Source organism: Ranitomeya imitator, chromosome 8, assembly GCF_032444005.1.
Source record: "Ranitomeya imitator isolate aRanImi1 chromosome 8, aRanImi1.pri, whole genome shotgun sequence".
Classification (NCBI taxonomy): Eukaryota; Metazoa; Chordata; class Amphibia; order Anura; family Dendrobatidae; genus Ranitomeya; species Ranitomeya imitator.
In genome coordinates, this window is record NC_091289.1 from 101,037,951 (window position 1) to 101,095,208 (window position 57,258).

Sequence of the window (57,258 nt, forward strand, 5' to 3'; positions counted from 1 at the left end):
ATAGCCCTCTGGGTCTGTACTGTTACATAGTTAGGCCGTTAACTGGTTCATGCAGCTTTACATGAACACCCGAATCTTACACTATGGCTGGTCCGAACAACTAAAGCAATTGTTACCATCCACCTCCTGTGTCTCCCCTTTTCACTCATAGTTTGTAAGCTTGCAAGCAGGGCCCTCATTCCTCTTGGTTTCTGTTTTGATCTGTGTTTATTATTATGCTGTAATGTCTATTGTCTGTACAAGTCCCCTCTATAATGTAAAGTGCTGCGGAACATGTTGGCGCTATATAAATAAAATTATTATTATTATAAAATTATTAATTGTGAATTCTCAATTTTTGCCACTAGATGGCAATGTTGTACTGTTGCCTGTTTTGTGCAGTCGGCTGGAGATGGATTACCTCACAGAAGTTTCATGTTCACTTAGGCTACTTTCACACTAGCGTTAACTGCAATACGTTAAAATGCGTCGTTTTGCCGAAAAAACGCATGCAGCAAAATATTTTGCTGCATGCGTTTTTTCCCCATAGACTTGTATTGGCGACGCATTGCGACGAATTGGCATTCGTCGGTATACGTCTTTCGAAAAGAGGCGACACGTCGTCTGGAAAAACGTAGATTGTAACGTTTTTTGGCTCCGACAACAAAACGTGTCTCGGCGCATCCGTCGGCATGCGTCTTTTGCTACAATGAAAGTCTATGAGCGACGGATGCGTCGAGACACGTCGTACGACGCAATGCAGCGCTGCAATACGTTTTTTTCTATTGAGCATGCTCAGAAACAGGATTTTTTATCTAAATGGCCAGACATCCCCAAATCTATATAAACCTGGTCTGGGCCTTCAACCCCCACATATGCCAGCAAGACCCAGAGACAAGAAGAAGCCTCCAGCCAGCCGGACACCAAAAGCCCAGCCAGACACCAAGAGCCCAGCCTGGACACCAAGAGCCCAGCCGGACACCAAGAGCCCAGCCTGGCAGCAAGACCCCAGCCTGGCAACAAGACCCCAGCTGGACACCAAGACCCCAGCCTGGCAGCAAGACCCCAGCCGGACACCAAGACCCCAGCCGGACACCAAGACCCCAGCCTGGCAGCAAGACCCCAGCCGGGCACCAAGACCCTAGCCGGACACCAGGACCCCAGCCTGGCAGCAAGGACCAGACACACTCCAACAGTGTGAGTATATTGCAATTTTTGTGTGTGTGTGTGTGTGTGTGTGTGTGTGTGTGCACATTTGTGTATGCCGTACTGACTACAGCAAGAGCTTTTAAAACCTGAATCCAACCTGAGGCCTGCCGTCATCCTGCAACAGCCAGTGCCCTGCTACAGTCCAGATCCACCCCGAGGCCTGCCACTGTGAAGACATCAAGCTCCAGCCGGAGGACTGATGGCCGTGTGTGTGTGTGTGTGTGTGTGTGTGTGTGTGTGTGTGCGCGCATTTGTGTATGACGTACTGACTACAGCGAGAGCTTTTAAAACCTGAATCCAACCTGAGGCCTGCCGTCATCCTGCAACAGCCAGTGCCCTGCTACAGTCCAGATCCACCCCGAGGCCTGCCACTGTGAAGACATCAAGCTCCAGCCGGAGGACTGATGGCCGTGTGTGTGTGTGTGTGTGTGTGTGTGTATTTTTGTACTACTGTGTGCTTTTGTATGTATGTGTTCACGTGCCTGCACCTTATTATGCCTTCGTCAATATTACGCCTGTTCATGTGTTATGCTTGCGTTATGACTCTGCTTGCAGGTATGTTTGTGTGCGTCTTGTTGGTTGCATGTGCATTTGTCAATGCCATATTGGTTAATGTTGATTTTTGATGTATTTACTAAAGGTACCGTCACACTGAGTGACGCTGCAGCGATACCGACAACGATCCGGATCGCTGCAGCGTCGCTGTTTGGTCGCTGGAGAGCTGTCACACAGACAGCTCTCCAGCGACCAACGATGCCGGTAACCAGGGTAAACATCGGGTTACTAAGTGCAGGGCCGCGCTTAGTAACCCGATGTTTACCCTGGTTACCATCCTAAAAGTAAAAAAAACAAACGCTTCATACTTACCTTCCGCTGTCTGTCCCCGGCACTCTGCTTCTCTGCTCTGGCTGTGAGCACAGCGGACGGAAAGCAGAGCGGTGACGTCACCGCTCTGCTTTCCGGCCGCTGTGCTCACAGTGAGTGCAGGAAAGCACAGCGCCGAGGACAGACAGCGTAAGGTAAGTATGAAGGTTTTTTTTTTTTTTTTTTTCTTTTACACTGGTAACCAGGGTGAACATCGGGTTACTAAGCGCGGCCCTGCGCTTAGTAACCCGATGTTTACCCTAGTTACCAGCGAACACATCGCTGAATTGGCGTCACACACGGCGATTCAGCGATGTCTGCAGGAAGTCCAGTGACGAAATAAAGTGCTGGACTTTCTGCAGTGACCAACGATATCACTGCAGGATTCTGATCGCTGCTGTGTGTCAAAATGAACGATATCGCTAGCCAGGACGCTGCAACGTCACGGATCGCTAGCGATATCGTTCAGTGTGACGGTACCTTTAGTATAGTGGTTTGTGCAGCATGTGTGATTTTTTTTTTTTTTTTAATCGGATGTATTATTGCAAAGCCTAGTGGTCTGCAGCTTTTGGTTAGAATGTGTGAGTGCTTTTTTTTTAAAAAAAGGGTTTATTTTTTTAATTTACTGTTGAAATCATTCGCAGTTGATGTACTTGTATTTAAAATAAAGAGCATTTCTGCTCCATTGTGATTAAAAAAAAAAATATATATATTAATAAAATGTTTATTAAAAAATTGTCCGTAGTATAATTTCATAAAGGTAAATTTAAAACAGGTGTATGTACCAATGGTTACACATGCAATACAGAGTTGGTTGAGGGCTCATTTTTTACTAAAGGTTATCCTTTAAAAGGTTTTTTGGGGGAGGTAATTTTTTTTTTTTTTTTTTTAAACTTAAAAATATTTTTAAAGGTGTCTCACATTTTTACATTTTTTTTTTTTTTGGGACATGGAAAAGAATGGTATAACGTGCACCTGTTTTGGGGTTTGGGTGTTCACCTATTTTTCACAATTTAACAGGGTGTTTATTGCTGAACATTACCTAGTTCTGGGGTGGTCTAACTATAAATCCATTATACTTATTATATTGCAGATAGAGTAGGGACCACAGGCACCAGGTCCACAGCCACCAGGTCCACAGCCACCAGGACCACAGCCACCAGGACCGCATCGTCAAATTATTTAAAGTAAGTTTTGAAGACCCCAAATCTGCTACATCAATGTGTAGAGCAGATTGCAAGTGTGTTTTAACTTACAGACCCACCAGGTCCACAGCCACCAGGTCCACAGGCACCAGGAACACAGCCACCAGGACCACAGCCACCAGGACCGCATCGTCAAATTATTTAAAGTAAGTTTTGAAGACCCCAAATCTGCTACTTCAATGTGTAGAGCAGATTGCAAGTGTCTTTTAACTTACAGACCCACCAGGTCCACAGCCACCAGGTCCACAGGCACCAGGAACACAGCCACCAGGACCACAGCCACCAGGACCGCGTCAAATTATTTAAAGTAAGTTTTGAAGACCCCAAATCTGCTACTTCAAAGTGTAGAGCAGATTGCAAGTGTCTTTTAACTTACAGACCCACCAGGTCCACAGCCACCAGGTCCACAGCCACCAGGTCCACAGGCACCTGGTCCACAGCGACCGGCCGTAGATAACAGGAACACAATGTCCTCTTCTGGCAGCCCTCCTCCACAGCAACAGCGTGTATCGGTAAGTAAATAACCCAAATTTTTTTTTTTTTTTAATTTTCATAATTTTTATTCACTACATGCATTTATTATGTTTACACAGGAAACAGAATCTGATGAGGAGCTGTCAGAAGGGACCGAGACGGGTGGAGATATACAAGTGGAGGAGGAACCAAGTGTAAGTAGTTGTGAATCACTTGCTTCACACCATACACCAGCACCATACATGAAACAGATTTTCAGATACAACGGAACCAAGAAAACATATACATACATTCAAGCTAATTTTTTTTATCCTTTATTTCAGTCTCCTGCTGCTGCTGCTGCTGCTGACCACCATGAAGGTTCTCCCAGGCACTCCCAGAGTCGGCGGACTCATCGCCGCGGTCGGCCATCAGTAAGTTGCTTTTTTTGGGGGGGGGGGCGATTGGTCATTTTTTTTTTTCAGTGTACTAATTTTTATTTTTTTCTTATATTTTATTTTTTCTCACAGGCTTCACAGCGTGCTCCCGCAGAAGACTCTGACATAGAGATTGAAGCCCTCATCGAGGAGGTTCGCGAGCGGGAGCCGCTGTGGAACATGGCTGACCGCAGGCATGCTGATACCAGTGTCACCCGTCGGCTCTGGTTGGAAGTATGCCGGAACATCTTTCCAAGGTGGGAGGACCTTCTTCCACAGCAGCAGAGCAAACTATGTAAGTATTCACTTTTCAGTGATGTTTAGAGCTGAATGTAATGTATTGTATTGACCTTTTTTTTTTTTTGTTCATTCCTGTCTTCACAGGTGGCAAGGTTAGGAAGCGGTGGCGGTCACTGAGGGATCGTTTTAAAAGAGAATTTAACGAGGAGATGCAGGCCCCGAGTGGCTCAGCAGGAAGGAAGAAGAGGAGGTACAGATACGGCCCTGCCCTCTCCTTCCTGAGGCAAACCATGCTGAGTAGAGTGTAAGTATTCAACATCCCAGTAAGAACCTGTCTAATCACAAAACTTTTGTTTCAGTCCGGGCTTTTTCATATCAATATATTAAATTTTTTTTTTTCTTTCACAGCACCTTCTCCAGCCACCGTGCGCCTGCATCTACCTCTGCGCCCTCTGAAGCGATCCCTCCTGAGTCCGCCACCGGGGACCACGTCGGTAGGCCCCACACCTCTCACCCCCCTGTCCCCTCCACTTCATCCACCTCTACCAGTGGAGCACAGCCTTCCTTATTCGCATCTGATGGTCAACAGATAGCGTTCCCTTTACCCCACCCCTCTGACCCTGCCACCTCTACACCACCGTTAGGTTCGTGGCGGCAGCGTCAGAGGGGTCAGGAAAGGAGCTATGCTCCTGAGTTCTTGCATCTAAATGCAGGCTTCCAAAATTCTTTTAAAATTTTGGGAGAACAAGTGACTGCTGGTTTCAGCATGTTGCAATCACGCATGAGTGAAAACCAACATGAAATCAGCAGTCGCTTGGATAGACTGCATTTAGATGTAAGTCAAGCTCCAGCCAATCTTTTTTTTTCAGTCCATGCTCAGGAGCATGGAAAAGCTTTCTTTTGATCAGCAGATGCGGGTAATGAATAGCTGCCATAACGCTCTTCTGAAGGTCATCAATGAACCACAATCTACCCCCACACATCCCAGTCCCAATTTCAACACCATGCCCCCCAATATCACCGCCAGTACCAATATCCACATCAGTACCAATACCCAACCCGGCCCACAACCCAAATGTATTCACCCGTGTTTTCTTCGTCTTTGCCCAGCTTTCCTTCCCCTGGAAGTTTTCCACCTACCCCAACACAACCCCCCTCTGGTCAGCCTCCTGCTTTTCACCCCCCTTCCACTGCAGACCAAACAGGTAGGGTTTCCCCAATCCCACCTACCGACGTGGTCCAACCTTCCAGCCCCTCCTCCCATAGTTACTCCACCCGACACTACCAAGACCTGTGAAAATGTAATTTCCTTGTTGTTCAAAAATTTTTTGCCAAAAAAAAAAAATTTTTTTTGAAAATTACCAAAAAAAAAAATTTCTTGGAAAATTACCAAAAAAAAAATTATTTTTTTGAAATAAAAATATTTCTGCTTTACAATCTACTGTGTGTGTGTTGATTCATTAAGGTAAATATTAAAGGTTAAGTGAAAAGAAACACCAGACATTTTAAAAGTATAACAAAATGTTTTTATATTAGCAAGCAAACCACACTTTGTGTTTTTTTTTTTTTTTTGGGTTGCTACAAAAACAATTTTGACAAACAACAAAAGCCAAGAAAAACATGTCACACAATGATGTCTTGCCATGGAATCCGCCCAACAGGTGACAAAAAATAATCCGCAAACTGGTCCCTCATCATTGTACCAGAACTGATGGAGCGAACAGAGGCACTGCGGTAATCCCACAAGGATGTCTCCAATTGTTCGTCATCCAAGGTAACGGGCTCCTTTGAAATAACAAAATTATGGAGCTCCACACATGCCTTGACAACATCGTCTACAGTTTTTGTTTCCAGTTTTATTGCCGTCAGCAGAACTCTCCACTTTGCCGTCAATATACCGAAAGAGCACTCTACCACTCTTCTTGCTCTGGTAAGACGGTAATTAAATACCCGCTTGGTACGGTGTAATTCACGGCTGCTGTATGGTTTCAGTAGGTGCGGCGACAGTTGAAAGGCTTCATCACCTACACACACATATGGCATGGCTGGTTCACTTGTTCCTGGGAGCGGTCTTGCTGGCGGGAAATTGTATGTATCTCCATACAGGCAGCGACCCATCGGAGAGTTTTTAAACACTTGTGAGTCGTTGGACCGGCCATACGCTCCTATGTCCACAGCAAGGAATCGGCAGTTGGCGTCAGCAATAGCCATGAGTACAATGGAGAAGTATTTTTTATAGTTATAGTACTCTGATCCTGTTCCTGCCGGTTTAGCAATCCTTATGTGTTTGCCGTCCACGGCACCAACACAATTTGGGAAATTGCAAATTCTCTCAAATTGTTCGGAACTTCTCAACCAGATTTCCATTGTTGGTTGTGGGATATACTCCGGCTGTAAAGTGTCCCAAATCGCACGACATGTGTCCTTCACAATTCCGCCAATAGTGGAAATCCCCAGCCTGAATTGGAAATGGAGTGAAGTCAAAGACTCACCCGTAGCTAGGAAGCTGCAGGAAAAAAAAAAAAATGTAAACAAAAAAAAATTGCACAGACCATCAACCAAAAAAAAACCCAGTGGAATGGCCTCAAACAAACCAAAAAATTACATGCTGCAGAAAATGCTGCGCAATGTGTCAGCGCAGTTTTTTCTGCAGCATGTAATAACATTCAATATGAGCAATGACACAAGAATAAAAAAAACGGTGGAATGGCCTCAAACAAACCCAAAAATTACATGCTGCAGAAAATGCTGCGCAATGTGTCAGAGAACACTTTAACAACAACAGAATATAACTCCAAGTAAATCAAACTTTTGTGAAATCAAGCTGTCCACTTAGGAAGCAACACTGTTTGACAATCAATTTCACATGCTGTTGTGCAAATGGAAGAGACAACAGATGGAAACTATTGGCAATTATCAAGACACTCAATAAAGGAGTGATTCTGCAGGTGGGGACCACAGACCACATCTCAGTACCAATGCTTTCTGGCTGATGTTTTGGTCGCGTTTGAATGTTGGTTGTGCTTTCACACTCGTGGTTGCATGCGATGGACTCTACAACCCACACAAGTGGCTCAGGTAGTGCAGCTCATCCAGGATGGCACATCAATGCGAGCTGTGGCAAGAAGGTTTGCTGTGTCTGTCAGCATAGTGTCCAGAGGTTGGAGGCACTACCAGGAGACAGGCCAGTACACCAGGAGACATGGAGGGGGCCATAGGAGGGCAACAACCCAGCAGCAGAACCGCTACCTCAGCCTTTGTGCAAGGAGGATCAGGAGGAGCACTGCCAGAGCCCTGCAAAATGACCTCCAGCAGGCCACAAATGTGCGTGTGTCTGCACAAATGTTTAGAAACCAACTCCATGAGGATGGTCTGAGTGCATGACTTTCACAGATGGGGGTTGTGCTCACAGCTCAACACCATGCTGGATGCTTGGCATTTGCTACAAAACACCAGGATGTTATGACCCCAATGGCGAGGGTCTCAGAGGAACGTGGAAGTCTGCAAGATACAAAAATCCAGCTCATAGGGCAGTGGTAACTGGGTTGACCATATATCTACTCCTAACGCCAACACTAGAAGTAGCCGGGGGTCATACCTACGTTGATCCTAGATGACTCGCGCCAGCCGGAGAATCTAAATACCCCTAGTAGAGGAAAACAAAGACCTCTCTTGCCTCCAGAGAAAGGGACCCCAAAGCAGGATAGAAGCCCCCCACAAATAATAACGGTGAGGTAAGAGGAAATGACAAACACAGAAATGAACCAGGTTTAGCACAGAGAGGCCCGCTAACTAATAGCAGAATATAGAAAGGTAACTTATATGGTCAACAAAAAACCCTATCAAAAATCCACACTGGAAATTCAAGAACCCCCGAACCGTCTAACGGTCCGGGGGGAGAACACCAGCGCCCTAGAGCTTCCAGCAAAAGTCAGGATACAGATTAGGAACAAGCTGGACAAAAATACAAAACCAAAAACAAATAGCAAAAAGCAAAGTAAATGACTTAGCTGAATAACCGGACCAGGATCAGTAGACAAGAGCACAGCAGATTAGCTCTGATAACTACGTTGCCAGGCATAGAACTGAGTGTCCAGGGAGCTTATAAAGCAACGCCCCTAACTAACGACCCAGGTGCGGATAAAAGGAAAGACAGAAAAACCAGAGTCAAAAAACTAGTAACCACTAGAGGGAGCCAAAAAGCAAATTCACAACAGTACCCCCCCCTTAGTGAGGGGTCACCGAACCCTCACCACGACCACCAGGGCGATCAGGATGAGCGGCATGAAAGGCACGAACTAAATCGGCCGCATGAACATCAGAGGCGACCACCCAGGAATTATCCTCCTGACCATAGCCCTTCCACTTGACCAGGTACTGAAGTCTTCGCCTGGAGAGGCGAGAATCCAAGATCTTCTCCACCACGTACTCCAACTCGCCCTCAACCAACACCGGAGCAGGAGGCTCAGCAGAAGGAACTACAGGCACAACGTACCGCCGCAACAAGGACCTATGAAATACATTGTGAATAGCAAACGACACAGGAAGATCCAGACGAAAAGATACAGGATTAAGGATTTCCAATATCTTGTAAGGACCAATAAAACGAGGTTTAAATTTGGGAGAGGAGACCTTCATAGGAACAAAGCGGGAAGAAAGCCATACCAAATCCCCAACGCGTAGTCGGGGACCCACACCGCGGCGGCGGTTGGCAAAGCGCTGAGCCCTCTCCTGTGACAACTTCAAGTTGTCCACCACATGATTCCAGATCCGCTGCAACCTATCCACCACAGAATCCACCCCAGGACAGTCAGAAGACTCCACATGACCTGAAGAAAAGCGAGGATGGAAACCAGTGTTGCAGAAAAAAGGCGAAACCAAGGTGGCGGAACTAGCCCGATTATTAAGGGCAAACTCAGCCAACGGCAAGAATGTCACCCAATCGTCCTGATCAGCAGAGACAAAACACCTCAAATAAGCCTCCAAAGTCTGATTGGTTCGCTCCGTCTGTCCATTAGTCTGAGGATGGAAAGCAGAGGAAAACGACAAATCAATGCCCATCCTACTACAAAAGGATCGCCAGAACCTGGAAACGAACTGGGATCCTCTATCTGACACAATATTCTCAGGGATGCCGTGCAAACGAACCACGTTCTGGAAAAACACAGGAACCAGATCGGAAGAGGAAGGCAGCTTAGGCAAAGGAACCAAATGGACCATCTTGGAGAAGCGATCACATATCACCCAGATAACAGACATGCCCTGAGATAGCGGAAGATCAGAAATGAAATCCATGGAGATATGTGTCCAAGGTCTCTTCGGGACAGGCAAGGGCAAGAGCAACCCGCTGGCACGAGAACAGCAAGGCTTAGCTCTAGCACAAGTCCCACAGGACTGCACAAATGACCGCACATCCCTTGACAAAGAAGGCCACCAAAAGGACCTGGCCACCAGATCTCTGGTGCCAAAAATTCCCGGGTGACCTGCCAACACCGAGGAATGAACCTCGGAAATGACTCTGCTGGTCCACTTATCCGGAACAAACAGTCTGTCAGGTGGACAAGACTCAGGCCTATCAGCTTGAAATCTCTGCAACACACGTCGCAGATCCGGAGAAATAGCTGATAAGATAACTCCATCCTTAAGAATACCAACAGGATCAGCGACTCCAGGAGCATCAGGCACAAAGCTCCTAGAAAGAGCATCGGCCTTCACATTCTTTGAACCTGGTAAATACGAGACAACAAAATCAAAGCGGGAGAAAAACAATGACCAGCGGGCCTGTCTCGGATTAAGGCGTTTAGCAGACTCGAGATACATCAGATTTTTGTGATCAGTCAAGACCACCACACGATGCTTAGCACCCTCGAGCCAATGACGCCACTCCTCAAATGCCCACTTCATGGCCAACAACTCCCGATTGCCCACATCATAATTTCGCTCGGCAGGCGAAAACTTCCTAGAGAAAAAGGCACAAGGTTTCATAACAGAGCAACCAGGGCCTCTCTGCGACAAAACGGCCCCTGCTCCAATCTCCGAAGCATCCACCTCAACCTGAAAGGGAAGTGAGACATCGGGCTGGCACAAAACAGGCGCCGAAGTAAACCGGCGTTTCAACTCCTGGAAAGCCTCCACGGCAGCAGGAGCCCAGTTAGCTACATCGGAGCCCTTCTTGGTCATATCCGTCAAAGGTTTCACAACGCTAGAAAAATTAGCGATAAAACGACGGTAGAAGTTAGCGAAACCCAAGAACTTCTGAAGACTCTTAACTGACGAGGGCTGAGTCCAATCAAGAATAGCTCGGACCTTGACCGGGTCCATCTCCACAGCAGAAGGGGAAAAAATAAACCCCAAAAAGGGAACCTTCTGTACACCAAAGAGACACTTTGAGCCTTTGACAAACAAAGAATTTTCACGCAAAATTTTAAAGACCAACCTGACCTGCTCCACATGCGAGTCCCAATCATCAGAAAAAACCAAAATATCATCCAGATAAACGATCAAAAATTTATCCAGATACTTCCGGAAAATGTCATGCATAAAGGACTGAAAAACTGAAGGCGCATTGGAGAGCCCAAAAGGCATCACCAAGTACTCAAAATGACCTTCGGGCGTATTGAATGCGGTTTTCCATTCATCACCTTGCTTAATGCGCACAAGGTTGTACGCACCACGAAGGTCTATCTTGGTGAACCACTTGGCACCTTTAATTCGGGCAAACAAGTCAGACAACAGCGGCAGAGGATACTGAAATTTGACAGTGATCTTATTTAAAAGCCGATAATCAATACAAGGCCTCAAAGATCCGTCCTTTTTAGCCACAAAAAAGAATCCTGCACCAAGAGGGGAAGAAGACGGACGAATATGTCCTTTCTCCAAAGACTCCTTGATATACGAACGCATAGCGGTATGTTCAGGTACCGACAGGTTAAAGAGTCTTCCCTTAGGAAATTTACTGCCTGGAATCAAATCTATAGCACAGTCACAGTCCCTATGAGGAGGCAATGCACTGGACCTGGACTCGCTAAAGACATCCTGATAATCAGACAAATACTCCGGAACTTCCGAAGGCGTAGAAGAAGCAATAGACACAGGCAGGATATCCCCATGAATACCACGACAGCCCCAACTAGAAACTGACATAGCCTTCCAGTCCAGGACGGGATTATGGGTCTGTAACCATGGCAGCCCTAAAACAACCAAATCATGCATTTTATGTAAAACAAGAAAACGTATCACCTCGCGGTGTTCAGGAGTCATGCACATGGTAACCTGTGTCCAATACTGCGGTTTATTTGCTGCCAATGGCGTAGCATCAATACCCCTAAGAGGAATAGGATTTTCTAATGGTTCAAGAGTAAAACCACAGCGCTTAGCAAATGACAGATCCATAAGACTCAGGGCAGCACCTGAATCTACAAACGCCATGACAGGATAAGACGACAGTGAGCAAATCAAAGTTACAGACAGAATAAATTTAGGTTGCAAATTTCCAGCGGTGACCGGACCAACAACCTTAGCTATACGTTTAGAGCATGCTGAGATAACATGTGTAGAATCACCACAGTAGTAGCACAAGCCATTCCGGCGTCTATGAATTTTCCGCTCATTTCTGGTCAGGATTCTATCACATTGCATTAAATCAGGTGTCTGTTCAGACAACACCATGAGGGAATTTGCGGTTTTTCTATCACATTGCACCGAATTAGGTGTCTGTTCAGACAACACCATGAGGGAATTTGCGGTCTTGCGCTCCCGCAATCGCCGGTCAATTTGAATAGCCAGTGCCATAGCATCATTCAGACCTGTGGGAATGGGAAAACCCACCATAACATCTTTAATGGCATCAGAAAGACCATTTCTAAAATTAGCGGCCAGTGCACAGTCGTTCCAATGTGTCAGCACGGACCATTTCCGAAATTTTTGGCAATACACTTCAGCCTCGTCCTGCCCCTGAGACATAGCCAGCAGGGCCTTTTCTGCCTGAATCTCAAGATTGGGTTCCTCATAAAGTAAACCGAGCGCCAGAAAAAACGCATCAATATCAGCCAATGCCGGATCTCCTGGCGCCAGCGAAAAAGCCCAATCTTGAGGGTCACCCCGTAAGAACGAAATAACAATTTTTACTTGCTGAGCGGAGTCTCCAGATGAACAGGGTCTCAGGGACAAAAACAATTTACAATTATTCTTGAAATTCCTAAACTTAAACCTGTCTCCGGAAAACAGTTCAGGAATCGGTATCTTAGGTTCTGACCCAGGACTTCTGATAACATAATCTTGTATGCCCTGCACACGAGTAGCCAGCTGGTCCACACTTGTAATCAAGGTCTGGACATTCATGTCTGCAGCAAGCATAAGCCACTCTGAGGTAAAGGGGATGAAGAAAAAAAAAAAAAAAAAATGAGAGAGGAGAAAAAAAAAAAAAAAACTCAGAATCTTCTTTCTTATAATCCCTCTTTTGCAATGCATTAAACATTTAATATAGGCCTGGCAAACTGTTATGACCCCAATGGCGAGGGTCTCAGAGGAACGTGGAAGTCTGCAAGATACAAAAATCCAGCTCATAGGGCAGTGGTAACTGGGTTGACCATATATCTACTCCTAACGCCAACACTAGAAGTAGCCGGGGGTCATACCTACGTTGATCCTAGATGACTCGCGCCAGCCGGAGAATCTAAATACCCCTAGTAGAGGAAAACAAAGACCTCTCTTGCCTCCAGAGAAAGGGACCCCAAAGCAGGATAGAAGCCCCCCACAAATAATAACGGTGAGGTAAGAGGAAATGACAAACACAGAAATGAACCAGGTTTAGCACAGAGAGGCCCGCTAACTAATAGCAGAATATAGAAAGGTAACTTATATGGTCAACAAAAAACCCTATCAAAAATCCACACTGGAAATTCAAGAACCCCCGAACCGTCTAACGGTCCGGGGGGAGAACACCAGCGCCCTAGAGCTTCCAGCAAAAGTCAGGATACAGATTAGGAACAAGCTGGACAAAAATACAAAACCAAAAACAAATAGCAAAAAGCAAAGTAAATGACTTAGCTGAATAACCGGACCAGGATCAGTAGACAAGAGCACAGCAGATTAGCTCTGATAACTACGTTGCCAGGCATAGAACTGAGTGTCCAGGGAGCTTATAAAGCAACGCCCCTAACTAACGACCCAGGTGCGGATAAAAGGAAAGACAGAAAAACCAGAGTCAAAAAACTAGTAACCACTAGAGGGAGCCAAAAAGCAAATTCACAACACCAGGATTGGCAAATTCGCCACTGGCACCCTGTGCTCTTCACAGATGAAAGCAGGTTCACACTGAGCACATGTGACAGACGTGACAGAGTCTGGAGACGCTGTGGAGAGTGATCTGGTGCCTGCAACATCCTTCAGCATTAACGGTTTGGCAGTGGGTCAGTAATGGTGCGGGGTGGCATTTCTTTGGAGGGCCGCACAGCCCTCCATGTGCTCGCCAGAGGTAGCCTGACTGCCATTAGGTACCGAGATGAGATCCCTAGACCCCTTGTGAGACCATATGCTGGTGCTGTTGGCCCTGGGTTCCTCCTAATGCAGGACAATGCCAGACCTTATGTTGCTGGAGTGTGTCAGCAGTTTGTGCATGATGAAGGCATTGAAGCTATGGACTGGCCCTCCCATTCTCCAGACCTGAATCCGATTGAACACATCTGGGACATCATGTTTCGCACCATCCACCAACGTCACGTTGTACCACAGACTGACCAGGAGTTGGCGGATGCTTTAGCCCAGGTCTGGGAGGAGATCCCTCAGGAGACAATCCACCTCCTCATCAGGAGCATGCCCAGGCATTGTAGGGTGGTCATACAGGCAGTTGGAGGCCACACACTACTGAGCATCATTTCCTTGTATTGAGGCATTTCCACTGAAGTTGGATCAGCCTGTAACTTCATTTTCCACTTTGATTTTGAGCATCATTCCAACTCCAGACCTCTGTGGGATATTAGTTGTGATTTACATTGATCATTTTTAGGTTTTATTGTTCTCAACACATTCCACTATGTAATGAATAAAGATTTACAACTGGAACATTTCATTCAGTGATATCTAGGATGTAGGATTTTAGTGTTCTCTTCACTTTTTTGAGCAGTGTATTTTCCCGACTGAACGGTCTGCAGAAAATTACGGAAATTAGTTCGATCTTAATCTAAATCTTGGATCAATCTCATGAATGCAAAAAATCTGACAGCACACATAAGTCATATTTGTGCTGTCTGTCTTCTCAGACTGTCAGAAAAGGAGAAGCTGGAGAAACCGCCATTGGTTTTTTTTTCATCTGAGAGAAACTAATGAAAGTGATGGTAAAAATTGACACACACTAACCCTTGTCATTCAGCACTGTGCGATGATGCATCTTGTGTCTCTGTGCTCGTTTCTGTTGGAAGACAGCAGCTAATAGCAACGTTGTCTGACTTCTCTTTGGCAAATGTATAGTGGGAAGTCAAAGAGAGGAAATGCTCATACTATATTTTCCTTTTTTTGTTCACCTGCCTGCAAAAAAATATAACTCCCAATTCTTCCATGCAAATGCCCATTTTGTACAGCTTCCTCCTCTGTTTCTAGTGAGCCAATATAAAAATCAGCACAAACGTTGCACATTCAATTTGTGTACGGATTCCCAAACTTTTTCCCTATAAATTGGCCAAAGTTGCCAAACGTTCGGTAAATGATCGAGTGCACTAAGGGCTCTATCATATGTCAGTGTTTCCAGTAGCAGCACAGGTCAAAAAATGGTGTCTGGGAATCAACGGTACTGTTTGCGCTGTTCTCCGGCGCCGGGTGCTGAAGTGAAGACAGCTCACATCACTGCCCCGTGCTTGCGCTGCGATCAACGCTAGCAGAGGACAATGTTAAGAGTTATATTCAACTGTTAACAGCGAGCGCAGACAGTTATTCAGCCACAACCTAACATAGTAACATAGTTATTAAGGTTGAAGGAAGACTTTAAAGGGCCACAGTCACCCCCTCCAGCCGTTATAAACTAAAAGAGCCACCTTGTGCAGCAGTAATGCTGCACTCTAACAAGGTGACTCTTTTAGTTTTTGGTGCATGTATTCCCAAAATAAAGCATTTTATTACTTTTCCAAAATACCTGTCTTTATCCAGGGAGGCAGGTCCTCACCCCCCTGCTTGAAACGCCACACTGCCGTCACTCAAATATTCAGGGGCTCCGGGCACCGCCCCCTCCGCGCTGTTTTAGCTTGAAATCTGGCGCCTGCGCTGTGTACCTCTGTGTGACTACCTCTTGAAGCTCATCAAGAGAATGCCAAGAGTGTGCAAAGCAGTCATCAAAGCAAAAGGTGGCTACTTTGAAGAACCTAGAATATAAGACATAATTTCAGTTGGTTCACACTTTTTTGTTAAGTATATAATTCCACATGTGTTAATTCATAGTTTTGATGCCTTCAGTGTGAATGTACAATTTTCATAGTCATGAAAATACAGAAAAATCTTTAAATGAGAAGGTGTGTCCAAACTTTTGGTCTGTACTGTATATATATGTCAGTGAGACACATACATATATATAAAAGAACCTGAAGACTCATCTCTTCCGACAAGCCTACAGCCTGCAGTGATCCTCAACCTACTGAACAGCCGCACAGCCAGCTGTCCCCTCTCCTAGTGTATCCTCACCCACCCCCTGCAGACTGTGAGCCCTCGCGGGCAGGGTCCTCCCTCCTTATGTACTCGTGTGCCTTGTTATCTGCTCATGTTTAATGTATTTGTCTATATTTGCCCCGTATTCACATGTAAAGCGCCATGGAATAAATGGCGCTATAAAAATGTATAATAATAAAAAAAATAATATGTATTAGTAAAAAAATAGGAACAGCACACAGTTCATTTACTTATCTTCGGGTGCAAGGCCCCCAGGCAATCTGTCCATGGATTGTCCAAAGTATACAAGTTTCAAAAAAGCAGGCAGCACTCCATATTAGCTGAAAAAAATCTGTGCAGGATTTATTGAACCCACATGTCTAGGCAACGTTTCGGCTCCAAATGCTTGAAAAAGGCTCATTTGGAGCCGAAACGTTGCCCAGACATGTGGGTTCAATAAATCCTGCACAGATTTTTTTCAGCTAATATGGAGTGCTGCCTGCTTTTTGAAACTTATATATATATATATATATGTATATATATTTATATATATATATATATTTATATTTAATACAGAGCCAGATAGCAGAAAATCCGGTAATTCAATTGCCAGCTTTTGCTATCTCCTTATCAAACCCGACAGGATATGAGACATGGTTTACATACAGTAAACTATTTCATATCCCTTATATTTTTACATATTCCTCACTAATAATGTTAGTAGTGTGTATGTGCAAAATTTTGGAGCTCTAGGTGTTAAAATAAAGGGTTAAATCACGGAAAAAATTGGCGTGGGCTCCCGCGCAATTTTCTCTGCCAGAGTGGGAAAGCCAGTGACTGAGGGCAGATATTAATAGTCTAGAGAGGGACCACGGTTATTGGCCCCCCATGGCTAAAAATATCTGCCAACAGCCACCCCAAAAAAGGCACATCTGTAAGATGCCCCTATTCTGGCACTTAGCCTCTCTCTTCCCACTCCTGGGAAGCAGTGGGATATGGGGTAATAAAGGGTTAATGTCACCTTGCTAATCTAAGGTGACATTAAGCCTGGTTAATAATGTAGAGGTGTCAATAAGACACCCTTTATATTAATAAAGGGTTAAAAACACACACACATTGGGGGAAAAAAAAATTTATGAAATAAATACACATGGTGTTGTAATAGCTTTATTATATACTCAATATTATATGCCAAGGGGCGCTCCTTACTCTAACTTAGAATGGGTAAGCATTGATTTATTTCTAATATTTTCACAAAGATTTCCCTAATGTTAAGTTCTCATCATCCGGGTAACAATATATCAAATGGTGACCTTAAAGGATGTTCTGTGAGCTTCATATGGGATAAGTATTTATTTATATATATAAACTTACAATGCTATGTGATAGGTGCTGATAAGTTACCACTGTTATATATGGAATTCTGACTGAGTCTTTTTGAGATCCTCACATGGTATGATATGTGTTTTAGATTAATTTTCAATAAACTTTATTGGTTTTATATTGTCAGTGTCATAGTGGTCTGTGAGTACTCTGTACTCATCTTTTGGTGGTATAGTATATTTGTCCACTGTTTTTTGATTTTTTTCAATATTATTTATGGAGAAGTAGACATAGCTATGCTTCTGGCTGAGAGTATTTATTTATGCTTTTTGAATCTGTATTTTGATAATGTTGTGTGGGTTGTCTTCATGGTGACCCCGGGCCGCAAGATGGCCACTGATCCTTCAGCGCCCCTCAGCGAAGGTGGCCAGTGAGTGCCTGCTAAGAGCAGGAGCTGACACACCTCCTGCCTGCCTGTAAGATGTTGCTCTAATGCCCTGCACTGCATAAGCAATACAGAGTATCAGATTAGCAATCTATCAGTGGAAGGATGATGTCCCATAGTGGGACAATATAAAATAGCATAAAAAATAAGTAAAACCAATTCGTCACCTGCCATTGATTTGTTCATTCTGCTTCCCAAAGATCGCAGTAAGGCTTGGCTAACATTTATCCTGTACTCTATGCTGAGCACTTACACCGGGCTTTCCATGTAATTCTCTGAAATACGTGATTCAAACGCAACCCTTTGTGGAAGATTCCCTACATTGAGGCAGATGGATTCATTGTCGACGCCTTAGGACCTGTGATCAGGAGGTGTCCTTCTTTTAAGGCGTGCATAAAAGTGCCGTCAACCACAGTTTTTTGCACTTCTGAAAAGAAGGACAACGCTGAAGAGAGGCCAGACAGAGTCCAGAGTAACTCTGCTGCCTCATTATAATTAATGGATCCCTAGGGGTTTTCATCTGTCATGTCACTTGGAGAATTAGATGGAAACCCCAAAGTAAGTGCTCAGCGTAGAGTGCCAAATAAATGTGATCCTAAATGTTATGTAAAATGTTCCCTATAAAACCTTCAACTCAATCCACAAAAAAGCAAGTCTCCACTCAGGTCCATCATCTGTTAATGGAAATTTAGGGGGCTTCCACGTTACTGGTAGTACAAAGGCTCTGGAAAAGCGCTATGGCACCTCACCCCACAAAAGAAATCCAGTGAATTCTGCACTCCCAAATCAAATTCCCTATCTCCATTCTAAGCCCCAGTGTGCCTAAACCACATTTAGCGTCCACATGTTTGGCATTTCTGTAGCAATGAGAGCCCACCTAATTTACGAATGAATGTTTCCAGAAGAAAGAGTTGGGCATAACGTACTGGTGACTACAACAAACTAGACATTACAATGTACGGGCATTACAAAAGCAGATTAGCAATTGTCATTCAGCAACATCCACTGCGGCTTATTTCTGGAAAACACACCTGGAGTCAAAATTGTCACACCTGTAGATTAATTCCCAAAGACGTATAATTTACAAAATGGGGTCACTTGAGAAGGGATTTTGCTTTTCTACCACTTAGCACCTATGTATATAGAGTCCGCAAACTATTCTAAGAAAATCTGCGCTCCAGGAGGCAAATAGCCCTCCGTCCCTCCAGAGTCTTGCCATGTGGCTAAATAGCACTGTACAGCAGTAGTAAGGAGCACCCAGCTCTCGTCATAACGCCCACTTCCAGTTTTTGACAGGTGCCCCGCCCCTTTTTGACACCTAACACTACCACTTCCGGTCTTAACCCCTCCCCTATGAATTATTGAACAAGAAATAATTAGATCTAAGCAATGTATAGTACACATTACAAAAAATGAAATAACGGTATAAAAACACTTTAGTAATATAACAGAAACAGAGCAAGATCATGTTGCGCAGGGCGGTTTGCAAGCCTGATTATAGCCGCATAATGGCGTATGTAAAATCGTGATAGAGTTAGAAAGATTTTGTACAAAAGAGGCAACTAGATGATCTTTACGTTTTAAATCATTTGTAAACTTTTTCAGTACTCTCTTCAACGTCATTCCTGCAGCGGCGTGATACAACACGTAAATACAAAACTGACCGCAAAAACTTGACATAGAGTCTTGCAGCTGGCAGTTCTGATAACAATACGACGATGTGTTTCTTCTTAAAAATTGTATAATCGTCTTTGGAAATACGGCGGCGTCAGGTTGTAACCCGTAACTGTCAAAAAATAAGGATTTGTTCCTGCATAAAATAATAAGTAGCAAATGCGTACCGGGTTCTTTCGAAGAATCTGTGTTGACGATATAGGCGCTAGGTCTTCGCCGGATAATGCGGCGCGATAAGAGGTCGCAGGGAAATAATGGAATTTCATTGCAAAAGGCACGTCAGTTGCGCGGTATTCATTATAGACGAAGGTCACGGCGGAGACACAAAAGTTTAATTAAAGTCGTATAAGACTTCTCGACGATGTTTAATCTCCAGTACGGCAGTGTTGACCGCATAAACGATCATATTCACCGTGTGGGGTGTGGCATCCGCAAAATGAATTTCGGCCCGTAGGTTGCCTGTTTTAATGAGCGAAAAGTGAGCGCTCGGCTCCTGATCCGGCGACAAATAGAATGTGAAGAAGGTGGAGCCGCTCATAAAATCGTCACGGTCTACGCTTAATCCGAGTGTATTATTCAAATCGTAATAATATTCCCCGCTTCCCGATATGAAAAATTCTAGGGGGGCGTTATCGGCTAGAGTGGCTATCGGTTGCATCTCGACAAAAAACGATTTTTCGACGCTTGTCTGCGTGGGTGGCACGGTAAAGATATCCAGTTCGCTTTTAGCGCACTCTATTGACGCGTTGTGAATAAATGCCATGATCGGATATTAGAAGCGCGATTTACGTCGAGCGGTGTTATTCATGAGGCGCGGTAGGATTTGCGATGAGTGGCGTCTTTTCGCTAGCGGTAAAGTGTTTCTTTCTCTTTTTCTTTTACGCAATTTTGTGGCTACGTAAATTAGACCGTCGCCCTCTTGATTGTTTTTAGCGTCGTGATTCAGTCTATCCACTACGGCCGTAGACATACTAGTGAATGCGTCTTTAGCTATGTTTCTTACGGCCATTTTTACATGCGGTTTGACTAGTTCTAGGCCTTTTCTGAAAAGCGGGACGGCTCTTCTAAAAAGGCTTCTAAACAGCCCGCCGAGGCCGGCGCCGTACATGTATTCATCACCGCGGAACCCCTCTAAGCCGTGACCCGCTTGAGCTACATAGTACCGTGCGTACAAGGAGGGATCGCCGTAAACTCTTTGAGACATCATTTTAACGTGATGTCGTCTTGCGAGGCCTAAAATGTAATCGCACTATACATTTTCCGTATCTGAATTTAACCGGCGTACCCTGGTCCGACATGACTGTAACATTTATGGAGTCAAAGTGTTGTCTGCACAGCGGTATGTAATCGGGACGCGAGTAGCGCACCATGACAATATCATTATCATTGCCGCTAAGGCTAGGTTCAGATTGCGTTAGGGCAATTCGTTTAGCGCTAAGCGCTAGCGGATTGCGCTAACACAATGTCTTTTTCGGGGTCGCGTTTAACGTCCCCGCTAGCGCAGATCCCCGATCTGCAAGAGTGGGGAACGGATCTCGGGTGCGCCTCGGACGCTGCAAGCAGCGTCCGAGGCACGTCACAAAACACCGGCACATCGCTAGCGCGTGCCGAAAATGGCACGCGCTAGCGATGCGCGTTCCCATTGCTGCCAATGGGCGCGCTAACGAACGCGTTACACGGCGTTAATTTCACCGTGCAACGCTGTCCGTTAGTGCGGTCCCATTAACGCAATGGGAACCTAGCCTAACTTCTACGGTTCGTAACAGTTGAACGTAGCTGTCCCCCACTAGCTGATGTTGAATTATATTAGTGTATACAAAAAGCAAACAAAAACCAGCCTTTGAATCGGGGTAAAAGCGGCGATTCCACGGCATTAAAGCAACGGGGGGAGTCATCGACGGTCCGTAGGCCGAAAATAAATTTTAGCTTAGTACCCAGAGCAAACTGTATAGGGGCTGGGTCGGGTAGGATCACCTCTCGACGTAGCTCATCATACCGTATTCTGTAGGCAGGCGTGGATAAATTCAGCGCTTCTATTCGGGCATTGACCGCGCCAACCAGCTTAAGAATGCTCGAGTAAAATCCTGATTTTACATGATAATGTTCTAACGGATCATTGTGTTTAGTCGCGTAGAAGTTTCCTTCAAAAGCTTCAAGCGTGTTCCACGTATGGGGGTACTGTATTTCCGTTAACGCCACTTCATAAGCGCCTGAAAGATGAACGGCCTTAGCTAACTTAGTGTTGTAACTTGAAATGGTATTTTCGGGGTAGATCTTGATTGAGAAATTGCTGGGTAATGTGACGAAAAACAAATCGCCTTCCATGCTTTATACGGCCGTTAATTGATTTTCTTCTATCCATCTGTTGAATTTATCGGGATAGCCTAGCCACTTCACAAAATAAAGAGTTGTACCGCGACGCCTGCGTTTTTTCAACACTTTTTCAACTTTGTAAATCCTATTAGCGTCTTGCGGTACCTTTTGTAGTTCGTCTTCATAAAAAGATCCTTCTATGCTTTCGCCGCTCAAATCGCTTAATGCGTAGAGAGGTTTTCTGAAGCGTGTATTTACGGACGAGACGATGAAAATTTCACGCGTATAGGTATGCTCGTACCCCTTTGAAAAGACATGCTTATACCGTACAATCTGGACGTGATCCCCCGGTTTTAATAGAGCTTTAAATCTTTTCACAGTGGAGACGTCTTGATAAGCGTGGCGCCATATGGTCATGGAGTTAGCTTTCGTGACGGAGGCCAGAATACATTTTATAGTGCGATGATAAGCGTTATTGTAAGAGTGCACTATATCAGGTAATACGTCTATATATCTAAATGTGTTATTAGCCGTTAAATAGCTCCACATATGCTCTTTCAACGTGCGATTAAATCTTTCCACAACCGCAGCTTTCACCGCATTATTCGTAAAGAACTGGTGTACGTTATACTCTTTACAAAGCGTAACGACGGGTTTATTCATAAATTCTTTCCCGCGATCCGTTTGTAGTTTTTGCGGGATATGGCGGTCGCTTTTAAAAATCATCTCAAAAGCTTTTGCAAGTTCCTTACCGGTCTTGGTCCACAGTCCGACGAACCAGACATATTTGGATAGCATGTCTATGACCGTTAAAATATATTTTAAACCGTCGTTATCGCTCGCGTAGTCATTCATGCAGTCAAGATCAGCCTGCCAGAGATTGTCCACATCGCTAACTTTGATCCGATTTCTAATAAACCATTTTCTTATGGCTTTGTGTAGACAATACGCTTCTTGCTCGCTAAGCCACTGCGACATCCTTTCTACGCACGCCATATTTCTTAACGGAATTATACAGACGTTGTACACCTCCGTAGGAACCGGGTCTCTTTGCTGCATAATAATGCTTGTGCAACAGAGTGTCGACGTTAGGCATTTTGAAAACAAAAAGGTATTGGATTTAGATTAATCCCTTAATGAACTAACAACTTTTCATTATAACCGATTACCGCAGAGGCGTCACAAAATGTATACTGCAAAATTGCTAATGGTGTGTTTAACCCCTTCATGACCTTGGGATTTTTCGTTTTTCCGTGTTCGTTTTTCACTCCCCTCCTTCCCAGAGCCATAACTTTTCTATTTTTCCGTCAATTTGGCCATGTGAGGGCTTATTTTTTGCGGGACGAGTTGTACTTTTGAACAACATCATTGGTTTTAGCATGTCATGTACTAGAAAATAGGAAAAAAATTCCAAGTGCGGTGAAATTGCAAAAAAAGTGCAATCCCACACTTGTTTTTTGTTTGGCTTTTTTGCTAGGTTCACTAAATGCTAGGTTCACTAAATGCTAAAACTGACCTGCTATTATGATTCTCCAGGTCACTACTAGTTCATAGACACCTAACATGACTAGGTTATTTTTTATCTAAGTGGTGAAAAAAAATTCCAAACTTTGCTAAAAAAAAAATTGCGCCATTTTCCGATACTCGTAGCGTCTCCATTTTTCGTGATCTGGGGTCGGTTGAGGGCTTATTTTTTGCGTGCCGAGATTACGTTTTTAATGATAGCATTTTGGTGCAGATACGTTCTTTTGATCGCCCGTTATTGCATTTTAATGCAATGTCGCAGCGACCTAAAAACCGTAATTCTGAATTTTTTTCTCGCTACGCCGTTTAGCGATCAGGTTAATGCTTTTTTTTAATTGATAGATCGGGCGATTCTGAGCGCGGCGATACCAAATATGTGTAGATTTGATTTTTTTTTATTGATTTATTTTGATTGGGGCGAAAGGGGGGTGATTTAAACTTTTATTTTTTTTTATTTTTTTCACATTTTTTTTAACTTTTTTTTTAACTTTTGCAATGCTTCAATAGCCTCCATGGGAGGTTAGAAGCATGCACAACTCGATCGCCTCTGCTACATAGCAGCGATCTGCTGATCGCTGCTATGTAGCAGAAATGGAGGTGTGCTGTGAGCGCCGACCACAGGGTGGCGCTCACAGCCACCAGTGATCAGTAACCATAGAGGTCTCTAGGACCTCTATGGTTACCATCCTGACGCATCGCCGACCCCGATCATGTGACGGGGGTCGGCGATGACGTCATTTCCGGCCGCCCGGCCGGAAGTGGTAGTTAAATGCCACTGTCTGCGTTTGACAGCGGCATTTAACTAGTTAATAGGTGCGGGCAGATCGCGATTCTGCCCGCGCCTATTACGGGCACATGTCAGCTGTTCAAAACAGCTGACATGTCCCGGCTTTGATGCGGGCTCACCGCGGAGCCCTGCATCAAAGTGGGGCTTCTGACCTCGGACGTACTATGCCGTCCGAGGTCAGAAAGGGGTTAATTACCTAGATCATAATTTTTTATTATTATTATTATTATTATGTTTGTATAATGTTTATTTTATACTGAATACATGATTATCTAATGATACTTGTTTTAAACCTGTGGACTGCAAAAACAAATAGGAATGTGGTTTTGCGACTGTACGATATAATCAGTAGGAATATATCCTGAGGGTAAGAACATTATCTAGTCACAGGCATATATCCTGAGGGTAACTAAGAACATTATCTATTCACATCAGTCAATAAAAATTATAGTTACACGTGGTAAAACCGGTAATGGCTTGACTTTTTCCTGACCTAGGTTACAATTTTTTGCATGACGCAACAAAAAACGGCTCACGTGACATAGTCAGCTGTACATATATACCGGTATGGGCTCTTCAGTCAGTTAAACAGAATGCTCAGGCTGAAGAGTTGACAAGATATTGAAGACCGTCAATGTGAGTATCTGTTAACGTATCATGGGCTGCATAATGTTTATTTAATGCTGGATGTCTGATTGGCACCATTATTGCAGATTGTATATTATTTTTAATTGTAATTATTGTAAGTATTTTATAGTTTATGCGGCTATTTTGTCGCTATATACTGTTTGACGTTATGTTGAATGTCTGATTGTCAGCATTATTGTGGCTTGTATATTATTTTTAATTATTAGTGTAAGTATTTTATAGTTTATGCGGCTATTTTGTCGCTATATACTGTGTGACGTTATGTTGAATGTCTGGTTGTCACCAATATTGCAGATTGTATATTATTTTTAATTATTACTGTACGTATTTTATAGTTTATGCGGCTACTTTGTCGCTGTAAACTGTGTGACGTTGTGTTGAATGTCTGACTGTCAGCATTATTACGCCTTGTATATTATTTTTAATTATTAGTGTAAGTATTTTATAGTTTAAGTGTCTATTTTGTTGCTATATACTGTGTGACGTTATGTTGAATGTCTGGTTGTCGCCAATATTGCGGATTGTATATTATTTTTAATTATTACTGTAAGTATTTTATAGTTTATGCGGCTAATTTGTCGCTATATACTGTGTGACGTTATGTTGAATGTCTGACTGTCACCATTTTTGCGGTTTGAATATTATTTTTAATTGTAATTATTGTAAGTATTTTATAGTTTATGCGGCTATTTTGTCGTTATATACTGCGTGACGTTATGTTGAATGTCTGATTGTCATCATTTTTGCGGTTTGTATATTATTTTTAATTATTGTAAGTATTTTATAGTTTATGCGGCTATTTTGCCGCTAAATACTGCGTGATGTTATGTTGAATGTCTGATTGTCATCATTATTGAGGCTTGTATATTATTTTTTAATTGTAATTATTGTACATATTTTATAGTTTATGCGGTTATTTTGTCGCTATATACCGTATGACGTTATGCGTTTGTTACAGATGAACCCTAGTTTTAACGAGCACGTCGTTGACGAAGAGCGGCTCACGGACAGCCAGCTAAGTAAGCAAAGTTTTAGAGGGGATGCGTGAAAATGTAGTTATAGGACGGCAGGGGATACCTAAAACGCTTTTATTTTAAAAGCTATGTTCCTAGACGCGGATATGGTAGAGGAATGCCACGCAGCTCCGCAGTGTCTGATGGCTGAAATGCAACGTGAAACGGTCTCTGGGGTCCGTCATGTTAATTCAGAGTTAGCGGAAGCTTCGCAATACCCCGACTCACAGGAACTATTGACCGAATCGCTGCAATTGGACGCTGAAGTGATGGCCTAGTGGCGCCAGGACAATTCCACACTAGCCGAAGATCCTCATAATAACCCAGCTATGTATGGTAAGTCCTGTAACAAAAAAACTCTTTGTACTCTACAATACTTTGTGCAGCTTTGCCGTAATTTGACGTCTATGTATTTCAGAGAGTTTCATAGACTGTACAGGCTCTGACGATGACCTGCCGGCCGTCACCACCAGCGACGATGAAACTTGTGCGGTACAGCCGCTATAATCTTTCACAGAACGGGATACCTGGACCCCTACATTCCTGACAGCATCTACGGAAGGTAATTTCAACCACAAATGGCGCTGTGCGCGGCAATAGAGCGTGCAGATGTGTGGTAAATCATCGGTTATTTATTTCGGATGCCATCATCGATTTGACAGGATCAGACGATGAAACAAAAGACAAAGAAAATACATCCCCGGGCGACAAAGGAACAAGAACCGAAGAAGATTATACAATACCGTCAACGCCTTATTCATCACCCACCCAATCGCTCTGGAGACCTACCAACCTGCCATGTAAGTTTTTAAACCATGCTAATCTGCGACAGCAATGTTTGCTATCATTTTCCTATTTTGTTAGTACGCGGCCTCGATTAATTGCGAGCTCTCCATTACGCAAACGCGCCGAGAAAGTAAGAGCGCAGACAACCCTTCAGAACTATTTTTGAGAAAAAGGAATTTGAACACTTGCCGCCGATGGGACCTCGGTGGAATCAATCCACTCACCGTAAAGAAGTAAACCCTCTGACACTCTCAGAGCGAAAAGCCACGAGCGGCTCATTTCATTCAAAGGCTAAAAGCAGATCTGTCAAAAGCGGAAATCTAAATGCAGGAACCTCGACATCCCACGATTCTGAAACAAGCGCTGCAGGAACCTCAGGTAGGCCAGTGAGTAATGAACCAAAGGTATTACGGGCTTGTGACACTATAGCTACAACACATAAGCCTTAAGTTCAGAAACGTCCACGTAACTCTGCAACACTTCCAATAAAACATAAAAAGCTGAAAACTCGCGATAGTATATCAGCGTACAAACAATGGCCCCTAGACGTAAAAAGAGTATTTGACAACCTATACAGTCATACCATGACACTTATCAACGTGCACAATCATGTAGCTTACCTGCTGGATCACTGTACAGAACTGTCCTCCCAGCGCCCGGAGAGAGCATACATTTCAGAAATAATGGCTTTAGAGCCTCTGTACACTGAGGCTGTTGAAGCCGTTAAAAACCTACCGAGGGCTCGTACATTATGACTAGGCATGACGGGTCGCGGTATGAAACGCAGCCCCCCGCGTAAAGGTTTTTTCAATAAAATATGCGTCACAAAACGTTGTATTAAAAATACAACAACCGCTAAATGTACGTTAAAGAGGCGAAAAAAATGAAAGAATAGGGTAAAACGCTCTGCTATTCGCTCAACACACGTTACGCAAGCGCTAACCCCACAGAACACTACAGCTCTTCAGGTTTTACCGACCGCCTTCACTGAGGTGACAGATCTCGAAACCTCGATAGATTCGCAATTCCAAGAAGCGCCGCAGAATTTAGCGGCGGAGACACCTACAGTCTCCGACGTTGAAATCTCGAGCGAAGACCGCCAAGGAGCGGCGTCACAGTTTTCACCGCCTCATACACCGGACATAGGCGAGCATTTGCCGTTTTTAGAACACTTATTTCATGCTCGTAGGGAGATGAGTAACCTCAACGCCTATCAGTATATCGACCATTTTAGATTTGTGAACTTAGACCGTATACGATCCTTTGAAGGAAGTTTGGAGATCATACACGGTTCTATTCAAACGTTACTGGATAGGATCATGAGGGATATCGACCCGGGCGACTTTATACAATTAAGACTAGTAGAGCGGTAGACTAAACCCCGTCTACGGTTTTAAACAATGTAGAGACAATTTTGACGCGACTGCTTTCCTAAATGCCGTGGGCAATGTCTTGCAAAGCAACGCCGAGTGCATCGCCGGTGACTGCTTGAAATTAATAGTAAGCGTTGTGAGGAATAGACGGGGAGGTACAAAACGCAGACGATTGAGATCTATAGTTTACACGCGAATTACTCATCAGAAACGCCAAATGTTGTTTGATTTTAACCCCTTCATGACCCAGCCTATTTTGACCTTAAAGACCTTGCCGTTTTTTGCAATTCTGACCAGTGTCCCTTTATGAGGTAATAACTCAGGAACGCTTCAACAGATCCTAGCGGTTCTGAAATTGTTTTTTCGTGACATATTGAGCTTCATGTTAGTGGTAAATTTAGGTCAATAAATTCTGCGTTTATTTGTGATAAAAACGGAAATTTGGCGAAAATTTTGAAAATTTCGCAATTTTCACATTTTGAATTTTTATTCTGTTAAAGCAGAGAGGTATGTGACACAAAATAGTTAATAAATAACATTTACCACATGTATACTTTACATCAGCACAATTTTGGAAACAAAATTTTTTTTGCTAGGAAGTTATAAGGGTTAAAATTTGACCAGCGATTTCTCATTTTTACAACGAAATTTACAAAACCATTTTTTTGGGGACCACCTCACATTTGAAGTCAGTTTGAGGGGTCTATATGGCTGAAAATACCCCAAAGTGACACCATTCTAAAAACTGCACCCCCTCAAGGTACTCAAAACCACATTCAAGAAGTTTATTAACCCTTCAGGTACTTCACAGCAGCAGAAGCAACATGGAAGGAAAAAATGAACATTTAACTTTTTAGTCACAAAAATTATCTTTTAGCAACAATTTTTTTATTTTCCCAATGGTAAAAGGAGAAACTGAACCACGAAAGTTGTTGTCCAATTTGTCCTGAGTACACTAATACCTCATATGTGGGGGTAAACCACTGTTTGGGCTTGGAAGGGAAGGAGCGCCATTTGACTTTTTGAATGAAAAATTGGCTCCACTCTTTAGCGGACACCATGTCACGTTTGGAGAGCCCCCGTGTGCCTAAAAATTGGAGCTCCCCCACAAGTGACCCCATTTTGGAAACTAGACGCCCCAAGGAACTTATCTAGATGCATAGTGAGCACTTTGAACCCCCAGGTGCTTCACAAATTGATCCGTAAAAATGAAAAAGTACTTTTTTTGCACAAAAAAATTCTTTTAGCCTCAATTTTTTCATTTTCACATGGGCAACAGGATAAAATGGATCCTAAAATTTGTTGCGCAATTTCTCCTGAGTACACCGATACCTCACATGTGGGGGTAAACCACTGTTTGGGCACATGGTAAGGTTCGGAAGGGAAGGAGCGCCATTTGACTTTTTGAATGAAAAATTATCTCCATCGTTAGCGGACACCATGTCGCGTTTGGAGAGCCCCTGTGTGCCTAAACATTGGAGCTCCCCAAGTGACCCCATTTTTTAAACTAGACCCCCCAAGGAACTTATCTAGATGCATATTGAGCACTTTAAACCCCCAGGTGCTTCACAGAAGTTTATAACGCAGAGCAATGAAAATAAAAAATAATTTTTCTTTCCTCAAAAATGATTTTTTAGCCTGGAATTTCCTATTTTGCCAAGGGTAATAGGAGAAATTGGACCCCAAATGTTGTTGTCCAGTTTGTCCTGAGTACGCTGATACCCCATATGTGGGGGTAAACCACTGTTTGGGCGCACGGCAGGGCTCGGAAGGGAAGGCGCGCCATTTGGCTTTTTAAATGGAAAATTAGCTCCAATCATTAGCGGACACCATGTCACGTTTGGAGAGCCCCTGTGTGCCTAAACATTGGAGATCCCCCACAAATGACCCCATTTTGGAAACTAGATCCCCAAAGGAACTAATGTAGATGTGTGGTGAGGACTTTGAACCCCCAAGTGCTTCACAAAAGTTTATAACGCAGAGCCATGAAAAAAAAAATTATTTTCTCAAAAATGATCTTTTAGCCTGCAATTTTTTATTTTCCCAAAGGTAACAGGAGAAATTTGACCCCAAAAGTTGTTGTCCAGTTTCTCTTGAGTACGCTGATACCCCATATGTGGGGGTAAACCACTGTTTGGGCACATGCCGGGGCTCGGAAGTGAAGTAGTGACGTTTTGAAATGCAGACTTTGATGGAATGCTCTGCGGGCGTCACGTTGGGTTTGCAGAGCCCCTGATGTGGCTAAACAGTAGAAACCCCCCACAAGTGACCCCATTTTGGAAACTAGACCCCGAAAGGAACTTATTTAGATGTGTGGTGAGCACTTTGAACCCCCAAGTGCTTCACAGAAGTTTATAATGCAGAGCCGTGAAAATAATAAATACGTTTTCTTTCCTCAAAAATAATTATTTAGCCCAGAATTTTTTAATTTTCCCAAGGGTAACAGGAGAAATTTGACCCCAATATTTGTTGTCCAGTTTCTCCTGAGTACGCTGATACCCCATATGTGGGGGTAAACTACTGTTTGGGCACACGTCGGGGCTCAGAAGGGAAGTAGTGACTTTTGAAATGCAGACTTTGATGGAATGGTCTGCGGGCGTCACGCTGCGTTTGCAGAGCCCCTGGTGTGCCTAAACAGTAGAAACCCCCCACAAGTGACCTTATTTTAGAAACTAGACCCCCCAAGGAACTTATCTAGATATGTGGTGAGCACTTTGAACCCCCAAGTGCTTCACAGATGTTTACAACGCAGAGCCGTGAAAATAAAAAACCATTTTTCTTTCCTCAAAAATGATGTTTTAGCAAGCATTTTTTTATTTTCACAAGAGTAACAGGAGAAATTGGACCCCGGTAATTGTTGTGCAGTTTGTCCTGAGTACACTGGTACCCCATATGTGGGGGTAAACCACTGTTTGGGCGCACATCGGGGCTCGGAAGTGAGGGAGCACCATTTGACTTTTTGAATACAAGATTGGCTGGAATCAATGGTGGCGCCATGTTGCGTTTGGAGACCCCTGATGTGCCTAAACAGTGGAAACCCCTCAATTCTACCTCCAACACTAACCCCCCCACACCCCTAACCCTAATCCCAACTGTAGCCATTACCCTAATTACAACCCTAACCCCAACACACCCGTAACCCTAATCACACCCCTAACCACAACCCTAATTCCAACCCTAACCCTAATGCTATGTGCCCACGTTGTGGGCACTGCGTTTTACCTGCGGATTTACCGCGGATTTCCAGCGTTTTTTGTGCGGATTTCACCTGTGGATTCCGATTGAGGAACAGGTGAAAAACGCTGTGGAATCCGCACAAAGAATTGACATGCTGCGGAAAATACAACGCAACGTTTCCGCGCGGTATTTTCCGCACCATAGGCACAGCGGATTTGGTTTTTCATAGGTTTACATGGTACTGTAAACCTGATGGAACACTGCTGCGAATCCGCAGCCAAATCCGCACCGTGTGCACATAGCCTAATTCTAAAGGTATGTGCACACACTGCGGAAAACGCTGCGGATCCGCAGCAGTTTCCCATGAGTTTACAGTTCAATGTAAACCTATGGGAAACAAAAATCGCTGTACACATGCTGCAGAAAAACTGCACGGAAACGCAGTGGTTTACATTCTGCAGCATGTCACTTGTTTCTGCGGATTCCGCAGCGGTTTTACAACTGCTCCAATAGAAAATCGCAGTTGTAAAACCGCAGTGAAATGCGCAGAAAAACCGCGGTAAATCCGCGATAAATCCGCAGCGGTTTAGCACTGCGGATTTATCAAATCCGCAGAGGAACAGAATACGTGTGCACATACCGAAACCCTAACCCTAGCCCTAGCCCTAACCGTAACCCTCACCCTAGCCCTAACCCTAACCCTAACCCTAGCCCTAACCCTAACCCTAACCCTAGCCCTAACCCTAACCCTAACCCTATTCTAACCTTAGTGGAAAATAAAAAATTCTTTATTTTTTTATTGTCCCTACCTATGGGGGTGACAAAGGGGGGGTCATTTATTATTTTTTTTATTTTGATCACTGTGATAGATGATATCTCAGTGATCAAAATGCACTTTGGAACGAATCTGCGCATGCGCCCGCCATTTTGGAAGATGGCGGCGCCCAGGGAGAAGACGGACGGACCCCGGCAGGATCGGTAAGTATGATGTGGTGGGGGGGAGCACGGGGGGGGGGTGATCGGAGCATGGGGGTGGGGGATCGGAGCGTGGGGGGGGTGGAACGGAGCACGGGGGGGTGGAACGGAGCACGGGGGTGGTGGATCGGAGCACGGGGGGTGGATGATGCATGGGGGGGTGGATCGGAGTGCAGGGGGGTTGGATCGGAGCACGGGGGGGTGATTGGAGCATGGGGGGAGCGGACAAGAGCACGGGGGGAGCGGAGCACAGGACGGAGCGGTGCATAGCCCTGATCGGAGGATGGGGGGGCGATCGGTGGGGTGGGGTGGGGGCACATTAGTGTTTCCAGCCATGGCCGATGATATTGCAGCATCGGCCATGGCTGGATTGTAATATTTCACCAGTTATAATAGGTGAAATATTACAAATCGCTCTGATTGGCAGTTTCACTTTCAACAGCCAATCAGAGCGATCGTAGCCACGGGGGGATGAAGCCACCCCCCCTGGGCTAAACTACCATTCCCCCTGTCCCTGCAGATCGGGTGAAATGGGAGTTAACCCTTTCACCGGATCTGCAGGGACGTGATCTTTCCATGACGCCACATAGGCGTCATGGGTCGGATTGGCACCGACTTTCATGACGCCTACGTGGCGTCATGGGTCGGGAAGGGGTTAACAACTACGGTTCTAATCAGTGTTTGGCAGCATCTCTCTATGCCTTACTGACTGAAGAAGACACGCCTGATGCTGATTTAATGAAAAGTGCGGCGGAGTTGCACAGAAATTTGAAACTACCCGACGATCAACTAGTGAGCTTTAGCGACATTAGCGCGTTTGAGGCTGCCATCACACTAGCAGTATTTGGTCAGTATTTTACATCAGTATCTGTAAGCCAAAACCTGAGACCTATTTGAACGTTACCATTAAAGTTCTATATTTTAGTCAGGGAGACTGGCGCTATTTTCACACGGATAGAGAACCCACAGACAAAATATTATATATTCTGCATCACCATAATCATTATTACTGAATAAAAAATATAAAAGGATTCATAGGAGCGAAATTCTTTTGTGAAAAGTGCAGTTTCGCATTTCATCACAAAAATAATCACTCTTGTCAATACTTTTGCGCCGCGTGTCAGCGGGCGGCTTGTGCTGATACAGCCGGGGAACAACTGAAATGTCCCCGCTGTCGGGTATTTTGTCATTCGGCGAATTGCTTAGAACTCCACAGAAGTCTCGCTGACTGAATGGTCATTTTGTAAACTTAAATTTTTCTGCGAGCGATGCTATCGTTACGTCCTCCAAACCACAGATGACGAACACCGCTGCGTCGGTGTACGATGCACCGTTTGCGGCGTTCCGGTGAACAGATTTGATAATCATGTATGTTACACGCAGCGCTATATGCCGAAGAAATCTACGGAACAATAAATTTTTTATGATTTTGAATGTACACAAGAGACGGAAACGCACCAGCCCAATTACGTATTTGCCACGGATTTGCACGGTGTGTCCAGCTGGGAGTTTGAGAGTAAAACGTGTACTACCGATTTTGTACATTTTTCTTTACAAAGGGAGGATATGTAGGCTACACTTTTATAGCTCACAATGCGGGTCGATACGATTCCTACTTTATCATTAAAGAGCTGATCCGTGAGAAGCTACGCGTCAACATCATAGCGCAAGGCGGTCGTCTTTTGTGCGTATCATTACCCGATTTAGACATGAGATTCATCGACTCTTTAAATTTCATTCCCATGAAGCTCAGTAAGTTGCCTCAAGCTATGGGATTTTCAGGCGCTAAGGGTCACTTTCCACATTTTTTTTAACACTGATGAAAATCAGACCTATGTAGGGCCTAAGCCAGCTGCTAGCTATGATGGCGTAGAGTACATGACACATAGTGAGAAAAAGGCATTCACAATGTGGTATGAATCGAAAAACAATACGTTTGATTTGCAAGCTGAGCTCAAAGCTTACTGTCAACAGGACGTAGAGGTCTTGAGACGCGCCTGCGTTGTGTATCGCGAGCGCGTCATGGAAATGATGGCCAAAAAACAATTACAATTACAATTCTGTAAGCGTGAAAATAAATTTACTGAAAAACTCATCGATATAGATCCGTTTCAGCTCACGACGCTAGCATCTGTTTGTTTGGCCATATACCGCTTTAAATTTCTTCCCGAAAACAAAATAGCCATTTTGCCAGCGGATAATTATCACAAAAAGCATAAACGTTACTCGTCCCCCGCTATTCAATGGTTAATGTACGTAGCGCATACAGAGAACCTAGATCTGCAAAACGCTTTGAACGGCGGTGAGAAAAGAGTAGGAAACTTTTTTCTAGACGGCTACGCGCTCGTCAGCGGACGCCCCACGGCTTTTGAATTTCAGGGTTGTTTTTACCACAGTTGTCCCGTTTGCTATAACGAGAATGACACAAACAAACTCATAAAGACCACTTACGGGCAATTGTATCGCATAGGGTTGAGCGAAACGGGTCGAACATTTTCAAAAGTCGCCGACTTTTGGCTAAGTCGGGGTTTCATGAAACCCGATCCGACCCCTGTGCGGGGTCGGCCATGCGGTACGCGACTTTCGCGCCAAAGTCGCGTTTCAATGACGCGAAAAGCGCCATTTCTCAGCCAATGAAGGTAAACGCAGAGTGTGGGCAGCGTGATGACATAGGTCCTGGTCCCCACCATCTTAGAGAAGGGCATTGCAGTGATTGGCTTGCTGTCTGCGACGTCACAGGGGCTATAAAGAGGCATTCCCGCCGACCGCCATCTTACTGCTGCTGATCTGAGCTTAGGGAGAGGTTGCTGCCGCTTCGTCAGAAGCAGGGATAGCGTTAGGCAGGGTCCATTAACCACAAAACCGCTTGTGCTGCAGCGATTTGCACTGTCCAACACCACCCTCGGTGTGCAGGGACAGTGGAAGTTATTATTTTTTTTTTTTCCCCTCAGCGCTGTAGCTCATTGGGCTGCCCTAGAAGGCTCCCTGATAGCTGCATTGCTGTGTGTACGCCGCTGTGCAAACCAACTGCTTTTTTCAAAGCACAAATCCTCTTGTTCCTTCCTTTCTGCACAGCTATCTTTTTTGTTTGTCCACACTTTTTATTTCATTTGTGCATCAGTCCACTCCTTATTGCTGCCTGCCATACCTGGCTGAGATTACTGCAGGCAGGGAGATAGTAGCTGCCTGCCATACCTGGCTGAGATTACTGCAGGCAGGGAGATAGTAATTGTAGGACATTCCCTTTTTTTTTTTTTTTTTGGTGGGAGATTAAGATTGGCAATTTGGCATTTCTGCTAGAGTGCCATCCCTGTGTGTGCCATCTCTCTCACATAGTGGGCCATAGAAAGCCTTTTCATTTTTCTGTATTTTTTTTTGTGGGGTGTATAAATTCTCCCTGATAAAAATACAGTGGGAGATTAATATTGGCCTTTGGGCTTGTGTGCCAGTCCTGAGTGTGCCATCTCTCTCACAAATAGTGGGCCATAGAAAGCCTATTTTATTTTTTTTTGGGTTTTATAAATTCTCCCTGAAAAAAAGGGAGATTAATATTGGCCTCTGGGCTTGTGTGCCAGTCCTGAGCGTGCCATCTGTGCCAGCCCTGAGCGTGCCATCTCTCTCACAAATAGTGGGCCATAGAAAGCCTATTTAATTTTTTTTTTGGTTTTATAAATTCTCCCTGAAAAAAAGGGAGATTAATATTGGCCTCTGGGCTTGTGTGCCAGTTGTGAGCGTGCCATCTGTGCCAGTCCTGAGCGTGCCATCTCTCTCACAAATAGTGGGCCATAGAAAGCCTATTTAATTTTTTTTTTGGTTTTATAAATTTTCCCTGAAAAAAGGGAGATTAATATTGGCCTCTGGGCTTGTGTGCCAGTTGTGAGCGTGCCATCTGTGCCAGTCCTGAGCGTGCCATCTCTCTCACAAATAGTGGGCCATAGAAAGCCTATTTAATTTTTTTTTTGGTTTTATAAATTCTCCCTGAAAAAAAGGGAGATTAATATTGGCCTCTGGGCTTGTGTGCCAGTTGTGAGCGTGCCATCTGTGCCAGTCCTGAGCGTGCCATCTCTCTCACAAATAGTGGGCCATAGAAAGCCTATTTAAATATTTTTTTGGTTTTATAAATTCTCCCAGAAAAAAAGGGAGATTAATATTGGCCTCTGGGCTTCTGTGCCAGTCCTGAGCGTGCCATCTGTGCCAGTCCTGAGCGTCCCATCTCTCTCACAAATAGTGGGCCATAGAAAGCCTATTTTTTTTTTTTTTGGGTTTTAGAAATTCTCCCTGAAAAAAAAAGGGAGATTAATATTGCCCTTTGGGCTTGTGTGCCAGTACTAAGCGTGCCATCTCTCTCTCTCTCTCAGTCAGTGGGCCATAGAACGCCTATTTTTGGTTTTATTTGTTTTCTAAATTCTCCCTGAAAAAATCATTTTATTTTATTTGGTTTCTAAATTCTTCCTGATAAAATCATATTTTTTTTATTATTTTTTTTTCTAAAGTCTCCCTGAAAAAAACAAAACAAAAAAAAAAACAAACAAAAAAAACAGTGGGGGATTAATATTGGCCTTTCTGCTTGTGTGCCAGTCTTGACTCCTGTGTGCGTCATCTCTCACTCAGTGGGCCATAGAACGCCTATTTTTTGTTTTATTAGTTTTATAAATTCTCCCTGAAAAAATCATTTTATTTTATTTGGTTTCTAAATTCTTCCTGATAAAATCATATTTTTTTTATTATTTTTTTTTCTAAAGTCTCCCTGAAAAAAAAAAAAAAAAAAACAAACAAAAAAAACAGTGGGAGATTAATATTGGCCTTTCTGCTTGTGTGCCAGTCTTGACTCCTGGGTGTGCCATCTCTCTCTCTCTCTCTCTCTCTCTCTCTCTCCAATTGTGGTCCATAGAAAGCCTATATTTTTTTTCCTTGATTTGGGTTCCAAAATCTACCAGAGAAAATAACTACATCAATCATTGGTAGAAAAATATTGGCCTCTGGGCTTGTGTGCCACTCCTGACTCCTGTGTGCGTCATCTCTCAGTCAGTGGGCCATAGAACGCCTATTTTTGTTTTTATTTGTTTTATAAATTCTCCCTGAAAAAATAATTTTATTTTATTTGGTTTCTAAATTCTTCCTGATAAAATCATATTTTTTTTATTATTTTTTTTTCTAAAGTCTCCCTGAAAAAAACAAAACAAAAAAAAAAACAAACAAAAAAAACAGTGGGGGATTAATATTGGCCTTTCTGCTTGTGTGCCAGTCTTGACTCCTGTGTGCGTCATCTCTCACTCAGTGGGCCATAGAACGCCTATTTTTTGTTTTATTAGTTTTATAAATTCTCCCTGAAAAAATCATTTTATTTTATTTGGTTTCTAAATTCTTCCTGATAAAATCATATTTTTTTTATTATTTTTTTTTCTAAAGTCTCCCTGAAAAAAAAAAAAAAAAACAGTGGGAGATTAATATTGGCCTTTCTGCTTGTGTGCCAGTCTTGACTCCTGTGTGCGTCATCTCTCAGTCAGTGGGCCATAGAACGCCTATTTTTGGTTTTATTTGTTTTCTAAATTCTCCCTGAAAAAATCATTTTATTTTATTTGGTTTCTAAATTCTTCCTGATAAAATCATATTTTTTTTATTATTTTTTTTTCTAAAGTCTCCCTGAAAAAAAAAAAAAACAAACAAACAAAAAAAACAGTGGGAGATTAATATTGGCCTTTCTGCTTGTGTGCCAGTCTTGACTCCTGGGTGTGCCATCTCTCTCTCTCTCTCTCTCTCCAATTGTGGTCCATAGAAAGCCTATATTTTTTTTCCTTGATTTGGGTTCCAAAATCTACCAGAGAAAATAACTACATCAATCATTGGTAGAAAAATATTGGCCTCTGGGCTTGTGTGCCACTCCTGACTCCTGTGTGCGTCATCTCTCAGTCAGTGGGCCATAGAACGCCTATTTTTGTTTTTATTTGTTTTATAAATTCTCCCTGAAAAAATAATTTTATTTTATTTGGTTTCTAAATTCTTCCTGATAAAATCATATTTTTTTTATTATTTTTTTTTCTAAAGTCTCCCTGAAAAAAAAAAAAAAAAAAAAAAAAAAAAAAAAACCAAAAAAAAAAAATGGGAGATTAATATTGGCCTTTCTGCTTGTGTGCCAGTCTTGACTCCTGGGTGTGCCATCTCTCTCTCTCTCTCTCTCTCTCTCTCTCTCTCTCTCCAATTGTGGTCCATAGAAAGCCTAAATTTTTTTTTTCCTTGATTTGGGTTCCAAAATCTACCAGAGAAAATAACTCCATCAATCATTGGTAGAAAAATATTGGCCTCTGGGCTTGTGTGCCACTCCTGATTCCTGTGTGCGTCATCTCTCACTCAGTGGCCCATAGAAAGCATATAGTTTGTTACATTTGTTTTCTAAATTCTCCCTGCAAAAATCTATTTTTTTTTTTTTTTTGGGTTTCTAAAGTGTTCCTGAAAAAAATAAAAATAAAAAAAAAATAATAGTGTGACATTAATATTAACATTTGTGCTTCAGTGACAGTCCTGCGTGTGGGGCATCTCTCTAATTTGCAGCCACCAAAAACAGAGTGTGTAACATTGGGCCTGATTTTCGCTGTGGTCTCACCAACCTGTAAAGGGGTAGCTAAATCATACTGAAGTTATAGCTCACCGTGTAAGTTGTGTGACTGCAACAAATAACGTTAGTTTGGTTACGTTTTTAAAACAATGAGGAAGTCTAGTGGAAGAGGTCGTGGCCGGGGGCGTTCATTGTCAGCTGGTAATGAGGGTAGTGGTAGTGGTGGAGCATCAGGTGGTCGTGGGGAAAAAAATATTGCACCTAAGTCTGGAGCTGTGGAGCCAGGTTCGTCGTCCGGCTACACAAGGCCTCGAACGCTCCCTTTTCTGGGATTAGGAAAACCGCTTTTAAAGCCGGAGCAGCAAGAGCAAGTTTTGGCTTATCTTGCTGACTCAGCCTCTAGCTCTTTTGCCTCCTCTCGTGAAACTGGTAAAAGTAAAAGCAGCGCGTCGTTAGTGGATGTTCACGGTCAGGGACAAGTCACTTCCTTGTCCTCTTCAGCAAAAACAACAACAGAGAAGAGTGCAGCAGGCGACACAACGGGTTACTCCATGGAGCTCTTTACACATACCGTCCCTGGCTTAGAAAGTGAAGCAGTTAACAGTCCATGCCCATTACAAGTTGAATCTGACATGGAGTGCACTGACGCACAGCCACAGCCAGACTACTATGCTGGTCCTTTGACTCAGACCACAACATTGCCCTCGCAGGGTGCTGATCAAGAATCAGACCCTGATGAGACTATGTTGCCCCATCACGAACGCTATACCACCGAACGACACGGTGACACAGACGAAGTTGCGCAGGAGGTACAAGAAGAGTTATTAGATGACCCAGTTCTTGACCCCGATTGGCAGCCATTGGGGGAACAGGGTGCAGGCGGCAGCAGTTCTGAAGCAGAGGAGGAGGAGGGGCCGCAGCAGGCATCAACATCGCCACAGGTTCCATCTGCCGGGCCCGTATCTTGCCCAAAACGCGTGGCAAAGCCAAAACCTGGTGGAGGACAGCGTGGCCATCCGGTTAAAGCTCAGTCTGCAATGCCTGAAAAGGTATCCGATGCTAGAAAGAGTGCAGTCTGGCATTTTTTTAAACAACATCCAATTGATCAGCGCAAAGTCATCTGTCAAAAATGTTCTACTTCCTTAAGCAGAGGTCAGAATCTGAAAAGTCTCAATACTAGTTGCATGCATAGACATTTAACCACCATGCATTTGAAAGCTTGGACTAACTACCAAACGTCCCTTAAGGTTGTTGCACCCTCGGCCAATGAAGCTAGTCATCAACGCAACATCCCTTCCGGCAGTGTAGGACCACCATTTAGCGCACCACCTGCTGTATCTGTGCAGGTATCTTTGCCAGGCCAAAGCAGTCAGGGTCAGGGAATCACCAGTTTCGTAGTAGGAAACACTGCATCTAGGGCACCGGCGGCAACAATACCATCTCCCACCGTCTCTCAGTCTGCCATGTCCACCGGCACCCCCGCTAGTTCCACGATCTCCAGCTCTCCAGTCCAGCTCACCCTACATGAGACTATGGTTAGAAAAAGGAAATACTTAGCCTCGCATCCGCGTACACAGGGTTTGAACGCCCACATAGCTAGACTAATCTCGTTAGAGATGATGCCCTACCGGTTAGTTGAAAGCGAAGCTTTCAAAGACCTGATGGACTACGCTGTACCACGCTACGAGCTACCCAGTCGACACTTTTTTTCCAGAAAAGCCATCCCAGCCCTCCACCAGCATGTTAAAGAGCGCATCGTCCATGCACTCAGGCAATCTGTGAGCACAAAGGTGCACCTGACAACAGATGCATGGACCAGTAGGCATGGCCAGGGACGTTACGTGTCCATCACGGCACACTGGGTAAATGTGGTGGATTCAGGGTCCACAGGGGACAGCAAGTTTGGGACAGTTCTGCCTAGCCCACGGTCTAGTAAACAGTTGGCTGTAGCCGTTCGCACCCCCTCCTCCTCCTCCTCCTCCTCGTCCTCCTGCAGAAGCAAGAGCTCGTCCACAGACCGCAGTCGCACAAACACTCCATCCGCACCTGCCACTGTTGCACACCAGGTCTCCCATTATGGGGCAGCTACTGGCAAACGTCAGCAGGCTGTATTGGCTATGAAGTGTTTGGGCGACAATAGACACACCGCGGAAGTTCTGTCCGAGTTCTTGCAGCAAGAAACGCAGTCGTGGCTGGGCACTGTAGATCTTGAGGCAGGCAAGGTAGTGAGTGATAACGGAAGGAATTCCATGGCTGCCATCTCCCTTTCCCAACTGAAACACATTCCTTGCCTGGCTCACACATTAAACCTGGTGGTGCAGTGCTTCCTGAAAAGTTATCCGGGGTTATCCGACCTGCTCCTCAAAGTGCGTGGACTTTGCGCACATATCCGCCGTTCGCCTGTACACTCCAGCCGTATGCAGACCTATCAGCGTTCTTTGAACCTTCCCCAGCATCGCCTAATCATAGACGTTGCAACAAGGTGGAACTCAACACTGCACATGCTTCAGAGACTGTGCGAACAGAGGCGGGCTGTTATGTTTTTGTGGGAGGATACACATACACGGGCAGGCAGTAGGATGGCAGACATGGAGTTGTCAGGTGTGCAGTGGTCGAAGATTCAAGACATGTGTCAAGTCCTTCAGTGTTTTGAGGAATGCACACGGCTGGTTAGTGCAGACAACGCCATAATAAGCATGAGCATCCCCCTAATGCGTCTGCTGATGCAAAGTTTGACGCACATAAAGGATCAGGCGTCTGCACCAGAGGAAGAGGAAAGCCTTGATGACAGTCAGCGATTGTCTGGTCAGGGCAGTGTACATGACGAGGTACCGGGCGAAGAGGAGGTGGAGGATGAGGAGGATGATGGGGATGAGTATATTTTTAATGAGGAAGCTTTCCCGGGGGCACGGGAAATTGGTGGCGTGGCAAGGCCGGGTTCTGGTTTTTTGAGGGACACAAGTGACGTAGATTTGCCTGCAACTGCCCCTCAAACAAGCACAACCGCAGATTTGACAACGGGAACTTTGGCCCACATGGCGGATTATGCCTTGCGTATCCTCAAAAGGGACACACGCATTACAAAAATGATGAACGATGACGATTACTGGTTGGCCTGCCTCCTTGATCCTCGCTATAAAGGCAAATTGCAAAATATTATGCCACATGAGAACTTGGAACTAATATTAGCAACAAAACAATCAACTCTTGTTGACCGTTTGCTTCTGGCATTCCCTGCACACAGCGCCCGTGATCGTTCTCACACGAGCTCCAGGGGCCAGCAGACCAGAGGTGTTAGAGGGGCAGAAATCAGAAGTGGCGTTGGCCAGAGGGGTTTTCTGACCAGGTTGTGGAGTGATTTTTCTATGACCGCAGACAGGACAGGTACTGCAGCATCAATTCAAAGTGACAGGAGACAACATTTGTCCAGTATGGTTACAAACTATTTTTCATCCCTTATCGACGTTCTCCCTCAACCGTCATTCCCATTTGATTACTGGGCATCCAAATTAGACACCTGGCCAGAATTGGCAGAATATGCATTGCAGGAGCTTGCTTGCCCGGCAGCTAGTGTCCTATCAGAAAGAGTATTCAGTGCTGCAGGTTCAATACTAACAGAAAAAAGGACTCGTCTGGCTACCCAAAATGTAGATGATCTAACCTTCATTAAAATGAACCACAACTGGATTTCAAAATCTTTTGCCCCACCCTGCCCGGCTGACACCTAGCTTTCCTATGAAAAGGTCTTGCCTGTGGACTATTCTGAATGACTTTTCCAATCTCGTAATTTTCTTCACCTGATTGTCCAGCATACGACATGTTTCCACCTCACGAAATGGCCAAACTCCCCACACGGGGCCGTGGTATCGCCACTTTGCGCTTGGACCCTTGAGAGTGCTGTTTGTCTGAAGAGGTGGGTGTGGCCGCTTTTGGTCGACGGCACTGCCACTGGGTCCCTCATAGTACAATAAAGTGTCTCTGGCGGTGGTGGTGCGCACCCAACGTCAGACACACCGTTGTAATATGAGGGGCCCTGTGCCTGTACCGCCGGCCACAAGACAGTTCCCCCCCCCAGCTCAAACAGTGCTCTACCACTAGCAAAATTATCTCTCACAGCTTCACCAATGTGTAGTCTAGGCGCTGACATCCTTCAATGCCTGGCACTGACAATACCATTGTTTTGACATTTTTGTTATGTTAGGCCTTCGAAGCCTGTCTGCGGTCCCTTCTTTCTACAACTACTACACTGACCAGGCCACTGCTGGCCGTGTTACCCTGGAACCAATTTAAAAGTGCCTACAGTCAGCCCAATTTTGTTATGTTAGGCCTTCGAAGCCTGTCTGCCGTCACTCCTTCCACTAGACTTCCACTGACCATACACTGCTGCCCATGTACCCCTGGAACCAATTTAAAAGTGCCTACAGCCAGCCCAATTTTGTTATGTTAGGCCTTCGAAGCCTGTCTGCGGTCACTCCTTCCACTAGACTTCCACTGACCAGACCACTGCTGCCCGTGTACCCCTGGAACCAATTTAAAAGTGCCTACAGCCAGCCCAAGTTTGTTATGTTAGGCCTTCGAAGCCTGTCTGCCGTCACTCCTTCCACTAGACTTCCACTGACCATACACTGCTGCCCATGTACCCCTGGAACAAATTTAAAAGTGCCTACAGCCAGCCCAAGTTTGTTATGTTAGGCCTTCGAAGCCTGTCTGCGTCCCGTTCTTTCAACTACAACTACACTGACCAGGCCACTGATGGCCGTGTTCCCCTGGAACCAATTTTAACTTGCCTACAGCCAGCCCTATGTTATTATGTTAGGCCTTCGAAGCCTGTCTGCGTCCCGTTCTTTCAACTACAACTACACTGACCAGGCCACTGATGGCCGTGTTCCCCTGGAACCAATTTTAACTTGCCTACAGCCAGCCCAATGTTAGGCCTTTGATGCCTGTCTGCCGTCACTCCTTCCACTAGGCCTCCACTGACCTGTCTATTGCTGCCCGTGTACCCCTTGAACCAACATCATTAAATATAAAAAAAATTAATTTGATTATAAAAAATAAGATCGTGTTGAGATCTCAAATGCAGACATTTTAACAATAAAAACAAACACACAACAAAAATCTGGAACTGTTCTAAAAAGGTCCAACAGCTACAATTACTTTCTCCTGCAAGAAGTTAACTGAAAGTTTTTTGGAGTTGTTAACACAGATATGGCATCCACCGAGTGTTGTCCTGTCGCGTCTCCTTTAAATTATTTCCAATAAGATGTTAAACTATTAATTTAATAAAATCAATAATTAAAAAAATAATTGAGTAAGTCAAAAGCACATTGCAAATAAACATTAATTACAAATCAAGAAGCATGGCGCGTCCGAGGGTGAGTAGATACCTAATAAGAATATAATCACCCTCGGACGCGCAATGCTTATTTACAACATCCTTCCTTCCTAAGAATCAGCCCTTCCGTGGTGTAGAGAGAGGTTGTGTTACACTCCAAGGTGTTCCCCAGGTTGCCTTTCCTGAGCTTCGATCTTCCGGCTCTCGTTTAGTAGCTGTTGGAAACTACGCTGCATTAGGCCTACTAATTGTGTATGGGTGAAACAGTGGCGCATCTGCGGTCCCTCCTTCCACTAGGCCTCCACTGACCTGTCTACTGCGGCCCGTGTACCCCTTGAACCAACCTAATAAAATATTTAAAAAATTAATTTGATTATAAAAAATAAGATCGTGTTGAGATCTCAAATGCAGACATTTTAACAATAAAAACAAACACACAACAAATATCTGGAACTGTACTACAAAGGTCCAACAGCTACAATTTCTTTCTCCTGCAAGAAGTTAACTGAAAGTTTTTTGGAGTTGTTAACACAGATATGGCATCCACCGAGTGTTGTCCTGTCGCGTCTCCTTTAAATTATTTCCAATAAGATGTTAAACTATTAATTTAATAAAATCAATAATTAAAAAAATAATTGAGTAAGTCAAAAGCACATTGCAAATAAACATTAATTACAAATCAAGAAGCATGGCGCGTCCGAGGGTGAGTAGATACCGAATAAGAATATAATCACCCTCGGACGCGCAATGCTTATTTACAACAGCCTTCCTTCCTAAGAATCAGCCCTTTCGTGGTGTAGAGAGAGGTTGTGTTACACTCCAAGGTGTTCCCCGGGTTGCCTTTCATGAGCTTCGATCTTCCGGCTCTCGTTTAGTAGTTGGTGGAAACTACGCTGCATTAGGCCTACAAATTTGGTATGGGGTGTAGAGACAGGTTGTGTTACACTCCAAGGTTTTCACCAGGTTGCCTTTCCTGAGCTTCGATCTTCATGCTCTCGTTTAGTAGTTGTAGAAAAGTACGCTGCATTAGGCCTACAAAATGGGAATGGGGTGGAGAGAGATGGTGTGTTACACTCCAAGGTGTTCCCCAGGTTTCCTTGCCATTGCTTCGGTCTTCCGACTCTCGTTTAGTAGTTGTAGAAAAGTACACTGCATTAGGCCTAAAAAATGGGTATGGGGTGGAGAGAGATGGTGTGTTACACTCCAAGGTGTTCCCCAGGTTGCCTTTCCTGAGCTTCGATCTTCATGCTCTCGTTTAGTAGGTGTCGGAAAGTAGGCTGCATTAGGCCTACAAATTGGGTATGGGGTGGAGAGAGATGGTGTGTTACACTCCAAGGTGTTCCCCAGGTTTCCTTGCCATTGCTTCGGTCTTCCGACTCTCGTTTAGTAGTTGTAGAAAAGTACACAGCATTAGGCCTACAAAATGGGTATGGGGTGGAGAGAGATGGTGTGTTACACTCCAAGGTGTTCCCCAGGTTGCCTTTCCTGAGCTTCTATCTTCAGGCTCTCATTAAATTGTGGTTAAATGGAACAACTGCATTTGGCGTACTAGTTGGTTTGGGGCCTACTATCGGTGTCTGCCACTCCTTGCTGTTCTCCTGGTTTCCTGTCCTGAAATTCCATTTTCAGCCTCTCGTTAAGTAGTTGTTAATGTTAGACTGCATTTGGCCTACTAGTTGGGTTGGGGCCTACTATCGGTGTCTGCCACTCCTTGCTGTTCTCCTCCACTGAACAAAGCTGTGCCGCCTGTTTACTACGGTTGCCAATTTTGAACTGCATTTCGACTACTTACTGATTTGGCCCTACTCTCTGTGTCAGCCTCTCATTCCAGTTGTCCTCCACTGCAATGCCCCCTGGTTATTCCTGTGTTACCAATTTTGAACTGCATTTAGCCCACTTTCTTCTTTGGGCCTATATCTGTGTTGCCACTTCATCGTGCCCATTGCCCAGCCAGTGATAGATGAGTCTGCTGGTACATTGACCCATAACGCAACATTCCCCGTGCACGCTACACAACAACATTGTGACCCTGCTGAAAGTCAGGTTGCTCTTCCCGCATACCATACCACCTTACACGGGGACAAAGAGGAAGGTGCAGATGAAAGTGCAGGTTCCTTCATCAGGTGGGGGGAGGAATACTAGTTGGCGACGTCACTGGCACAGGGCCTCTCATGGTACGCAAAAGTGTTGCTGCCGGTGGGAGGCGCCCCCGCCGTGCAAACACACCGCTGTACTTTGAGGGGCCCTGTGCCAGTGCCAATGCCAACGAGTGGGCCCCCCCTGCTTGCTCAGGTTCACAGCACTTGCAAAGTTGAAATACTTACCTCTCCCTGCTCCACTGCCGTGACGTGGTCCAGATTTCCTGGGCCCACTAATTACTTGAACCAGCCCTACCCCCCACAACTTTAGCCAAATGACCCCCAATTTCAAATGCCTTCCAATTATTATAAGGTAAATTACGCTTGACAAGCTTCATTAAGAAGAATGGATGGTTTTGACATTAAAATGGGCACTCTAGGTGTTTTCCTGGCCCCCACTCACTGCCGACTATGCTGCCCCATTGACTTGCATTGGGTTTCGTGTTTCGGTCGATCCCGACTTTACGTCATAATCGGCCGATTTCACTCGACCCGACTTTGGACATAGTCGGGTTTCGCAAAACCCGGCTCGACTCTAAAAAGGTCAAGGTCGCTCAACTCTATCGCATGTTTGAGGTAAAGAAACGTTTCTTACTTAAACAGGCGTGAGATGGTTAAACTCTGCCCTACAAGCGTCTCTGCGCCACATGCAGTTCCCAGAACCTTTAGAGCCTCGTGACGCTCTGTACGGGGGTCGTACTAACGCCATCAAGCTCTATCACAAACAGGAACCTGGTGAAACTATAGAGTACTACGATTTCACCAGTTTATAGCCGTACGTCAATAAAACAAAAGTGTACCCCATAGGACATCCTAAAATAATCTATGAACACTTTGGATATATCAAGCAGTACTTTGGCATAGACAAAGTGAAAGTCTACCCGCCCAGGGATTTGTTTTTTCCTGTGCTTCCTGTTAAAATGAACAAAAAATTGATCTTTCCCCTCTGTCACACATGCGCTTTGCATTCAGAAGCTGCTCCCTGTGCTCATTCGGAGGAAGAGAGGGCACTGACGGGTACGTGATGCACGATAGAGTTAGAAATGGCGGTGGAGAAGGGTTACAGGCTAGCACACAGTTACGAGGTGTGGCATTTTGAGGAGACGACGACCGATCTATTTTTGCAATACATCGATTTACATCTTAGACACAAACAGGAAGCCACGGGTTATCCCGCGTGGTGCACGGACGATACCATGAAAAAAGACTATGTAGCCGCCTATCTTGAAAAAGAAGGTATAAAGTTAGACCCCGATCATATAGAGCCAAATTCAGCTAAAAGACAAATCCATAAACTATTCTTAAACTCTTTATGGGGTAAGTTTGCACAGCGCTCTAACCTACCAACCACCAGCGTCGTGAACAACGCCGATGAACTCTTTGAGTACGCCTTTCTCCCGAACTATGAGGTTTCAGAGTTAAACTTTATCAGCGACAATACGGCGACTGTCAATTAGAAATACACAAAAGAACACCGCACCGCCAACAAACACACCAACATTTTCATTGCATGCTTCACGACAGCTTATGCACGCTTAGAATTGTACACCCTTCTGTTGTGAATTCTGCTCTTGGGTTCCCTCCAGTGGTTGTAGGTGGGAATGCAGTTGTCTCTGAGTCACAGACCTGGCCAGGTGTATCGGATGATTACAATTCTGACTGGGATATTTAAGTGGGCAGGATCCTTTAGCCCTTGCCAGTAGTCAATGTTCCTTGTGAAGTGTTGGATCACTTTCTGGCTTCTCCTGCTCACTGCCAATTTCAGCAAAGATAAGTGTTTGGTTTTTGTTTCTGTGGCACTCTGCCGGTGTGCTTGTTTCAGTTTTATTCCTGCTCTGATTGTAGGATTCACTGGAGTTGCAGATTTACGCTCCTACATGTTTCAGTAAGATGTAGGAAGTTTTTGTATATTCTGCTGTGGATGTTTTGAAGGGTTTTTATACTGACCGCACAGAACTCTGTCCTATCCTGCCCTATCTAGCTAGAGTGGCCTCCTGTGCTAATCCTGTTTTTCTGCCTGTGTATGTTTTTTCCTGTCTGACTGACCGCCAATATTTGTGGGGGGCTGTCTATCCTTTGGGGATTTTCTCTGAGGCAAGATAGTATTCCTACTTCCATCTTTAGGGGTATTTAGTTCTCCGGCTGTGACGAGGTGTCTAGGTGTGTTAGGTACACTCCACGGCTACTTCTAGTTGCGGTGTTAAGTTCAGGATGGCGGTCAGTACAGTGGCCACTTTCTCCAGTGAAAGTTCTCATGCAGCTCCTAGGTCACCGGATCATAACAGTACTACAGGCCAACAATGAGTTAAATGCATCTCAGAAGAAGGGAAGGAAGCTCTTGAGCCATTTTTTTTCTCCAGTCTGTTTTGTCTTCTCCTCCCTCTTTATCTCTGGGTGGCTGAGGAGCCTGGTGCAAGCATGAATGTTCAGGAATTAGCTTCTCGTGTAGACCAGCTTGCTGCTATGGTGCAAGGTATTTCTGATTATATTGTTCAAACTCCTGCTTTAGAACCAAAGATTCCTACTCCTGATTTGTTTTTTGGTGACAGGTCTAAATTTTTGAGTTTTAAAAACAACTGTAAACTGTTTTTTGACCTGAGACCTCGATCCTCTGGTGATTCCATTCAGCAGGTAAAAATCGTAATCTCCCTGCTGCGTGGCGACCCGCAGGATTGGGCGTTTTCCCTGGAATCTGGGAATCCGGCTTTGCTTAATATTGACTCCTTTTTTCAGGCTTTAGGACTATTATATGATGAACCTAATTCTGTGGATCAAGCTGAGAAAACCTTGTTGGCCCTGTCTCAGGGTCAAGAGGCGGCAGAATTGTATTGTCAGAAATTCAGAAAATGGTCTGTGTTGACTAAATGGAATAATGATGCTTTGGCGGCAATTTTCAGAAGGGGGCTTTCTGAATCCGTTAAAGATGTTATGGTGGGGTTTCCCACGCCTTCCGGTCTGAGTGATTCTATATCTCTGGCCATTCAGATTGACCGACGCCTGCGGGAGCGCAGAACTGTGCGCGCTGTGGCGTTATCCTCAGAGCAAATTTCTGAGCCTATGCAATTTGATAGAATTCTGTCTAGAACGGAACGACAAGGTTTCAGACGTCAAAATAGGTTGTGTTATTATTGTGGCGACGCTTCTCATGTCATTTCTGTCTGCCCTAAGCGGACAAAGAGGATCGCCAGTTCAATTACCATCAGTACTGTAAAACCTAAATTTCTGTTATCTGTGTCCTTGATCTGCTCGTTGTCATCATTTTCTGTCATGGCGTTTGTGGATTCAGGCGCCGCCTTGAACTTAATGGATTTTGAGCTTGCCAAGCGTTCTGGTTTTCCCTTGCAGCCTTTGCAGAACCCTATTCCTTTAAGTGGCATTGATGCTACACCCTTGGCTAAAAATAAGCCCCAGTTTTGGACACAGGTGACCATGCGCATGGCGCCAGCCCATCAGGAAGATTGTCGATTTCTGGTGTTGCATAACTTGCATGATGCTATCGTGCTGGGTTTTCCATGGTTGCAGGTACATAATCCTGTGTTGGACTGGAAGTCCATGTCTGTGACTAGTTGGGGTTGTCAGGGGGTTCATATTCATGTTCCTTTGATGTCAATCTCCTCTTCTTCACCTTCTGAAATTCTAAAGTTTTTGTCTGATTTTCAGGATGTATTCGATGAGCCCAAGTCCAGTTTCCTTCCACCGTACAGGGACTGCGATTGTGCTATTGACTTGATTCCAGGCTGTGAGTTTCCTAAGGGTCAACTTTTCAACCTGTCTGTGCCTGAACATACCGCCATGCGGAGCTATATTAAGGAGTCTTTGGAGAAAGGGCATATTCGGCCATCTTCTTCACCGTTGGGAGCGGGGTTCTTTTTTGTTGCTAAAAAAGATGGTTCCTTGAGACTCTGTATAGATTATCGCCTCTTGAATAAAATCACGGTCAAGTTTCAATACCCTTTACCTTTGCTTTCCGATTTGTTTGCTAGAATTATGGGAGCTAGTTGGTTTACGAAGATTGACCTTCGGGGGGCATATAATCTTGTTCGTATTAAGCAGGGTGATGAATGGAAAACTGCGTTTAATATGCCCGAAGGCCATTTTGAATACCTTGTGATGCCATTCGGACTCTAATGCTCCATCTGTTTTTCAGTCCTTCATGCATGATATCTTCCGGACTTATCTTGATAAATTCTTGATTGTATATTTGGACGATATTTAGATTTTTTCCGATGATTGGGAGTCTCATGTGCAACAGGTCAGGATGGTATTTCAGATCCTTCGTGACAATGCCCTGTTTGTGAAAGGTTCTAAGTGTCTCTTTGGGGTGCAGAAAGTCTCTTTTTTGGGCTTCATTTTTTCTCCTTCGTCTATAGAGATGGATCCGGTTAAGGTTCAGGCCATTCATGATTGGATTCAGCCCACATCCATGAAGAGCCTTCAGAAATTTTTGGGTTTTGCAAATTTTTATCGCCGTTTCATTGCTAATTTTTCCAGCGTGGTTAAACCCTTGACCGATTTGACGAAGAAAGGCGCTGATGTGGCGAATTGGTCCTCTGTGGCTGTCTCTGCCTTTCAGGAGCTTAAACGTCAATTTACTTCTGCTCCAGTGTTGTGCCAACCGGATGTTTCTCTTCCGTTTCAGGTTGAGGTTGACGCTTCTGAGATTGGGGCAGGGGCCGTTTTGTCTCAGAGGGATCCTGTTGGTTCCTTAATGAACTCGTCGTGATCATCCTGGGGGCCCTGGTGAGGGTTCGGTGACCCCTCCTCAAGGGGGGGTACTGTTGTGAATTCTGCTCTTGGGTTCCCTCCTGTGGTTGTAGGTGGGAATGCAGTTGTCTCTGAGTCACAGACCTGGCCAGGTGTATCGGATGATTACAATTCTGACTGGGATATTTAAGTGGGCAGGATCATTTAGCCCTTGCCAGTAGTCAATGTTCCTTGTGAAGTGTTGGATCACTTTCTGGCTTCTCCTGCTCGCTGCGAATTTCAGCAAAGATAAGTGTTTGGTTTTTGTTTCTGTGGCACTCTGCCGGTGTGCTTGTTTCATTTTTATTCCTGCTCTGATTGTAGGATTCACTGGAGTTGCAGATTTACGCTCCTACATCTTTCAGTAAGATGTAGGAAGTTTTTGTATATTCTGCTGTGGATGTTTTGAAGGGTTTTTATACTGACCGCACAGAACTCTGTCCTATCCTGCCCCATCTAGCTAGAGTGGCCTCCTGTGCTAATCCTGTTTTTCTGCCTGTGTATGTTTTTTCCTCTCCGACTCACCGCCAATATTTGTGGGGGGCTGTCTATCCTTTGGGGATTTTCTCTGAGGCAAGATAGTATTCCTACTTCCATCTTTAGGGGTATTTAGTTCTCCGGCTGTGACGAGGTGTCTAGGTGTGTTAGGTACACTCCATGGCTACTTCTAGTTGCGGTGTTAAGTTCAGGATTGCGGTCAGTACAGTGGCCACTTTCTCCAGTGAAAGTTCTCATGCAGCTCCTAGATCATAACACCCTTCTAAACAAATTGCAAGAGCGGTGTCTTTACCACGACACGGACTCCGTCATTTTTGTAAGTCGCGACGGCGAGTGGCAGCCGCACTTAGGAGACTAACTGGGTGAACTCACCAGCGAAATACCCCCGGGGAGTCACATCACAGAATTTGTATCCACCGGGCCGAAAACTTACGGATACAAATTAAACACGGGTGACACGGTCTTGAAAGTGAAAGGCATAACCCTTAATATCGCTAACGCCGGCGTTATCAATTTTGAGAGTCTAAAAGATTTAGTGTTAGCTTTCACTTCCTCTACAGTTCCTGAAAATGAAAAGACGCTCGTCGTAGAGCAGAATGGTATTGTGCGGGTCAAAAAGTACTGGGACATTGTAACTCGATCCCTACACAAAACTCAACGCTGCGTCTATACCAAGAGGCAGTTGTTTGATGACTTTACTTCTTTACCCTACGGTTATTAGAGCTGAAAATCCCTTTTCTTCAAACAGCTGATGTCCCTTTATCTCCACTGCAGGTGCAGAATACGATACAGACTACAGCACCATCAAGCGCCCGAAGCGTAGCTGTAGACAGAGCCGTGACGTATAAAGAGAAACGTGCTCCGGAATTTGCACAGCCGCGCCACGGTTCTTAAACATTCAACATCATGGACCCACGGTTACAGCACCCCTTCTCGTGCATTCTAGCTGGCCCTTCTAACTCTGGAAAATCCTATTTTGTCAAACAGATTTTAGCTCACGCGACGACACATTTATCTCACAAACCCGATAATATTGTTTGGTTTTATTCTTGCTGGCAAAAAATGTACGATGAACTGAGTCATTCCTTCCCCAGTATTCGTTTTATCGAAGGCTTGCCGCAGATGTTTGTAGATGATGAACTATTCCCGCCTGACAAGATCAACTTGGTGGTGGTGGACGATCTCATGGAGGCCGCTAGCTGTAATTCAGAGCTGGAAAAAGCGTTTACTAAGTACGTTCATCATAGAAGCTTGAGCCTATTCTATTTGGTGCAAAATGTTTTTTGTCAGGGGAAAAAGAGTAGAACCATCACCCTGAATACCAAGTACATGGTTCTGTTTAGGAACCCCAGCGATAAAATACAAATTGTCACGCTGGCCCAACAGATGTACCCGAGGAACTTGCGTTTCTTCTTAGAAGCTTTCGAAGATGCTACGCGAGAGCCTTACGGATTCTTGCTCGTAGATTTGAGAGGTGATACGCCCGAGGAATATCGTTTAAGAACGCAGTTGTTTCCACCAGCTTTACCCGCAGTGTACGTTCAAAAAGAAAAAATTAATTCTAAAAAGTGAATTTTTTCTCTGCGGTGATCATTCAGCCCCGTAACCTTCATTCTATCAACATGTCTGAGAGAATGAGACGTAACTGGGGTCTCTTGAAAAAGCTGATGAAAGCATCCTCGTCGGAGAGAAAGTTTATTCTGAAGACCGCCGGCAGAGATTTAATCGCTGCCATCTCGGAAATAGCGGCTTCCTCTCAAAGAGCACCAAAGAAAAATATTACAGAAATGGCGTAGTGCTATAAGAAATCTGAGTGACAAAAAAGTGTCCATTCGGAGAAAACAACATCTGCTGAATCAGTCTGGAGGTTTCATAGGACCGCTTCTAGCTATCTCTATACCGCTAATAACGAGTTTAATAACCGGTAGATGATGGAACGTGCGGAGAAAATGTACTTGGATCCAGCGCATGAGATTAACAGACTAAAAAACATTGGCACGTCTGGCCCTACCGTACGTCAGACGACCCTCCAAAGGTTAGACGACTAAATCGGCGCCATTCTACGATGTACTGATTTGCCTGACGATGTAAAGATTTAAAGGTACACCGAAATACTACAGAGAAGTTTTCTGCATGCTAAACGCAACGTTTCTGAACTTACGCGCTTAAATCTTGTGATCACACCTGACGGTGAACAATCACCATCACCAGTGGCTGAAATAGAGCTACGGCCCTCTGCCCCCAAGCTTATAGAACACATCAACCCTCATTTCCGAAAAAATGCCGATATACTACTCAGCAGCTTTTTGCAACACAAAGATATTGTTACATGGACTGAGAAAGGAGAATTTGTCTACAAAGGTTCCGTCCTTCCCGGCACCCATTTGTTGGACCTTGTACGGACCACTCTGCAAACTCACGGACTAACCGAAAAGAACGCCCCACACGGATGGGACGTTTTTATGAGGGCTATGGCCGAATTAAACCAACCTTCGTTCGTGATCGGTCACCATATGACCAGAGCCGCTCTGAATGAATTAAAAACGATGTTGAGCCCCCCGTCAAACCCCCTTCAAAAAATATCGCAAGTAATCGTTACCTCAACTCCGGACACTAGAATCTCGCCGCTGTCGCCAGGCGCGTGGTTAACTTTGTAAATATTAAATTTGAAATGACTGTATTGTAACCTATAGTCGTGTTTGTATAACATTGTATTTTTAGATCTATTTGCGCCTTTTTCATTTCTTGATTTGTGTATACCTCTACGTGAAGCTACAATAAATGTACCGTACATACTCGAGTATAAGCCGACCCGAGTATAAGCTGACCCCCCTAATTTTGCCACAAAAAACTGGGAAAACTTAATGACTCGAGTATAAGCCTAGGGTGGAAAATGCAGCAGCTACCGGTAAATTTCAAAAATAAAAATAGATACCAATAAAAGTAAAATTAATTGAGACATCAGTAGGTTAAGTGTTTTTGAATGTCCATATTGAATCAGGAGCCTGATATAATGCTCCATACAGTTTATGATGGGCTCCATAAGATGCTCCATATTAAAATATGCCCCATATAATGCTGCACAAATGTTGATTATGACCTCATAAAATGCTCCATACAGACATTTGCCCCATATAATGCTCCACAAATGTGGATTTTGGCTCCATAAGATGCTCCATACCGATAACTGCCCCATATAATGCTGCACATGGCCTCATAAGATGCTCCATACAGATAACTGCCCCATATAATGCTGCATATGGCCACATAAGATGCTCCATACAGATAACTGCCCCATATAATGCTGCACATGGCCACATAAGATGCTCCATACAGACATTTGCCCTCATATAATGCTGCACATGGCCACATAAGATGCCCCATACAGATATTTGCCCCCATATCATGCTGCACATGGCCACATAAGATGCCCCATACAGATATTTGCCCCATATTAAGCTGCACATGGCCACATAAGATGCCCCCCCATATAATGCTGCACATGGCCGGATAAGATGCCCCATACAGATATTTGCCCCATATAATGCTGCACATGGCCACATAGGATGCTCCATACAGATAGCTGCCCCATATAATGCTGCCCATGGCCACATAAGATGCTCCATACAGACATTTGCCCCCATATAATGCTGTACATGGCCACATAAGATGCCCCATACAGATATTTTCCCCATATCATGCTGCACATGGCCACAAAAAAAGGCCCCATACAGATATTTGCCCCCATATAATGCTGCACATGGCCGGATAAGATGCGCCATACAGACATTTGCCCCCATATCATGCTGCACATGGCCGGATAAGATGCCCCATACAGACATTTGCCCCCATATAATGCTGCACATGGCTGGATAAGATGCCCCATACAGACATTTGCCCCCATATAATGCTGCACATGGCCGGATAAGATGCCCCATACAGACATTTGCCCCCATATAATGCTGCACATGGCCGGATAAGATGCGCCATACAGACATTTGCCCCCATATAATGCTGCACATGGCCGGATAAGATGCCCCATACAGACTTTTGCCCCCATATAATGCTACACATGGCCAGATAAGATGCCCCATACAGACATTTGCCCCCATATAATGCTGCACATGGCCGGATAAGATGCCCCATACAGACATTTGCCCCCATATAATGCTGCACATGGCCGGATAAGATGCCCCATACAGACTTTTGCCCCCATATAATGCTGCACATGGCCAGATAAGATGCCCCATACAGACATTTGCCCCCATATAATGCTGTACATGGCCGGATAAGATGCCCCATACAGATATTTGCCCCCATGTAATGCTGCACATGGCCGGATAAGATGCCCCATACAGACATTTGCCCCCATATAATGCTGCACATGGCCAGATAAGATGCCTCATACAGACATTTGCCCCCATATAATGCTGCACATGGCCACATAAGATGCTGCATACAGATATTTGGCCCAAAAGCTGCGATTAAAAAAATAAAAAATTACATACTCACCTTTCCCGTTTCACCGCTGACCGCCGCTGTGTCTTCCCATCCTCTGCACCGACATTCAGGAAGAGGGCGGTGCGCACTAATCGCGTCACTGCGCCCTCTGACCTGAGCGTCACTGCAGAGGACGCGGAAGACACAGCGGCGCCGCCGATGGCACGAGGAGCAGGTGAATATCGCGCACTGCCCCCATCATACTTACCTGTTCCTGGCACCGTCACTGCACCTCTGTTCCCCGGCGCCGCATTTTCTTCCTGTAGTGAACGGTCACCGTTACCGCTCATTACAGTAATGAATATGCGGCTCCACCTCTATGGGAGGTGGAGACGCATATTCATTACTGTAATGAGCGGTACCATGTGACCGCTCAGTACAGGAAGAAACTGCAGCGTTGGAAGAAGCAGGGATGTGCAGGGACCGCGCCAGGAGCAGGTAAGTATAATTACACAGCCCCCGCTCCCCCTCCCCTGCCGACCCCTGGGTATGACTTGAGTATAAGCCGAGAGGGGGACTTTCAGCCCAAAAAAGTGGGTTGAAAATCTCGGCTTATACTCGAGTATATACGGTATTTTATTTTTTAAACACTTCCGTGAAGTTTGGTTGAAAGACCATGGAACTATAACATGAAGCCCCTTTTTCATTTCTTTAAATATTAGCTTTGAAATGACTGTATTGGCACCTCTAGGATTGTGTCTATAACGCTGTATTTTTAGATCTATTTACGCCTTTTTCATTTCTTGATTTGTCTATACTTCTATGTGATGCTACAAGAAATGCATTTTATTTTTTTAACCACTGTTTTTATTACGTCATTATTATGCAAACTACAACTGTCGCAGGATCCTGAGACTTCTCTCACAAAACATGTCTTGACAAGTTTTCCTACACACCCTGCCATTAACCCTTGGGATCCTGGGACTGCCTTCTCTCACAAAACATGTCAAGACATGTTTTCTCTTACGCTGGAGAGGTTTAGACAGGAAGTGGGGCGGACTTGGTCTCTCCACCTATCAATGACCAACACATAAGCCCTATCTTACACACTGGAGAGGTCTAGACAGGATGTGGGGAGGACTTGGTCTCACCACCTATCAGGAACTACCACATAAGCCCAATCTTACACGCTGGAGAGATCTACACAGGATGTGGGGCAGACTTAGCCTCTCCATCTATCAAGGAATGCCACATAAGCCCACAAGATGGGCGGCGAATGGGTGGTCATCGGGGACGTAACAGAGGCTGAACAATGCAGCTTCCAGGGTGGGGACAGAACTGACGTAACAGGTTTTGACACACTCAGGGCGGCTTCCAGGGCGGGCACGGAACTGACGTCACAGATTGTGACACACAGAGGGGCGGAGAGTGGGCGGTGAATGGGGAGGAGAGGGGAGGATTTAAGACTGGCAGTGGGGCGGGTTAGTGTTAGAAG

General features: G+C 44.7%; 1 long non-coding RNA gene across 1 annotated transcript; it reads left to right on the plus strand.

Moving 5' to 3' along the window:
• Positions 1-24,687: 24,687 nt before the first annotated feature.
• Positions 24,688-55,962, plus strand: LOC138647883 (uncharacterized). The gene is made up of 5 exons (XR_011315061.1): positions 24,688-24,720; positions 25,691-26,081; positions 26,164-26,307; positions 26,408-26,545; positions 52,098-55,962. It is a non-coding gene; the product is annotated as an uncharacterized lncRNA (long non-coding RNA).
• Positions 55,963-57,258: the final 1,296 nt, after the last annotated feature.